The sequence below is a fragment of the Gekko japonicus genome, unplaced genomic scaffold (assembly GCF_001447785.1).
Source record: "Gekko japonicus isolate JY-2015 unplaced genomic scaffold, Gekko_japonicus_V1.1 scaffold12, whole genome shotgun sequence".
Classification (NCBI taxonomy): Eukaryota; Metazoa; Chordata; class Lepidosauria; order Squamata; family Gekkonidae; genus Gekko; species Gekko japonicus.
The window spans coordinates 1,539,270-1,611,358 of NW_015161947.1; the positions used below are offsets into that span (position 1 = coordinate 1,539,270).

At 44.3% G+C, this 72,089-nt stretch overlaps 1 protein-coding gene across 2 annotated transcripts; it reads left to right on the forward strand.

Moving 5' to 3' along the window:
- Nucleotides 1-16,332: 16,332 nt before the first annotated feature.
- Nucleotides 16,333-40,862, forward strand: KLF15 (Kruppel-like factor 15). Of its 2 annotated transcripts, none has more exons than XM_015429369.1 (3): nucleotides 16,333-16,592; nucleotides 27,954-29,051; nucleotides 40,424-40,862. In XM_015429369.1, the coding sequence occupies exons 2-3, from the start codon at nucleotides 28,009-28,011 to the stop codon at nucleotides 40,590-40,592; spliced, it is 1,212 nt and encodes a 403-aa protein (XP_015284855.1). In that variant the 5' UTR covers nucleotides 16,333-16,592; nucleotides 27,954-28,008; the 3' UTR covers nucleotides 40,593-40,862. The 2 variants fall into 2 exon arrangements, with proteins under 2 accessions (XP_015284855.1, XP_015284856.1); XM_015429370.1 differs by having other exon boundaries at nucleotides 27,954-28,450; nucleotides 40,424-40,491.
- The last annotated feature ends 31,227 nt before the right edge of the window (nucleotides 40,863-72,089 follow it).

Genomic DNA, 72,089 nt, shown 5'->3' on the forward strand with positions numbered 1-72,089 from the left:
CTGCATAAGTGTTTGCGCCAGCAATATATAAATGTACTGTATGAACAAAAGGTTAAAATACATTAGATAGTACTCTATAAGGTGAATACCAAACCACTGAATAATAATCTGATAAACATCCGTAAATTGTTTTATCTAGTTTTTGGTCAAGGTGATTTCAGTTCTTTGATAGGGTTTGGAAATGACGTCATCACATCCATGATGCCACCCCTATGTTTCTGCCCGCAGCCCCTCCCACTGGTTTCCAGAAGGTATTCTAGGCCACCATTGCCATCTCTTTGTCCAACAGCAGGCCTGGGTCTTGTAAGCCATTTATCTTCTATTTATCTTTATCTTCTATCCATTTCATTTCCTGTTAAAGATCTTAGCTTTGTTAAAAAGAACACCACAGATTTTGCAGAGCTTCAGCCAGTTAGAATATGTCGTCCAGGACTAAAATAGATTACAGGTCAGACTTTCACCTGGTTCTCACAGTCAGAAGAATGAGATGGCAATAAGATGGTAGGGTGGACTGTAGGCTGCTGCTGATGGGTTCCAGGTTTACATCTTCCTTCACATAAAAATTGCCATGCAAACAGAAAACTACTACAGCAAGGAGGAAGCTTCTACACCGTCTTGCTGTGCTGTTATTTTTCTATTTCCAGTTTTCAGCAAGGGGAACATTCCAAAATGTGAAGTGTTGCCCATTCTACCACCTCATTGCCACATCATTCCCTTACATGTGTGAACCAGGCCGTGGAGCTATATGTTCTTCACTTCCCTGGGCAGACCCAGCCTCAGACCAAAAGGTGCCTCAGGTGAGAGGAGCCTTGTTGAATAACTTATTTTTACGGCTCTTGTGGACCATTTAAAGATTTTTATTTGCAGTTCATATGCATAATTTATCTGTGTCATAAACCTGCACCCTAGGGTATGTAAATCTCTATGTATTAATGCTATATACATGTAAATAAAGCCAAAATTGTTTTCTCGATGCTCATAGAATCTTTTAAAACATTTACGAATAATTGAATGTGTTAACATCAAGACACTGAACTGTCTGCCAACACTGGGTGGAACCCATTAAACAGCATTATGGTAGGGGCTTTCCCCCCCAGCCAACTGACAGGTAGCTAGGGGTGTGTATAATGAAATTCCCAAGCCAAAGATATACATGAAAATTGCCAGGATTCTTAGTATAATGAAATTCCCCCCCCCCTTTTTTGGTCTGTGTTTGAGTGCTTCCCAAACCAGCAGCTGCATGTGCATACATGCACTGTGTTTTCTTTGATTCTAATGATCCTGGGCAATGGCATTTCTCACATCCCTCCCATCCAATCAGATCCTTGCAAGGGAGGAGCACAAAGTGCTGACAGCTAATCACCTTTGGAGACACTTTTAGTGCCATTCTGTTTACAACTAGTTGCCCCACACTGTGGAATTGTTTTCCCATAGAAACTAACAGTTTTCAGGAGTAGACGTGCACCTGCACCAAAAGTTACCAACTTTGGGCATGTGTAAAACCAATACTCTTTGTCCAATATTGTTAAGGATCTGGGCCTCTGTGCTACACTGCTTTCCCCCTCCTAGGCCCTAGCAGCCCTGTAGCTAGACCTTTTTTCATGGGGAGGGGCAAAGAGGGGGCATGGCAGTGAATTTAATTAACTGAATTATATTAATTAATGGAGACTTTCACTATTGTAGACAGACTTGCCTTTAGAGGCTTGGCAGAGTTCCTGGTAGAGGGCTGTGGCATGTGCAAAACCTTGCTGTGTACAGCTATTTAACTCAACAGTGGCTAGGGTGGCCAAGTCCCCTTGCTGTTGCAGTGGGGGGATTTGGCGGGTGTTCTAAGGGGGCCAGGACATTGTGTGTGACACTTGTTTTGGGGCAAAACTGTATGGTTTTTTGGCTTCAAAACCGTAGCGTTTGCCCCCAAACCAGACGGTCACCATGTGACATCCTTGTGGGATGACATCACCCAGAAAGGACATCATTGTTTCAGGGATGTCACATGACAATGTCCCTGTTTGGGGGCGGGGCTCCCCCACCAGCCAGCTGGCTGGGGGTGGACTGAAGCCTCCAAAAGGGGGGGAACCCCTGCTGGGACCTGGGGGCTAGTAACCCTAACAGTGACTCGGTGTTAGGAAGGGTGAAGGAAGCCTACAGCTGCTCCATGCCCTTCACTGCAGGTGTGCGGAGAAAGCACATGGCCAGGGGGGAGGAAGAAGAAGAGAGAGGAAAAGGGAGGGCCGAGCGAGCACACAGCCGGCTCCGCCCCCAGTCCCAGCATGTGCAAAGAGCCTGGCTGCTGGTTGGTAGGCCAGCAGTGAGAGCGGCTGGCTGGCTGGCTGGCTGGCTGCCGCTCGCTGTGCCCTCCACCCAGGGGTCGTTTTGTAGAAAAAGAGCTAGGGGAACTCATTAGCATAACTCATTAGCATATGCCACACCCCCTGACATCAGGGGCCCGGCGGTGGACCTGCAAGGCCAGCGGGAGTGCGAGGAAGCCCCGCCAAGGCCCTCCCTGGCCCCAGGCAGGCAGGGGTGGGGAGAGGCGGGGAGGAAGCAACTTACCCTCCCTCTTCTCCTGCCTCCTCCTGGATGAATGAGGGCCGGAAATGGCCCACAGACATAGTGCAGCCTCTCTCTCCCACTTGGAGGCTTGGGACCTTGTTGGAATTTTCCCTCCAGGCCAACATTTCCAAGCACCTTCCAAGCCTTGTGATTGGACTGGAGTGAAATTAGAGGGAAAAGGAATGCCAGTCACCACCAAGGAGTCTGGGCCTTGAGAGAAATAGTATAAGACCCCCTTGAAGAGGGAAGGTGTTCTTCTCTCAGGAACTGAGTGGCAGAGAAACCACCACCAGCAGGAAAGGATCTCTCACCCAAGGAGGGTGGGTTGGATACTGGAAGGGCCAGGTACATCACCTCCTCATACCTGTGACAAATGTGCTTGAAATTGAGATGGTCTCAAGATGAAAGGGAGGGTTATGTTCTTCTGTGTGAATTTGTTGCTGTTGTCTTTATAAACAGCTGGCCAAGACCTAGAAATGGATTCCCCTTTGAAAATAATGGTTTCAGGAGTGTACTACTTTGCTCAATATGCTTGAAATTTGGGAGGGTCTTTAACAGTAGAGGGAGGGCTATGTTCTTTGAACATTTGGTACCATTCCTGGAGCCAATTTAAGTTAGAGGAAGGTTCCTTAGGCTGGAGGAATCTCCTAGTTCCTCGAGCCTAAAGTAGGATGCACACCATTGATGTCTTTTGTCCCGTCATCTGGAACTGCGGTGTTACCATCTTGGATTTAGGATATTAGTAATGGATTGAGTACTGTGGTTTTAGTGTTGGATGTTTTACTATGTTTTATATGTTTTTACCTATGGCATGGCAAATGGTTTTTTTGGTTTTTTTTTTAGATAATGTTTATGCTGATCTTAGCCAAAAGGCCGAGAAGCGATGGCATGGCAAATGACCTTGCCCTTGTTAGCCGCCCTGAGCCCATTGGGGAGGGCGGGATACAAATATAATAAATAAATAAATAAATAAATGGTACCACTTCCAGCAAACCTGTAGAGAAAGACCCATTCAAAGTAACTGGACAGTAAGTGAACAGCATCAGTTTAAGGCAACTGCTTGTATCCCTATGCATCCCACTGTCATGCATTCCCCCCCCCCCCGATTTATTACAGTTAGTGATCCTTTCTCCAAATTATAATTCAACAGATTATCTTGATTTTGTGATCAGTACAAAGCAAGCCTATAGAGTAAAATTTTGCTAATTTGAAACTATTCCTTCCACTCTTTTAGTTTGCCATATGTTTGAGTTTAAGGAATGCCAGTGAATGTGTTGATTTCCCAGCGTAGAATGATAGACGCTCCTCCCAAACTTTGTTAATTATCTTATAGTCAAATTGCACAACTGGCATAAAGTGAGAACATAATAACCATGTCACTCAAGTGACCTTGGGTTGCCAAACGAATGATGCACCCATGGATTGCTGCCCATGTTTCTATCTTGTACTGCAATACGGTAGCAGAGGATAAATACATTCTTTGTGTCAATAGTCCAGGAGCATTAAGAGAACTTGGAGTTCTTATCTGCTCACGTTTCAAGGACTGCAAAGTAATGTGGTCAAAACAGCCCTGCTGCCTACGCAGATATCAGATGGAAAACCCTTTCATTAGTTGTCCATGCTCTTGGACTGGGAATCTATGTTGGTGTGATAAATAAAAATGGGCCACACAGGGTTTATTCTAGCAAGCAGCTGGATAAATGTTGTACAATGACAGTGGCGGTACAAAGGATTATGCCACTAAGCTTTCGTAATTATTGTAATATTATGTCAACTAAGTTTTTGTAGTTACTGTAATAAAAATATATTATTTAAAAAACCCTTTGAGCAGCCAGTTGAGCATATGGAGTTTAAAGAAGATCAAAGCTGTTTCTTCGAAAAATACAAAAAAGAAATGGAAAATGAAGAGGTACACTGCTTTTCTTCCCTTCCTTCATTCTTTTTAATTAAAAAAAGTTCTGATGTCTTATATATACAGATTAGGAGGACACTGCAGCAACTGTTTGGTGCAGTGGTTAAGTGCGCAGACTCTAATCTGGGAAAACTGGGTTTGATTCCCCACTCCTCCATTCGCAGCTGCTGGATGACCTTGGGCAAGCCATAGTTCTGTCAGAGGTGTTCTTGAAAAGAGCAGTTTGTGTCAGAGCTCTCTCAGCCCCACCTACCTCGCAGGGTGTCTGTTGTGGGGAGGGGAAGGGAAAGGAGTTTGTAAGCTGCTCTGAGACTCTGAGTGAAGGGCGGGGTATAAATCCAATTTCCTTCTTCTAGAAGTTTCAAATAAATCAGATGGTGTTTTCTGGGGATAATTACTTTCCTTGTGGAGGATTTGGAAATCTTTAGATTATGAAAGCCAATAAGAAAATTATTTTTGTTATTTTATAATTAAAAGGGCAGGCTGTGCCTCTCAAATTTCAGATTTATGTCTTAACCCAAATAAGACTTTTGAAAGTTTTGATAAGTCCCAAAGACCCTCACTCTCTCCCACACACCTTTCTCGTTTGACCAGTGTCAGATCACTCCAGGAGTAATGTTGCCCCATGTGACTAAATAAATAAATGACCCCTAGCCCAGTCTCAGAAACTAAGCAGGGTTGGTCCTGGCTAGTATTTGGATGGGAGACCACCAAGGAATACCAGGATTGTGAGGTGAAGGCAGGCAATGGCAAACCACCTCAGAACCTCTCTTGCCTTGAAAACCCTACGGGGTTGCAATAAGTCAGCTGTGACTTGACGGCAACAACAGCAAACAAACAACAATGTCTGGAAGTATTAATCATTGTTATTAGTCTAATAAGGCTGCAATTCTATGCACACCAATCTTAGGCAAACATAACAGGACTTAATTTGGGAGAGAGAGAAAAAACACATGGCATCAGGCTGTAGTTGCATTAATACTAATCATAAACAAGCCTAGAAGAAAGCAAATGTGACAGATATTTCTATTCAGTAGTAAACTCCATACCACAGTCTCTTAAAAGATTGTCTACTCATATAGAATAGCCCTTTTAAATGAAACCAGTAGTACATCTAATCCTTCAAGCTCTTTCTTAGAGTAGCCAGCCAGATACCCTAGGAGACCCTTATTCTAAAGAGGACAAAGCCTTCCCTTTCTGTTGCCCCAAGAAAGCTGGTATTCAGAGAGTACACTACCTCCGAACTCCTGTGTGTGGCTTCCTGTCAACTCAGATAATTTGCCATGGCACTCCTTTGGGTGCTTGGCTCCCATCCATCCACCCGAACTGAGGGAGAAGATAACTGCCCACCACTACCACCAGCTGCCGCTATTGAACATCTATGGTATAGGGCCGGCCCTAGCGTGGAGAGAGAGCCATATCTCCACAGGAGGCCGGAGGATCGCTGAGCTAGGAATTTGGGGGGTACATCTTAGAGAGCGCCACTTAAGCTAATGAAGTATCAGCTAAGACTGCGAGCACTTTAACTACTAGGGTATTTTAACTGCATGATTGCTTTAATTTGTTTTAAATGTTTTACGGAGACTAGGTACATTGTACAGACCTTTGTAAGCCACCCTGAGCCCGTTCACGGGGAGGGCGGGGTATAAATGTAACTAATAAATAAATAACCAAAGACAGGGCTCCCTCTGTGGTGGCTCATCATCTTTGAAATGCCCTCCACTCAGATCCTCACAGCATGCCTGCCCTTCTTAGTTGAGGTCAACAAATAAATTTCCTAACCTAGGCATTTGGCTGACTAGAGTTGATCTGTTTGTGCTCCCCACCCCTTTCTCCCTCTTGGGAAATGGATTGTTTTGACTCTATTACATGGATTTTACGAAAGCGGTCTAGTTTTATATTGTTAAAAATGATCCTGTTGTTACCTACCCCAGGCAGCAGTTGAGGGTTCCCATATAAATCATTCAAAAGGGCTGTGTCATACCCCTGTGGGTATGTTCAGAATCCGGCTGCATTAGGTTTGCCAACCTCCAGGTGTTAACCGGCAAAACAACTGCATGTAAAAAAAAATTTGTTTGATAATTAAACTACTCAAACTATTCAATGAAAATAAATTTTATATCATATACACAATTTATAAATGCAAATTCCAAAGCTATTCATATACCAACAATATCATAGCAAAATCCAAATTCTCAGATCATAGGGCAAAAAACCAAACGTTCCCACAGTCTATCACAGGCTCATAAAACACTCTGTTGAAGGTGCTCGGGTGTCTTCAATTTTCAGAAACAGAAGCCGCGTTCCAAGTGGAAGCTAGACAACCGAGCCACAACACTGATATTCAAAGACGGTGGTCCCGATGAAGTCCTCCTACAGGCATGCTAGCAGTGTTGTTCCACATTTCGCCTGACAAGGCTTTTTCAAGTAGGAACCTCTTTCTCAAAACAGGATATCACTGAAAACATATTCTTCCAAAATACCTATTCAAAGCTTTCTTCTGGTTTGTAACTGATATGATATTGTTGGTATATGAATAGCTTTGGGATTTGTATTTATAAATTGTGTATATGATATAAAATTAACTTTCATTGAATAGTTTGAGTAGTTTAATTATCTTTGTTTAGGTAAAACAATTGTTTTTCACATGCAGTTGTTATGCTGGTTACGTTTTTACTGTGTGCCTCACTGTGTTTTGTATAACCTCCAGGTGGTGGCTGAAGATCTCCTGGGATTTCAACTGAACTTTGGACAACAGAGATCTGTTCACCTGGAGAAAATGGCTGCTTTGGAGGATGGACTGTATGGCGTTATGCCCCACTGAAGTCCCTCCCCTACCCAAACCCGCCCTCTGCATACTCCACCTCCAAACTTTCCAGGAATTTCCAAACACAGAGCTGGCAACCCTAGGCTACATGCACGTAACAAATTCTATTGCTGTTTCTTACCAAATCAGTTTCTTACCCTAGCACTTCCCTGTGAAACACCACTTAGTACTGATGCTTTTTATTAAAAACAATCTTTTCATATCTGATTCAGGAGTTAGTCCAATCATAAACAGTTGATTGTGCAACAGCCACAAATCACCAACTGCAGGGGAGAGGTGGCACAGAGGATTTATCCTCTGGTTATAATAGTAACATCTGAGCTGAACAGGCTTGCTGTCAGTTCTAGCCCCGCGCTGGTGTGAGCTACCAGCCTTGTCCCCAGCTCGCCGTCTACCCAGTGGTTCGAAAGCTTCGGCGAGTAGATAAAATGGGTACCACTCCTTAGAGACAGTGGACACACTGAAAACCCCCCTCCTGCGGGGTGGAGCGGTGTTAGCCGGCGAATGGAAGTCCAGCTCGCAAGATTGGAAAGCCTAGAGAGATCTCCTCAGCATGAAGAAAGCCTGTAATGGGCCATTCCGGCCAGGCGGTGGCAGTACGGTGCTACAACACGAAGGAGTCTGGAGAAAAGCTGACGCCATCAAACCAGGCCGAGGAAAAATGCCGTCCGGATCACATCTCATCTTCAAAAACTGAACGAAACCCTCGTCGGCAGCGAATGTGTGTGAATTAAGATGTATATATGTTGTCCTCCCCTATAATAATAATAATAATAATAATAATACAAGGATCTCCTAACTTGGTGCCTGTGGCTGCCATGGCACCCACTGACTCCTTTTCTGCAGCCCACCAAGTGTTTTCAGGAAGTGGGTGGGGCCCACTAGGACTTTTGCCCAGCAAGCCTTCTGATTTGACTGTTGGAGAGGTGATTGACTGTGCAGATTTTTTAAAATGTTGCTTAGGCAGCAGCTGCCACCTCACCACAAGGACAACACTGTGTTACGTTGTGGCAATCATGTTGTGGCTGGCTCTGCCTCCTAGGGATGCCACCCTCCAGGAGGGACCTGGGGAATCCCCTGGTTTTACATCTCATCTCAGATGACAGAGATCAGTTCCCCTGGATAAAACAGCTACTTTTGATGGTAGACTCTGTGGCATTGTACCCAACTGAGTTCCCCGTCCTCCCCAAGCTCAAGCCCCAAATCTCCAGGAATTTCCCAGGCTAGATCTGGCAACCCTACCCCCATACCCCACCAGTGGTCAGAGGAGACCTAGCCACCCTGCTCCCGTGGGAGCCATTTTGTTGCTTGTGTGCCCACCATGCTGTGTCAGAATTTCAAATGTGTGTGCAGGCTCAAAAATGTTGGGGACCCCTCAGACCCTGAATGAATTGGAGGCCAGGCCAGACCAAATCATGGTCAAAAGGGAAATTTGCCTAAATGAGGTGTGGGCGGGATCAAGAGCAAATAGCTGCCTTGTTAGCCTGAAAATCCAAAACCAGAGGCAGGTTTAGCTACAGTGGGCCTTCATAAATAGAAGACAGGATTGATTCTGGCTGGAGTGAATTGTAAGTTGTGATCATGAGTATTCATGAGGGAGAAGGGGGAAATGGGAAATTACATGGGGATTGACTAAAGAAAAGACATTGCCAAAAACAAGCCACACACACACACACACACACACAGAGAGAGAGAGAGAGAGCTGAACTTGTGACTTGGGGGTTATGTCCTTTTGCAGCATGAGTGATTCATAAGAAGTGAATCAGCAAATATAATTTCCTTTGCTGGATTTGCAGACTCCACAAGCTGCTCCACATTTTGTATTTCTATCAGCACGAAGAAGCAGGAAGAAGACTCCCTGGACAGACTCAGGCCCCGGTCACACGGCAAAGTTACCGCGGGAGAGGCACGGATGGTGGGCAGATTATTCGGGTGCGATCACACCCCAACATCTGGGAAGTGGAGCACACCCGTGGCTTACCGTTGAAAATGCGTGTTAAAAAAGTAGTACCTCCAAAGTACTAGTAAACATTTGCCACGGACTGCCTCCAGACTCCCGTGGTGTGATTGCGCCGGCGTGCGGCATTCCTCTCCGGTCCCTCGTTTACCCGCCGGCGCCAAGGGAAGGACCTGTGGTGTGCCGCTGGTGCATTTGATCGCGTAATCACGGATCAAACTGTGCCGGGGCAATTAGCCACACCTCCCCACCGCGATATCCGGCCTGTGTGACCGGGGCCTCAGTGCCTCTAATCAAAGACGGTGAGATACAAGATGATCCTCCTGACTCAACATTGCCCCTTACGCAGTGCAGATGGTGACACTTGGATCCTATATATCTGTCATGCAGATTGCATACTCTTCTATCCCAACCTGCTGCATTTTGCACAACAGATGTGAGGCTCAGGGACACCACATAAATGGTCTGCTCCTTCCGGAACCTATGGAAGCACCACCCAGGGCACCAGAATAAGTACCTTGGTTGACCAGGAGAACCTCGCACATGAGACCTGCCTGCTGCGCATACGTCTCAGCTCAATGACATTTGAAAACACTGCCACGATGGTCTGCTGTCCTCATAAGCGCTTCATGTGTTTATCTTGCATAACCACTATAACATATCTAGTATTCCTTTATGCATTCCTTTATGCCAATTAAGCACTGTTATATCATACCACACCACACCACACCACACCATACTAAGCCCTGATTTATTGTCTCAGGTGCAGTCTACACCTTAGCATAGCAAGGCTGATGCAGATCATCCAAAGCCTTGGGGCATAAACTTGGGGGGTGGGTGGGCTTTATGCCAGCAATGCCCTTGCCCCACAGGCTGCCAGGCCCTCCATTATTTCCGGGTGGGGGCAATGCCCTCCCCAGTGGCATCATGAAGCTGCTCAGGCTGTCAAGTTTTCAAGTTCAGTCAGTCCTGTTCGTCTTTGTAGCAATTCAGCAAGTTCATAGGAGGCACAGGGCTGCTTTTGTTTGTTTGTTTTTGTAAAAATAAGAGGGGGAGGGGACCTCTGGTGGATAACCTGCCTTCTCCATCATGGCCCCCATCTTAAGGATGGGGGTGAAGCCAGCTCGCCTCAAAGCGGGAGCGTCGGAGAAGCAGGAGCATGGTCGCCATGTTTCTCAATAGCGGCAGCCAGCCTTTTTAATCCAAGTGCTGCTCTTTTTTTTTTTTAATGGACTAACACATCACAGTGAAGAGTTGCCTTTTTTGCATAGCCCGGTGGAATTCGAGGTAAGAGGAATATTAAACCCCCTGTGGATACCCCCTGCCAGATGGAAATAAAAAACGGCCGTAAAAATTCGTCTGGGGATTGGGAGTGATGAGACGAGATGGGGGTAAGAGATGACTACTGTTTCTGCTGAAAGTAACTTTATTTCTCATTTAAGAGCTATATTTATAGCATATTTAAAACCCTGGAAATGTATTTACATGAACTTAATTGAAAAGCCGCGCTTATTGGAGTGTTGGAGAGGAAAACATGGAGGCGATGGATGCTAATGAGGAGATAGATGGAAATACAAAAGTATGTGACCTCACGTGGGAGCAATTCCAAAAAAATTTTGAGAGAAGAAATGAAACAAGCATTTAAGTTGGCATGCGAGAATCTCTTGAAAAATCCCCAGAGTACAACTTTGGAGGTGAAGGATAACAAAGAGCAAATACAAGAATCGCAAAGATGGAGGAAGTGCAGGAAGTGCATCAGGAGGAAGAGCCACATGTTATACAATCTGTATGTATAGGAGAGGAGATACAGGAGGTGGATACAAACCCCAAACTAGGAGTAGGAAAAAAAACATTTGCTAAAACCTTCTTGGGGGGGGGGGGGGAGAAAAAACCAACAAGGGAAAAAAACTTAAAGGTCTCAAGCAATTTAACTTAAAAGTAAGGGAATATGGGAAAGGAAATTTGGATAATAAATTACAGGAGTACAAAAATTTGAGACATTTAGAAGAAAATGGAAGAAACCAAGCTAAAAAGGAATTGAATCACAATATCACTGAAATAACTGTTGACTACCAGTTGTAATTTTAGATACTGATATTTAAAATTTTAGAAGATGGCTGCAATGTAAGGACTGAGTGTAAATTTAAAATTTGTTTTTGTGGCACTATTATAAGTTAGTGAAAAATGAAATTTGGATACTAGAAGCACTATTATGACTTATAGCATTTAAGAATAGGGTGTTTATTATTTTGTTATATAATTTAATATTGTTAGAGATGTTTGAGATTAGAGTGATGAAATTTATTGATGGCATCAGAAGTCCTACTATGATTGAAATTGAAATTGTTTAAGATTAGTTATTTGTTTAAGATTAGTTATATAAATTAATTTTTTGTTGGAAATTATGTTGGGGAATAATGTGGTAGTAATTCAGAAGTAATCATGATTTAATAATACAGATGAATGAAATTAATGGGGATATTTTAGAGAGTAGCTTTATGTAGGCTTTTGTAAGAGTATAATTTTGTGGTAGTCTTTGGTTGTCTTATCATTAATTAATTGAAAATGAAATTTAAGGTATGTTTGGGATTAGAGTGATTAAATTTATGGATGGCATCAGAAGTACTATTGTGATTGAAATGGTTTAAGTTTAGAGGGGATGTTATTGTGTTATATAAATTAAATTTGTGTTGGAAATTATATTTGGGAATAATGTGGAAGTATGACGGAGTGAGCTCCCATCTCTAGTTCCAGCTCCTGCCAACCTAGCAGTTCGAAAGCAAGAAATTGCAAGTAGATAAATAGGTACCACTTCGGTGGGAAGGTAACAGCGTTCCGTGCGCCTTGGTGTTTAGTCATGCCGGCCACATGACCACGGAAACGTCTTCGGACAGCGCTGGCTCTTCGGCTTTGAAACGGAGATGAGCACTGCAACCCTAGAGTCGGATTCGACTGGCTTTTGAGCAAGGGAACCTTTACCTTTACTTAATTCCGAAGTAATCATGAATTAATAATACAGGTGAATGAAATTAATGGGGATTTTTTTAAAGAGAGTAGCTTTATGTAGGTTTTTGTAAGAATATAATTTTGTGGTAGTCTTTGGTTGCCTTATTATAAATTAATTGAAAACGAAATTTATTGTTGACATTAGAAGCATTAAGATGATTTAAAGTGATTAAGATTAGTATTTTTGCTATTTCGTTATAAATGTAATGGTATTTATGTTAGAAACTAGAGTGGTAGTAAACAGGAATTATCAAAGTAAAAGGCAGGACTTGACAGGTGATTTAAATAGAAAGTAGAGGATAGATTTATTAAATAATTTATTTTGTAAAGTGGAGTTATAGCAGAAAGTAGATACCTTAGGTGAAAAGTATTGTGATTAGAACTACTAGTGAGGATCCTGGGTGACGCATTGGAAATTTCTGTTATGAATTTATAAATTATTTAGGTACAAGCAAATTGTATGATCTATGTGATGTGTGAAGAAACTAATCGCAGTGTGGATTTATGTTTGTTGTTGTCTTAGATGTTGATGTGTGTTTAAGCATAAAAAAAAATCAATAAATATATTATAAAAAACAGAAAGAAGGAGACAGTTGGCACTGCTGCCCCATGTGCTAGGGAGGCAGGCATGCAGGCTGGCAGATGGGCAGGGGGAAAGAGAAAGGGAGAGCTGGAGTCACCCCCCTGCTGCTCCTTGCCAGAGGTTTGCTGTTGGCAGCAGCTCTGCAAGATTTGCAGGCTGGACAGCAAGTGCAATAAATACAAATTCAATAAATAAATGCAATAAATACAACTGTGTATAATAAATGCAAATGCAATAAACAAACAAATAAGTGTGTAACCCAGTGAAAGTGGGAGGGGGGCAAAAATGATAGGACTCACCCCAAGGCTCACAGATCCTTGCTTGTACATTGCTATTTTTATCACAGTAAAGTCTTGTTTTGTACTCAAATTGTTGGTTTTTACGTGATTCTTTTAAAAACTGGTTTGTAAGCCATGTCAAATGTTTACAGTGGAACAAAAATCTTTTAAAGAAACAAACAATGTATCATGTAAACAAAAATATGACAGCATTTAACATTTTAAAAAATCACATTAGGGTTTTTCCAGTCAATCAACAGGGCGATAATGTATGCCTGGTGAAGCACAAGAAAGTCGGGGTGCAACTGTAAATCAGCCTTCCAGCATGGCCACCCATTGCTTCAGAAACCTGCCTTCCATGGGACATGCCAGCCCAATCCTTTGCACCTTTACTTGGAAATAAACGCCTCTGAGTTGAATGCAATCTATTCCCAGGTAAGTGTACATAGAATGGCAGCCTTAAATCGAGATTACACTTAGCTGGATTGGGACCCAACTCTCTAAATAGCTCTCCCTAAACAAACAAAATAACAAATAGAGCCTGACTCCATAATCTCCACACCACATCTCTGCATTCCCCCCATTTAATTCAAAAAGCAGGTACTGTGTTCTACATTTCTACATTTCGTCATGCATTCTTCCTTTGACAGTGAAATGCTTCCAGGCAGGCAGTAGCTCGTTTCTCTTGGAAATCACAAAGTCTGAGTTAACTTTAGGTACCTCTTGCATCATTTCCTAGAGGAAGCATTTCAAAGCATTGTTTGGAGTGCATGCAGGCCCTTAAAATACTGCCCTAAAAATGCCTGATTGGGGGGTGGGGGGTGGGGGATGCCTGCTCTGCAGTGTAGCAGCGTATGCTAGGCCCAGTTATTCTTGAGTAAGCAACAAAGAAATAAACCCGTATATTTACTTCATTGGCACCCAGTTTTTCCTCTCAATAGGGACCCGTTGTTCCCCTCTCCTCCATTTTATCCGCTTCGTTCATTTCAATCATTTTAATTCCAGCTTTAGTATTTTCCTGCAACCCAGAATTGCAGCAGGTTGGGGGGGAGAGCAACCCTGCAGAAACAGCAAAGAGGGGTTTCTTAATTCCAAGCCGGTGGTTGGGTGAATAATTCAGAGGTTGTACCCCTTACACCTCCACAAAAGGGTAGTGATCTACTTTTTTCATTTATATAAAAAAAAAGGAAGCTAGGAGTTTAGAGAAGCTAGTGGATCATGGCAAGAGACTGTTATAATATTATTGCACTATAGCCATTAAAACCTCCAAAAAGCCCTTTGGTGGTGATGGTGGGGTGGGGTAGGGTGGTGGCCACTGAGGCGGAGGCGGAAAAATTGGGGGGGGGGAAACGATCATGTGGACAGTTCATTGTTGCTGTGAGTGCCTGGCAGCAGCAATGAAAGTTATACAGAGAATTGTCACCACATGGGGTCCACCATGGTGATTCTTAATATGGACATACCATCCCCCCAGGGGCAAGCTACGAATTTGGGGAGGGGTGATTCTGACATTTTGTATGGAAACTTGGGGGCATTTAGCATTTTCGGCAGCCCCTTCTTTGCACTTACCTACAGGATAACAGCCCATATTCTAAATGTTTCCCTCAGGTCCTTAGAGTGCTCTGTGTGTGTGTAAAGTATAATCAATTTGCAGCAGACTTATGGCAATCCTGTGGGGTTTTCAAGGCAACAGACTTCAGCGGTGGTTTGCCATTGTCTTTGTATCGTGACCATGGGCTTCCTTGGTGGTCTCCCATCAAAGTATTAACCAGGGCGGACCCCGCTTAGCTTCTGAGATATGACAAAAATCAAGGTAGCCTAAACTATCCAAGTCAAGAGCCCGTACGCGGGGAGGGCGGGGTATAAATGGAATTAAATAAATAAATAAATAAAATAATTGCTAGCACATAGGAATCAAACATACATTAAGGAGATGGCTATCAGGCACAGAGGTTCATTGGATATAAGCAGGGGTCATTTTGTAGAAAAAGAGGTGTAGGAGCTCATTAGCATAACTTATTAGCATAACTTATTTGCATATGCCACACCCCCTGACATAATCGGAAGTGTGTCAGAAGATAACACCCACCGCTCAGGCTCCACTGGACTGTTTTGGATTGCTAGCTATTGGGGGGGGGGGAACGTGCAGATCTGCCCTCACAGAGGAGGGAGAGCTTATACCTGAAGGCGGGTGGGGCTCTGCAACTTACCTGGCTGCCTCTTGCTCCTCGTGGCCGACTGAGGGCTGCTGGGAGCAGGGGGAGGTGCTTGTTGCATGTGCCCGCCCCCTGGGCTCCTTACTGCCGGAGCTCCGCTCCTGTGCGCTCCCGCAGGAAATGACCCCTGGATATAAGACTGAATTTTGTGTGTAACATGCATGCGTGGCAGGATTTTCAAAACAATAGACATTCAGAGGTGATTTTCCATTGCCTCCATCTGCATTGTGATCCTGGACTTGCTTGGTGGTTTTTCCTCCCATCCAAGCATTAACCAGGATCAATCTTGTTTAGCATCCAAGATCTGACCTGACCTACCCTGCACTTCACAGGTCAGGACATACCCTTGCACTGAAATAACATTTCCTTGCTGGAGTGCTATTTTCATGTCCTATTTTTTTTACTTGGTGCATTCCACGACAGAGAATGTAGAGCCCTTGGGCATCAAAAGTGAAGAAACCAAGGAGTGGAAGCAAAGAGTTAACCACATAAGAGGAGAATGTGCCCCGGCCAGTATCCATAAACTGACATGCATTGCAAAAAAGGAATAACTTGCACTGGCTACTTTTTTTAATCTCTCTAAAGCAAACCATATGATTGCGGGGTGGGGGTGCTTGGCTGTGTGGTTCCTTCTAGTAGCCCAGGCTTCTAAGCTCATGCCTAACGGGATTTCTACCTCCTTGCCTTTACATGATCTTCTGGGTCCTGGCTGAAGAGACAGTATAAGCTAAGAGAAGAAGCCAAACATTCTTTCTTGGGCTTTGTTGGCTTTGATACAGAAATGCAGGGGGGAGGGGAGAGTAAAAGAGAGAGCGAGCGAGAGAGAGAGACTCTAGGATGCCAGATGCTTCCATTGACGACAAACCTCAGGCCCGCCCCGTGACTTTTCCTCAACCAATGCGGTGGCCAGATTGGGTCGAGCCTCCTTCAAGCCTTCCCCTGCGTTTACTGTGATAACCTCCCTGGCAGTCATGTGATGGGGATATAGTACTATGTTAGGAGAGCTAAAGGACACATCACCAGCCCAGTTGCTGGTTGCCAAGCGGGACCCCGTTTGCCTCGAGGCGACCCTCAAGGACAACCGTTGCCATCGTTTACCTGGGAAGACATTGGGGCTTTTAACATGTCCTTGATTATTATTATTATTTTTTAAATTTAAATGTCAAGAGAAGCCGCTGTTTACTGGGATCGCTTTGCAAATTACATTTTTTGAGGGTGCTTTCCCCCACCCCCACCGCGGGTATTGACAGAAAAGTTCAGGTAAGAAGCAAAGGACTCGAATGGCTGACCCCCCGGTAGTGGCGGGAGGGAACCTCGGAGGGTGAGAGAGTGCGGCTCTTGCAAAGGAATCCGACGACATGTGTCTTTCTGAGTGAGTGTGTGTGTGCCCAGAAACGCCAAGCAGGGACGAGGTCCGCTGCTTGCGGAACTCCCGGATCGCTCGAGGGGAGCGCTGAAAGGAGATCCGCGGCTTTTTTGGCCGCGCGATTCCTGGATGTAGAATTCTAGCAGGACAGGTTCGATCAAAGCGATGGAGGCAGGACGGCGTAGGTGCTTGTGAAGGTGTTTACAATGCACGTGTGTGGGGGCGCGCGTGCTTGTGCGGGGGAGGAGGGGGGGAGGAATCCTTTTACCGACCCTTCTTGAAGGGCAGGAGTCGTGCCGTGCCCGCCTTTAAGATCCCGATGCCTTCCGATCGCCTGTTTTCGAATGGAAGAAACGGGCGTCGGACGGAGGCTGGGGATGTTGTTTACCCGCCACCATATGGGACGGCCCCGGTGCGAGCGCAAGGCTGCTCCTCGGCGCCTCGGCCCGCAGCCTGCCGACGATCACATTATTTCGAGTGACCAGTAAACACGCGGGTCTTCTTCCCCACTTCCTAGTTCAGCAACCCACGGTGGGATCTCTGTGTCTGGAAGAGGACGCGAAGGCTATGCTGCCCTCCGCCCCCGCAGGCGGAGGAAAGGGAAAGAGGATCCCCTTCCCCTTCATGAAAAGCAGTCTCGATTCCCCCCAGCCCGTTAGAAAGCGAGAGTGGTTCCGCCCCCCCCCCCCCCCTTCTCCCGGCGGTCGTTCTCCGGTGGCGCTGAAGCACAACCACATGGCTTCGGAATGGGCACTGCAGATGGCCACTGGGTTTACCGCTTGTCGTAAAACCGCCGGCCCGGTTTTCTCGCATGCCCGCGGAACAGCGGGAGAGGGGCCGAAACGTGCCTGTGCCCGGAGAGATTGGTCGGGCAGTTCGTTGCTGTCTTAAAAGTCCCGGGGAATAGAGCGAAATAGGCATAGGGTGTTTTTCCAAGGAATGCGGGTTCATTTTCAGAATGACGCAGTTTCTGGGCTGTTTTTCAACGGCATGGGTGTTCTGCAGAGGAGAAAGGGCCCCTTCATTGCGTGAGAGAAATTAATGTGTAACTCCAAGGAGTGCACAATCCGACACCAACAGGGACTGGTCCGATGAAATGTTACGTTCTCTCACTGGGGAGTTAAGCACAGAACGGGAGAGCTGGAAATGGGCCCGTATCATGGGTTCCAATTCCTGCCCTGGGACTGGATATTCCGCAGGGATTGAGTTCTCCCCCCCCTCCCCCAAAAAAACCACTTTAGAGAAAAGAGATTCCATCGCATTTCTAGGAAGGTGTCAGGGGTGAGAAACTTGCTTGCGCCACCAGGTGTGCAGTGACTTCGAAGCACGTGGTGAAATACCCTGTGTCCATTTTCGCATATGATCGAGGAACAGAGGTGTTTACTCCTCCTCTTACCCTGTACAGGGAAAATGCCACAGGTGAAGCCCTCCCTTGTACTATTTCTGAAACTGCAGCTGTCAGAATTAGGAACCCCCCCCCAAAAAAAAAACCATGGGCGCATTCAGTCTACTGCTCCTTGCCAGGATGGTGAACAGCTGTATTCCTCCTCTCCAGTCCTCAGTGGAGGGATTAGAGAAATACGCTTTCAGAAAGGAAGGAGGTGCCGCAGCAACAGAGCCAGGCTGTGTTTCCAGTTTTCCCTGAACAACTTTGGCTTGGGCTGTTCTGGAAGGTGGTGGTGGGAAAGCCAACTGAGAGACCCAACAGGAGGAGGCAGCTGTGTGCTTCACTGTGTGTGGGGGGGGGGGGGGGGGAGGGAAGGAATCTCCAGAAAGAAAGAAAGAATCTCCACTCTGCCAGGAAGCATGTTGGGTGACCTTGGTTTAGTTATTCTCTGCCTAACCTACCTCACAGGGTTGTTGTGAAGATAAAATTGAAGAGGGGAGAAAAATATACACTGCCTCAAGCACCTTAGAGGAAGGCTGGGATACCCCCCCATAATAAATAAAGAAAGGCAGAAAGAAAAAGAAAGAAAGAAAAGAGAGAGGTGCTTGTAGGGTTACTATCGGTCATTTCAGACCTCAGAGGCCCGGGAGGGTGTAGAGAAGGCAGAGCAACCTTAGTCAGAGAGGCAATTCTCTGCTTCTCTCTTATGCCCAGCCTGGTGAAGCTGAGCTGGCGCTACACACACTTGGCTATTGAGAGGAAGCAAAACAAACCCTGTGTGAAACCGCTGCCTGCTTCTTGCGGGGATATGAAATGTATCCCCTCCGTCTCCGCTCCCCCTCCCCTCCGCTCCCCTCCCTGCCCAGTGCCATGAATCCCACAGCTTTTATCCATTCACACCGTGATAGATTAGCATGGACAGGCTTGGGGCTGCATGTGTGTGACCAGCATGAATGTCGAGCGGAATGTACACAATTGAGAGCTGCGGATTAAAAGTCTTTTGGCCTGCCTTGCTGTAAACAAAGTCTCTCCTCCTTCAGAAACCAAGGAGCAGAGTCTTTAAAGAGCAGTTGGCTTTGTGCATGTAAAAAAAAAAGACTTCTCATCCCTCTTGTCCATTCCTGCAGGATTTTCAGACAAATCTCAGAACAAGGGAAACATTTTTCACTGGACCGCATTGTGGAATTTTCCCCTAATCACCTCCCTTTCATTTATTGTCAGGGATCTCCCCTTTATTGCAAGCTTACAAATAATCAGAATCACGGGTAGAGGCTATGTCTCCTAGATCTGCAGATGGCAAGAAGGAGTCTCACGGGACATTGGAGACAGTGGAGGTGAGGTAGGGAGAAAGGCATGCAGGGAGAAAGGGGCAAAGACTTTAAGGTCATGTGGTAGAAAGGTTTTTTTTGCCCCCTCCACAAATCTGTGGCCGACATTCTTCTAAATATGGCCATTTAAATATTCTCGCCACCATGAGATCTAGAAACTTGTCTGGTATCTCAGCATGAAAGCGAGCATTTGTGAGGATTTGCAAAGGCTGGCCTTTGGACTGTGTATGCAGCCAGCAACACACCCATAATTAGTACACATAAAGGTAGCCCTGTGCACAGACAATCTTAAATGCTTAACTTGGCACAACAGTGAATCCCCCCTCCCCCCCCCTTTTTGCAGCATTTAACCACCACCAAGCATGATTTTAAATCAGCCTGACAGCAGATGACAATAAAGGATGACTATGTTGTTAAGGTGCAGTTTATGATAATGATTTAGTTCCCTCTGCACCAGCTCAGCACGCACAATGGCGCATAGGAAAGCACCTGAAGATGCTGTATATTGAGTCAGACCCCTGGTCGATCACCATCAGTATTGTCTGCTCTGACTGGCAGCAGCTCTCCAGGGTCTCAAGTGGAGGTCTTTTACATCACCTACTGCCAGATTCTTTTCACTGGAGATGCGGGGGATTGAACTTGTGACCTTCAGCATGCAAAGCATGCACTCGTATCACTGGGCTGCTGCCAGCAGTTTTGCATTCTGTACTGTCATCTTGAAGCTCTTCCTTGCAGGCAGAACTTTAAAATCTTCCAATCAGAGTTGGATCCACCAGGGCATTTCATATGGAAGGATTTCCATCAATGGAGGGCAGCTTTCTCACCCCCCCTTCTCCCGGTGCAGCCCCATATGCTCCCCCCATCTACTGTTCCTGGGGAGCAGCATTCTAGTAGGCATCTGGGGCTGCAGCTGGAGGAGGGAGGTGAGAAAGTCACACTCTGCAAGTAGAGCTCCTTCTGTTGGTGGAAACCTTCCAGTGGGCCCAAGTCCTTGTAATTCCCACTAGCAAAGTGCTTGTCATGATGACAGGGAGAATGGATATGGAGACAAGGCCTGTGTGTTGCAAGGATCTCTGGGAAGTGCAACGGGGAAGGACCATGTTACTCACAGAAACACCTGTAAGGGCAGGTTTTGCTCTTGTTGCAATGGTGTCCCCAAACACAGCGCTTCCGTAAGAAAACTCATGGTGGGAGGGGAAAGTAAGCACTGGTGTACTCAGGCTATCCCAGGCATGGGGATGTATGTGGTCTCTGCTTGTGGTGAACCTGTCTTTTGAAAATTACCCCTATGCCTGATCCCATAGCTTGACCTCATTATCTGCATAGCCGCCTCCTGTTTCTTGGTCACACTAGAGTGTGACGGAATTTTTCCAGAAGAGGAACTGAGGCTGTAACATGTCTCGTTCAGTGGCTGAAGACATGGATGTGCGGGGATTTTAGCCTTGGATTCCCCAAGCCAAACTCATCATTCTGCATGCTAGATCCCACTGGCTCTTCATTACATGATTTCCCAGCTTGAAAACAATAGCAGTTGTAGGATGAGTGCGTCGGAGTTTCTTGGAATTTCTGGGCCGCAGCATTCCATTGAAATTATGCAAGGGTTTTTAGAGGATGCATCGATTATGTCCCAATCCAACTTGCGCCTAATGTAAACAAGTATCAACATATTATGTTTGTGCAATCTAGGTAGTAAGGAGAACACAGATTTTATGGGACTGGTTGGTATCGAGGGCTGTTGATAAGCCTCGAGAATCGGTATTCGTAGCTGTCTGCGAAGCAACAAGGAGTGAAACAGACGGGTAGTGTTAGCACCAACATGGTGTTCCCTTTTAGCGCTCAAAATGTTCCCCAGAGTGATAAGCAGCTCAATAATTTTCATTCGCTGTCTTCATGCTGCTCTGAACGCTAGCTGGGAAAATACAGTGTTCTTACTGGCCTGTTTACTGCCTTTTTGCCGGTGACCTAAGTAGGCAACTATTGAGATGAACAAGGGAGCTCTGAACATCAGCAGCACTGTGGTAGTCAGTTGAGACTTGGGGTAGTGTTGTGCTCTGGGAAACCATTAAATGTACTTCACCCCAGTGTTGGCTGCTTTTCAGCTGCAGATGAAAGGAACGTATTCATTGATTAAATGTTGAGAACAGCCATCAATCAGTGAAAATTCTGGTGGTTTTTTTTTTTTTTAATTGTAACTTTATTTATTGTCCTAATTCCTTTGAGAGTCTCAGGTCAAAGGAAGCATTTGGCCACTAGTGGGGGAATGATTAATCATGTGCATTCCTCCCAACACCGGAGAATTCTCTTTAACTTCAGTCAGAGCTTTGATAGGGCAATGGAAGTGGCACAAGATCTCACATCACTGACATGTGCTTTTTTTTTTTTGATATCACCCTTTTCCTCATGTTCATGTTTCCTCACCAAGACAGCAATGATTTGCGCCATATGGGTACAGAGATAAAAAAAAGAAGAACAGCTGGCCCCGTATGGAAAACATACTTGTGATTTGCAGGCTCCTCTGTTCACCTTCCTTTCCTTCCTTGATCCTGGTTTAAGGACTATATTTTCTGAAACGAGAGGACCTTTTTAATCACTGGTTGAAATGGTAGGAAGGGGTCATGTCAATAGTAGAGCACATTGCACGGAGAAGATCCCATGTGCATTCTCTGGCATCTAAAAATGAAAGGATTTGAGATACCCAATGTGGGGAAAAGGCCCTTCTCTAGACCCTGGAGAGCTGCTATCAGGCAGAGTACTGGACTGGCAGTGCAGTCCTGAGCAGAGTTGTCCCTTTCTGAGCCCCTAGATGAATTAGATCTAGACTAATATCTTCCAATTGCACGAGGACAAAGTGAAATTTCCCCTCTAAAAGCAGCAGTCCCCATTCTCACCAGGTCTTGCTCCAATACCCTCTTCATGAGGAACAGGATTTGAAGGAGATAGGGCATTTCATGCTGCAGCGGAGAGGAGGGGATGAGCAAAAATCTTTGTGCCTGTGGAAAACAGTGGCCTGGATTCAAGCTAACGACTTCAATGGGCAAAATTCTTCTTCGGATGATACTGTAGGTGGACCAGGGGTGTGAGTAGATGTAAGGTAGCTTCCTTCCTGTGGTCGTAGGGTAACCTGCAAGCTGACAAGGTCCACTTAAAACTTACACTCAAAGTTTCTATCCTTCCATCTGTCCATCCTGCTCTGATTCATTTCTTGGGTTTTTTTGTACGCACAGCTCTTTCCTTCTAAAATCCTGTTTCTCTTTGCGGTTTATATCAGTACTCACCCTGATAAACAGATTGATCACAATCCAAAGAAGAACAAAGTTAGAGTCCAGTGGCACCTTTAAGACCAACAAAGTTTTTATTCAAGGTGTGAGATTTCGTGTGCAAGGCACACTTTGTCAGACGATGAAATGGAATTACATATCATAGTTGTATATATATAGGAGTGGTTTGTTAAATTAGCATGCAAAATAGTGAGGACTGCATGCTAATTTAACAAACCACTCCTATATATACAACTATGGCCCCTGCCACACGGGGCGGAAAGGGACGGGCTGAAGCGTGGCTTCTGAAAGCCTCACCAAAAAAAAACACGCCACGGCGGGATCACATTGATCCCCTGAGCCGCAACGCATTCCCTCCTCAGCACGATCAGATGCCGGGGGAAGTGACGGAGGGGAACGGGAGACTGCTGAACTGCGCATGTCTAAGCATGCACAGTTCAGGCAGGAGCCGGGGATGCGCCGGCAGAAAGACGGGCCGGCGATACCACGGCCGGCGTTGATGTGGCCGTCGTGGATGAACCACATCGGTAGGTGGTTCATTTTTGATGCGTTTCATCGGGGGAAGGGCCGGATCAGGGACAGGTGCGCAACGCTGCCCCGATGTTGCAGTGGGATCGCGCCCGTTTGCTCCGGCCCCGATCTGGCCCACTCCCGGCCCAAAACCCCTCGTGTGGACAAGGCCGCTGATATGTAATTCCATTTCATCGTCTGACGAAGTGTACATGCACACAAAAGCTCACATCTTGAATAAAACTTTGTTGCCATTGGACTCTAACTTTGTTCTGTTGCCTCAGACCAACACGGCTATCCACCTTGATCAATCCAAAGAACAGTTCGGTGAGCTGAAATTCATTGATTATTGGTGGGTTTAAATATAGCTAATTCTGTAATAATGTTTAAAGGAGGGACGTGTTTCCCCAAATGCTTAGTACACATGTCATGGAACTTCAGTTAACCGTAACTCTTCAGAACGTTTTCATTGCATATTTGGTTATGTGTATCTCCTTCACATACCAGATGTTTACTACCCGTAGTGCTCACTCATTGACCACTGATGTGCCTGGATGGACATGTCAGACAGCTCTTATAATTGAATACAGACTGTTTGATTAATGGATTGAGTTTGAAGTTTATATTCTAATACACGGCACAGCTGTGGCCCTCCGAGCAGCTAACACGGGTACCAAAGCAACCACATGCACATGTCACAATGGAATTTAATTACATTAAGCATCACATTCTGAAAACTCTAGGAATGGATTCAGTGCAGCAACCAATAGCATTAATTAAAGCATTTTCCTTACCCCCACATACACGTGCTGAAAGCTTCCCCCCCCTTAAAAATAGGATGTGAGTTAGCTTGTGGGACATATCTTGGGAGGGAATTTCATGAGGTGGGTGCCACCACAAAGAAGACCCTTTCCCTTGATCCCAAAGAAAGAACAAAATTTGTAGCAGGTCCTGCACTGAAGCTCTTAATGCTGGGAAGGGTGTGTGTTGTCCTAAAGGTTCTCTTAGCCTTTAAAACTGAAGGCCGGCTCTTTGATCTGTGCCTGGAAATGAATCGGAAGCCAATGCAGTAGTAGTAGTAAGTTTATTGTATATGGCCGTTGGCCGTTACAATATAAAATATAAATACAAAATATAAATCTAAGGTTCAAAAGTACTGTGGAAGCCAATGTAATGCTTTCAGTATCAGCACTCATTGCTTGTAACAACCCATTCCTAATAACATAGGCTGTTGCATTTTGAGCCGTTTGGTGTTTCTGAACCGTTTCCAAATGTACCATCATGCTCAGGGTGTGGCTGTACTCCATACAAGACATTGTCAAGGTATCTAAGAATGCATAAAGTTCACCGTGTTTTTAATGAGCTTCTTCAACTGGACTTTCGTTAGAAAGTATGCGGAATGATTTTCAGATTCTTACATTTATTGCTCCTCAGTTGGTAAAAGGCATTCCTTGCCATACCTGCTGTCTAGGATACTAAGAGTAATGTCCAATCTAGAAAGATCCCAATAGATACAACTGGTATTTCAAGGGAAGTCTGGCCCTGTCTAGCACAGCAGAACTGCCCACATACAGATCCACCAGGCCTCTCTTTATAGTCTCTGGATTCAGCTACACCCCACCAATCCTGTCACTGATCCCAACCCCATGTTTTCCACCACCACATGTAGGCCTGCTAAAGAAGAACATAGAACTTAGTGCGATTCACGTAAGGATGATTCCTCACCCCATATTTCCAGATACACTGTGATGAAAAGTATGGGGAATGGCTGAACTTTCAGAAACCCTGTAGGAAAGCCCCGTGGGGCAGAGAAGTAGTCTCCCCAGCCCATCTTTTGTGTACCGCTGAGCCTCCTTTGAAAGCCACATGTCACCCAGAAATACATGGAGGAGGTTCTGACCGGTGTACAAACTGTTGCTATATACAGGGTTTTTTCCACAGAAGCAAAAATGAAAGACGATGCCAGATGGACTTTGTTTCAGCCCGTCCAAACTGCCACAGTCAGACCTGTCTTTTGTTTCACTAGCAAAAATCAGGAATAAACTGACCAAGTAAAGAACTTTAATCACCTGCTTGTTCAAGTAACCAATCACTACAATGATTAAATAGAGATTAATTTGCCTTTTTGAGATCTTGAAGTAAGCGTGAGATAGTTTAAAAGTGAAATGGCAATGCTGCCACACGCTCCAAGCCAACACATGTATGATGAAGACCACTGGCTCCCAGCAGCTTTGTAAACTGAACTACAGCAATGTGGGGCCTCAATTCAGATCTTGGGCATTTTGGAGTGGAGAAGGGGAGCTTATCTTTTTCATCCCCGCATGTTTCTACTAATCAAAACCTGGCACCCATGCTGCGGTCTCTAAATACAGGTACCCACGATTTGCCAGTCTTTTTTCATTAAAGTGTCATAACAGTGTGGTAGGTGGTGTTGGCTTTGATTAGCAAAACGATGCCAGGGTGGAAGCCCTTGCATGGGCACAATCCAAACTGAGACCCCACACAGGTATAGTTCAGTTTAAAATGATGCTTGGAAGATCAGATCACAGAACTTCCAGAGCATTGTCTGTGTTGTCCCATGGCTAGAAGGGAAGACATGACTTTAACATTTTTCATTTCCTATTAAACCAACACACCTGAGTCAAAGCAGTCTCAACAAATAACCTGCATACTTAATTTTAAGCCTGCTGATTTCACCACCAGTTGATCAACTAATCAGGTAATCAACTGTTCTACCAATTAAGCTGATTTAAATGGACCATGCACCTGCTGCTGATTTCTGTGGGAGGAACTCCTGGGTTTTCATTCATTGACAGCAAAGTCTAGTCTGCAGTAAACTAGTCTGGGTGTGCCACACAGGTATGTGAGGAATCACTTTTGCTAGTTGAAGTGATTGTAAGCAAAAATCACACAGGGTGGGTTCTGACCTTTGTTTGAACTTCCTGCTATTCAATACATGTGAACATTTCCTAAGCATTGTCAGTTGACAGGAAGAGATGATCGGCACTGGTGTGTAAACGAGGAAAATGTGTAACTCTGGCAGACCCACATGTCTCATTTCAAAATTCAGTATCCATGTCCCCTGGTTTGCATCAATCAGGAAGCCTTATCGCAAAGAAATGTGCTTTCACTCATTCTTGCTGCTTCCTGTGGAGTGTTAATAGACGGGTGCTGATGGAGCATGTGAGAGAAACTGTGCACAAATGTTCTTTGCTGCATCAGCCACAGATAGCAGTTCCTTAAGCAAAATAAAATTAAAATTTGGAGGTAAGTCTGCAGAACAGGCGGCGAGGATAATAGGCACCCTTTGTTTCCAATATCAACAACTCCTGGCAAAGTGGTTGGAGCTGCAACAGCAGAGGGACATGTGGAAAATGAGACTCTGAAACAAGGCGTGCTTGGTATTTCCTTCATGTTAGATCACATGCCTTTTCTTACAACACACACACAAACGCGGATCAAATGACTGCTCTCCACAATCCACATACCTTCTGCAGAAAGAGCTGCAAGCTCTGTTTTCCATCAGCCACTTTGACCAGAACAAATAATTGTGGTTTGATGTAGACCCCAGACACTTTCTTCTGCCTTTCACAACTGAAGTGCAAGTTGCAACCATTGCATTGCCGCTTGGGAGAAATTTTACTCAAGTGACTGTGAGTGGGAAGATAGAGGCACGATTTCCCCTGATGGACTTAGACATACAATGCCTGAATTTGAGAAAGTGATTTTTTGGGTGTGTGTGTCATATAGAGGCTGTGTTAATTGATGCTTGCTGGAACACAACATAATTAGGTGGGTCACAATGCTTTGAAATCTGAAGCTGGAGGTGAGATGCTAATTCTAACACCTCTCCCAAATTTAGAAGCTGGCACTGTTGTGATCATCCCTAGGCAGTGTTCTCAAATGGTAGGCAGTAATAGATGCTGAAGTGAAGTCACTGTTGCTTCACAGGCATGCAAGAGGTGTCGCAAGCCAGATTCAAATTCTGACAATCATGTTCTAATGACAGGCTCTTGAGAGGAGATGCTTCTCTGGATTGGGCCAGGTATGGTTAATTATTCCATCGAGCTTGGTTGAAGGCTATAGAAGGAACAGCGCCGATGGTAGACAACTTGATGCATTAATCCAGAGAGGAAAATCCCCCCCAGTGAAGTTGACCATGAAGTGAAACCCATATTTTTAGCTCCGGCCGCACTGAGCCTTGCATTACGCTGATTGGCCTATATTTGTATAAGTGAGAAAGTTAAAAATAAAGCTGGTGGAAAGCTACTAGGGAAGGGACGGAGTTGTTTTTTAATGCAGCCCAGTAATAAACACTCTACTTGATACGGAGGTTTGGGGATGGTAAAATTTTCAGCAGTATTCCCCTTTCTCCATCCTCTTGGCTCTGGCTCTAGGAATCATTGCAGAGCGAAAGGATGGACAGCAACATCTTCCCTCCTGCCAGCAATCTTTTGGAAAGGAGGCCTGTTGTAAATCTAAAGAACACATAGTTGTGAAATTGTTTTTTAGGGTTTTTTTTTTTTTAAGAGAGAGAATTCTTTTGCAAACATGTGGTGCAATCTTGGAAAAGGCTTCCAACTACTCAAGAAATCCTCTCGGGTGATACGGGCAATATCAAAGCATGTAGCAACATGTGCGCTTGGTGAGGACTCCAATGCCGAGCTGCAGAGCACTTTGTAGTTTGAGCGCATTGAGATGAATGATTAAACCTGACTTCTGACTGTCAGTGTTTGTGTTTCCCATATTCAGGCTTTTGCTCTGTTGGTACATGCTGGTGGGACATCCATAAAGAGATTATCCAGGAATGGTGGATCACTTGCTTCCTGCGGATGAATCTTTCTTCTCCACGAGGCCCTCTTTTGGATACTTTGGGGACATGACAGCTGTCGGGCAGTCATACCAAATGCTGCCTTCCCCCTTGTCAGAAGACGACAGCGATTCTTCAAGTTTTTGTTCTTGTTCCAGTCCTGATTCCCAGATTCTTGGTTCAAGCTATGGGAGTTCGTCGAGTATGGAGAGTCAGGACAGTATCTTGGACTACCTGTTGTCCCAAGCATCTTTGGGGAATGGCCCCTCCTCTTGGTGGGACAAAAGGAGACTTCAGCCCATCGTGAAGGAGGAGCATTTTAGGATGCCAGAATTCATGGTGGAGATGGAAGATTCTGGACCATTTCAGCCCACCCTTGAGGAGATTGAGGAATTTCTAGAAGAGAACATGGAGACAGACCTCAAGGAAGGGCCTAAAAGTGAGACCAAAGACTTAAGAGCATGTAGCCAGATTAGCATGGCTTCCATACAGCAAAAAGATCACATGGTGCCAAGTAATAGTTTAAAAGATAGTAAAAGTGAACAGTCCAGTAGCGCAATGGAAAGTAGCCATGCATCAAATGGAGCAGTGTCCCTTGATGGAGGGATTCCGGTCATGCTCCAAATCCAACCAGTACAAGTGAAACAAGCAACAAACACGAGCCCTAGTTCACAAGGACCAGTGCAAGAGAACATTAAAATTGCACAACTCTTAGTCAACATCCAAGGGCAGACATTTGCACTTGTGCCACAGATTGTTCAATCGTCCAACTTGAACTCATCCTCCAAATTTGTTCGCATAGCCCCAGTTCCAATTGCTGCAAAACCTATCGGGCCAGGAGGTACAATCCAGGGTCAAACTGGGGTAATCATGGGTCAAAAGTTTCAAAAGAACCCTGCAGCAGAACTTATTAAAATGCACAAATGTACTTTCCCTGGATGTACCAAGATGTACACCAAAAGCAGCCATTTGAAAGCCCACCTGAGAAGGCACACAGGAGAAAAACCTTTTGCATGTACTTGGCCTGGTTGTGGATGGAGGTTAGTAGTATTGGGGTATGGTGGCAGATTGTGTTCCGTAAATATTACCATTCATTACTCACCATTTGTCAGTCAGCAATTGCAAACAGAGTTCATTTTCTAACATTCACTGCTCTTAAGACCCTTGTCATTATGCAAGCACCTTGTCTTAAAAGTAGATAATTTTAGGAACACTGTACTGGGGAATTGAATAACATAACCTATTCAATTGTGAACAAGGTGTTTTTGTTGTTGTTTTTTTAAAAAAGAAGGAAAACTAACAACAACAACTTGTGTTTAATTTCATAACCTCGAGATGGGGCTTGTTGGTTGGGGCAGCCTGTTTTCTTATGCTCTCAATCTAATTCCAGTCTGCTTTCTTCAAGTTGAACCAAATCAATCACAATCAGAAAAAAAAAATTGTATTGATTACATTTTTAAAATAGTGGATTCAGATGCTTCTTTTTGTTCTAATTACCTTAAAAGGGGATTCATGGAAACTTCGGTCTTGTGAATGACTCAACACACTGTGTGGCCTAACAGAAGTTCAGCATGATCTTGCCATTTGATCTGCTGAATTGTATTGGCCTGGTCCTAAATTGAGCGATGTGTTGAGAACATTTTGTATGATTCACACCGATGTGCATCTCTACCGTGTGCTGATGACTACAACTCTTACCTTGTAGTGGAAAAAAATGAGAGCATGAAATCTGATTCTTATTGCATTTAGTTCTCAGTTATGTATACTTTAAAAACACACATGCTTCTTTTTAAGACAGGAAAGTTAGCTAAAATGCCCCCAAACCTCTGAGTCCTACAGGCTGTAAGAGGAAAATTACAGGAGATACTGGGAGACCGGTGAACAGATCTCCTGAGCATTTTTATTGGTGAATAGCGGCTATGAGGATTCCCCTATTCAGATCGAGGCCACTGTTCCGCCACACCTTTGTGCTGTCTGACTGACTTCAGACCCTGCTTGGGGGTCTGCTAGTTGCCCAACTGATGGAAACATTCCATTTGCCTGCATGTTGCCTGTATAGCAACTCCATGCTGGCAACTGATGGTTTAAGAAAATAGCTCAGAATATGGGAGAAAGGTTTAACCCAGTGGTGTCAAACCCATTTGTTATGAGGGCCGGATCTGACATAAATGTCACTTTGTTGGACCGGGACATGTATGCCATAAAATGTAATGCCAGGTACCAGAGATAGAAACTTGTATAAAGGACAGCAGCTGGTAAGCTCTGACATGGTGTATCCTCACTACAAGGTCCCATGGGCTGGGAGGGGGGTGCAGAGGAAAACCCACATAGGCGGACTGGAGAGCCAGCAGTGCAGTGGTGGGCAGACGCTCCCAAGATGCTTGACTGCTGCAGACAAGATTATTCTGCTGTGCTGAAGCCACAATGGAGTGGCTCCGCCCACTTCCCCCTGCACTTCCTCCCTTGCATCAGTTTCTTGTGGGCCGCATAAGAGCCCTAGATGGGCTGGATCTGGCCCCTGGGCCTTATGACACCCCTGGTTTAACCCCTTCCCCTTTCAATGCCATAGCCCTGATCCAAGCAGGGCATCCAGCAGCAGCTGTTTAGCAATATAAAGGATCAGGAGTTCAGTTCATGGATCCTATAGTGTCCCATCTAATATGGGACTAAGTGAACAAGAATAAAGGGTGCTTAGTTGTTCATTGGCTTCCATTGAAAAAAACCAGGGTTAGCAACCCTGCCAGCATGATCCTTGGTTGGACATCTTGAACATCTTGTCTGACCCGGTATGGTAGCTTTCATATTCTTGGATTGCAAATGTTATAACACTTCTCCAGTTTGATGGATTTTATGCATTTCCTGCCAATGAGGCCTGGTGTTTTCATTCCTTCTCCCCTGTGTTTTCCACAGGAAGGTTTGACAGTTAGCTATTAACAACCCAGTCCTGATAGTTACCTGTATATACATTACAAATGTTTGCTGACTCTAGCAGTGAAACCTATTATAAAATCATTCTGGAGAATGTGTCGGTGTGAAGTATAAGCAAATCATGTCCAGGTTTTTAAAATGCTGGTGAGAAACTGATTTGTAACGCTGGCATTCTTTGGCACATATACTAGGATTCTGACCTTCAGATTACTGTAAGGGTACTTCCAGGGCTTTAAAAAAAAAGAAAGAAAGGTGCCAGAACTCTCAAGAGGGAAATGAAGTTTTCAATCTGTATCCTGAAAACTCATAAAATTTTAAACATTTTTAAAAGAATTTTGTCAAAGAGGTTCCCGAATGCTGTCCTGGCGTGTTCCCCCCCCCCCCCCAAAAAGCCCTTCTGGGTAAACATAAAACTTCAGAACACGTTGAATGAATGCTTGCCATAACAGGGTATCCAGGTTCCCAATGATATGGACATTTAAATATTGATAGCCTGTCCAGCATGTGAGGAGAATAAAGAAGTTTGCTATACTGTTGTGTTGGATTAGTGGGGTACAGAACCATCTTTGCCTCTGGTTTCTGGTCCATGGCTGCTGTGTACCTATCTCAGCATAGGCTGCCTAAGACCATATTTTTGGACCCTGCTTAGATTTTCAATAACAGTGGTGAGGTGGGTGCCAAGTACCTTACAGACCAATGTGCTTGGCTTGGTGGACTACATGCATTTAGCTTGGTGGGCCCCATTGTGTAGGTCTGATATAAGTGGTGTGGAGCTCCAGAAGTCACCACAAGTCCCCCACAGCCTTTGAACAAGAATTGATTACAGATCCTATGGATAGTACATCATCTCTTGAAACTCTTAGAACCTGTATGTTCAGTTTTCATCCTTTGGGCATAAGCTGTCTTTCATAGTTAACTACCATACATTACTTGAGCAACCTAATCTGTACATATCACCACTCTCACCAGAGGCTTATTTATGTAAGCATTGTATTGATGAAGATCTCAGATTACCTTCCATGAAATCAGAAGTCCCTGCTCTTGGAAGCTGATCAGTTATCTTTTCTGACTGCCTATCTCCTCCGATCATGAGGACAGGTTGCTTGTGTAATCAACACAATGTACATATTAGGCAGTTTAATGGCCCATAGGTTAATTACATGGCTAAAAGCAGATTTATCACGGTCTACAAGCCTGGGGAGAAGTTTCTTTAGAACTTTCCTTTCCTCACAGTGAATTTCAGTCAGGAAATCATAGTTTTAGATGTAATCCCGCTTTAACTCTGGTATAGTACTGATCTTGATCTTAGAGAAAGAGAAAGTGGATGCAAATTTTCCAAAGACTTGTTTCCTTCAATTACACCTCTCTTTAGGATAAGTCTGGGATTCCAGCACATGCTGTGTGTTCTTCTTGAACATCAAAGGCAGATCAGCAAGTAGCTCTAGAGGCCAACTGAGCCCGGAATTACACAGCCTCCTTTTATCAGTGGAGTATGTTTACTTTTCAGAAGTTCAGAGAGAGCCGGAACCTCATATGATGGGGCTGAGAGTACATCTGGAGCCTCTTTCTTTTAAGGTTTTCTTTATCATCCCCAATGAACATACAAGCCCAAGATACTTCTGGTATTTTCCCCCTCCAGTCTTTTCCTTTCTTCTTTGTGCCAAGGTGGGTAGGATTTCTTTTCTTTCACACTGATGTGTGGGTGGATGTCCCCCCCCCTTCCAAAACCTGCACAAAGGCAAATGAAAGAAAATTTCCCTGCTGTAAATGGAAACGTTAACCTACTTGCGATGGATGGAGCTTGAGACAGTGAAATAGAAATGACAGTCTTCAAACCACTCACCTCTTTGTAATGCCACTGATTCCAGTAAGTGGTTGCCATTCTTGAAATGGAACGAACAGACAAACAAACAAAATCTGGCCTTGAGGCCAAACCTAGAGACGGTTCAGAATAGGTGGGGTCAGGGCAGAGTGCCACAAGGTGGTTTTGTGGGAAGAACCCAGGATAAGAGTTGTGTGTTCATGTAGGTTTTTATTCATCAAAACACTAAGATGGCAAAAAATAAATGAATCCTGACCTTTATTTTTGATTCTTCTGACAACTGGCCTAAAAGATTATGATTGATGATGATGGTGAATCTGGCCAGGCTGGGATTTTTGTTCTTTCTAGTTGGCTGGCGACCCTATTTCAACATCCTCCTGCTCATGCCCTCTCTACATTGTGGAGTACAGTTGTCATAATTCCTCAGGACGTCTTCAAGGACTTCTATCTTTAGCAGGACTATTCCAGAGCAAGTGGGTAATGGATATCAGCATCACCCAACAGCATTCTTCTTAAATATTGTTGAGCAAATGTTTTTCTTAGGTATTGGTACACCCAGAATGGGACCTTGACTTCGAGGCTTTCTTGGTTCTGCATCTCCGCCTACAGAGACAAGAGGAAACATAAAGAATGGGAGGACTGGGCTGGCAGAAAGATCCCTGTTCCCAAACGACCTGCCATCAGGGTTGACCTTAGGGTTGCCAGGTCTCCCCATGGCTGCTGGCGAGGGAGGGGGGTTAGGGTTGCCAGATCCAGGTTGGGAAACTGCTGGAGATGTGGGAATGGAGCCTAGAGAGGACAGGGACCTCAGTAAGGTGCAATGCCATAGAGTCCACCCTCCAAAGTTTCCATTTTCTCCAGGGGAACCGATCTCTTTAGTCTGGAGATGAGCTGTAATTCCTGGGGGATCCCCAGGTCCCACCTGGAGGTAGGCATCCCTAGTTTATCTTCTTTCTCACCTCCATGCAGCTGTTGTCTTATCTACTTAACTGCCTCTGTTTTCCATTTTTCCCTGAGCCAAGCAACTACTGCTTTCTTTCCACTTTGGAACAGGATCCCATGGAATTGGAGGGCAATGGATGGACGAAGAAAAAGTAGAGCCAAAGAGCTCAAGAATATAATAAACACACATTATCAGGTTTCCAATGTGTATCCTGCATCCCCATTCTTCTTAAGAAACTACTCACTCAGTAACACTGAAAACAGCACTTTGAGAAGGGCAGCTTTTCTGGAAAGAGTTAAGAACCACCCTCTCTCTGTTCGGGAGAGGGAACTTTTAAAGGACTACAATGCTAATTAAATGGCGTTATGTTTAGGAACAACTTTGTTAGAGAATGAATTTCTCTGGCGTGCTGCTCTCAACGGTTTTATTACTGATTAGCGGCGGAACAGTTTCCCCTGAGGTAGAAGAAGAATGGTGGAAATGCACCTGGGGGAGCTAACACCAGTTGGCTGCCAACCCCTTTTTGCGCCTATTAGTGCTGTCATGTTTTCTTTCCTCTGCTGTCTTCCTTCTGTTTCCGGCATGACAACAGCAGCAATGGTTACAATAAGGCCATCTACCAACTAACTTCACTGTATGTCTTGCGATTTAGGCTAGGGAGACCAGTCTCCAGGTGGGGCCTGGGGATCCCCTGGAATCACAGTTCACCTCCAGACTACAATGATCGGTTCCTTGGAGAAAACGGGTGCTTTGGAGGGTGGACTCTGTGGCCTTGTACCCCACTGAGGTCCCTGTCCTTCCCAGGCTCCATCCCCAAATCTCCAGGAGTTTCCTAACCTGAATCTGGCAACCTTGCCCCCCACCGGTGGCCAGGGGGGACCTGGCAACCGTAATTTCGGCTGGTCTAAGCATGTTCTCAGGGATGCTTCTAAGATTACTCTCATCGAAATGTCTACTCAGTCTTTGGAACTCTGATTTAGCTAGACTTGGTTCCAAGGGAGAACGCTGAAACATAGTTCCATTAAAAAAAATCTGCATGTTGTATGGGGCACTGTCATTAGACTCGGCTTTTAGTTCTTTCATATCTCCCCCACTACATCATAATGTGCATGTGATTGGAGACACAGCAAGCAATATTGATGCAATCATACACTTGATTGCATCAGCATCCTTTCTGAGCAATGTTTTTTCCAATGAAGGATTAAAAATAATGCCAAAAAAAAGAAGAAGCCATCTTGATATGATTGTACGATCGATCAGACCAGAAGTTGTGTGTGGTGTTTCGTCTAAGTGTAGGGAGGCATATGTGCATCAGTAAAACACTGCGCACACAAAAAACGATCTGGGTGCAGTTGTATATATGGTTCTGGTAAAACTGCTTTTTGGCAGTGTTTCATCAATACATGCCTGTGCATCAGCAGTGTAGAAGAAGAAAACAGCTGTACATGAAATGAAGAAAATGAACATTGGGGCAGGCTCTACATGTTCAAGTAGCTGAATTAGTTTTAGAAATCTTCCTAGTAAAACTGGAATTCAGGAGGAGTGGTGCCCAGGGCAGAGTAGATCCACAGAATGAAAAGGGATCAGATCAGGGGAAATCTGTGCACCCCTTCTTTATTTGCATTCCTACTCCTTCCTCGTGGTCAGTTTCCACTCTGCCTGTCATTACAGCATCTTTTTAAAAATCATGTGAACACAGCAGCACCATCATATGAGTTTTACCTCCTGCTCCAGATAAGTGGCATCCACTGAGGGGGGGAGGGGCATGGAAAGTCACAGTCTCATGATATCACATCATGTGGTTAGTGTTTGTAAATGTTACAAAGCAAGCATGGAAACTCACCATGAAAAAGAACAATTGGAGCATGGATAAGGCAACATCTAGGCCAACCCTGAGTCATTTCAATTACATTAATAGTTCTTGTACTGTTAGGTTTTTTTCCTTTTCCTTTCCTTTTTTTTTTTTTTTGCAAGAGCAGTGATCTAACTACACAGGCAGATAGTGCCTGCAGGCAGATGAGAATATCTCCCCACGGAGAGAACTACTTCCTGTGATTTCTTAAACCTGTTGATGAGTCAGCATGAATGGTGCTGCAGATCGGGAGAGTGATTTTGGCAATGACAGCTGCTGCAGAGAGATGTAATAGCGCCCCGGACAAAAGGAAATTATTTAGGGACAATGTAATCCATTAGCATTGAATCTCCCGTATGAGTACTAGTAAAAAGGTTACCAACACAACCTAAACAGACCATAACTTGGGAGGAAGGTGTAGGCAAATATCAAATGTAAGTGGGTTGTGGATTTATAATTCGGAAAGAGGTCAGTAGAGGAAGCTGCTGCACTGTCATAATTAACTGAAATTAATTCTGCTGTGAAAAATCCACTCTGGAATAATCTGTTGTGCACATGTGTGAACTCAGATTTCAGGCTGAAGTGAAAACACCTTATTCCAAGATTGTTATTTGACCTATGAAATCAATATCTTGTCGTCACCTCCCCCTGTTATTTTAGGAGGCAACACCTGCAATTTTATATCACAGTCCTTAAAACTCAACATATGTCAACTGATACTTCAGAAGGATGTTCTTTTTCATGTCTTAGTTCAATTTTGTTGAAAAATTGAGCTTTAGATATACTAATACCTGACTAGCGTGCTTGCTAATTCCTTCTATATGTACATAGTGGAGTATGAACTTGGCCTTTATAATTGGTATGACTGTACTGGTATTATTCAACAGCCACTAAAGTCCTTTGTCAGGAATCTGAAAGTATTGAGTGATCTTTAAATGGCAGCTCTTGAACGGCTAGTGGTCTATGGCAAAAGACAATAAAGCAGCAAACCAAAGAAGTAGAGTCCAGTGCAACTGTACTAAACGTATTGGACAAAGTGAAAGGAAAAAAGGTTGCTGGGTAGATATTTAGCAGTCAAGACCCTATAGTTCAGGCAGTGATTGGATCAACAACATCTCAGGGACACAGATAATGTGTGGACCTCCTGATGATGACTGCCTGCACCTGATAACCCTTTTTCCAGTACCACTGTACTGAAAAGCAGGAAGAACATTAACGTGAAAGACTTTCAAGCACCTTCCTATGTGGCCACCCTAAATAACAAAGAAAAAACACTAACTGAGACAAACAGTGCTGTCTCTTTTTCTGTTTTACATAATATAATAAAATGTTTCAATAACTGGGCGAACTGCTTCAGTGAGACATGAGTGGTGTGAAGGGCCCTTTCACATGTTGCCCTAATTGGCAACGATCTCAGGAAAACATTATGGCCACTTTGCTGGAGCTAGAGTTTCCACAGTGCCTTGAGAAGTGGGAATGAGTGTTAATCCATTTGAATCCTGTGCACAGCTACGGTGCTTAAATCCCACTGAAGTAGCCTTTAGCTTAGAGCAGCTGAATTGCAACTAAATAAAGAACCTCTCTCCCTCCCCCCTCCTTTTCTCCCTTTTCTGACTTGGCTTATGGTTGGCATTCTCCTGAAATCTGGGCAATTTGCTACATAAGTGATTCCAGGATTTACTGTGGGTCAACAGGGCTACTGCCTGCTTGCCCAAGCACAATCTGTTAGCTTAACTCTGTACAGATAAAGGCATTGCATCATTCCATACACTGCAAATCTGTATGGCATAAATGCTAACTAAAATGGGCAAACAGAAGATTAGAAAACATTTAGGGCATTCTTGTTGTGGTAGAGCCTCCACAGGAGCCTACTTGCTTTGCATGTACTGATCTTTCACGTTTGGGTTGTGGGTTTTTTTTTAGTAAACACATAGGGAGAACTTTGAGTTTATTTCTGTGGGTATAGTAAGTTGATCTTTCTGGGCAAGAACATAGTGACATTGTTACCCGATCAACTGAAGGCCTCGTTATGATGCAAAGTATATTTTTATCATATGGACTCATATTGCTTTCCATGGGTCAAACAGCACATCTTTTTCTCCTGGTGTTTCCTTTGCAGTTGTGATAAAGTCAAATTCCAATGGATTTAACGTTCCTGACTTTACACTAAATAAATATTAGTGAATCTACACAGCCAGTGAAATATATGTTTAGTTTGGTTGAATGTCTGAAGTTGCCTTAGTATCTTTAAGGATCACTTCATTCTGTAATGAAGAGTGTAATTAAAATAGGAAGAGAAATACGTCCAAGCATCAGTCAAATATTGGAAGCAATTTGGTGCTGAAGCTGACCGCCAGCTTATGGCACAAGGTGATCTCAAACACAAAGCCTTAAATAAGAACAGAGTGTCTTTCTCCTCCATAAAAAAGAATGTATCCACCTAAATGCAAGGCTGTTCTCTTTTTTGGCACAAATTCATATTAGGCATTTCCCCTTTCTTTTAATTTTCAGTTAGCAAACGTCCATTACTTTATTTATTTACTGTAAACAAACAGCTGATAGCATTTCTTAGGAACACTTTTCACTGCCAATATTTGCTACTGTTCTGGCTGTCACCCACTTTGTGACACCATTACTTAAAGGACACTATTTTTAGTTTTGTATCATTAACTCCTTCTCAGCTGCACTAGACATTAGCACTGTTTCTCTGCCTTGATCTTTAGGTTTATTTCTCCCTTCCTGGTTTTGGGCAGGAGTTGCCTAACAGTGCAGTGCTAAGAATTATGCCTTTCTAAGCCCATTGACTTCAGTAAACGTAGAAGGGTGCAATTCTGCTTAGGACTGCACTGTATGTCACACTCATTATGCAAAAAAGTATAAAACCCACACAGGTTCCTTTTGGAGAGTCATTTCTCTCTGTTGGTGTATTAGCACCAATCTGATCAATCTGGTAGTACTAGTGAGATATTCCTCAATACACTGCTGGAAGAAAGCAGAACTTGGCTATGTGATATTGGTGCCCTTCTCCTACTTTTAAATTGGCGCTGGTGGCTAGAAAACTTTTTTTCCCAGCGTTCTTGATGGTAACTCCTTCCGTGCTGTAAGATGTCCAGTGGCTCACCAAAAGGACTGGAGAATTTTCTCCATGTCCCTGCAGTGTTGCTGAAGGTTTCCAGTGGTGTGGACAACATTCCCATGGCAAACCACTGCATTTGAAAGCGTCTCATGTGACAGCAGCTCCTACAGAGAGCATTAAAGGTGGCTATTCTGTGATTGTTTAAAAGGAAGTGGGAGATCAAAGTGACTCCCAGATGCTAGCTGTTCAGATCCATCCACTCTCAGCTGAGTCAGGCCATTGACAATTTTGGGTAAGCCAAAATGATCTACCCAGTGATTTGATTTAAAATATTTGCTATGTTGTTTGTGTCTCTTGCCCACAGTGACACAAACCAGTGTCGACTGTGCAAAAGTGCTGTTAGTATTGCAAGGTTTAGCTGTTGATGACAGTCCTTTCTTAGGAGAGGGAACTGGCAGATATATATACATATCAGGTTAAAACTGAAACTATTTCCAGACAACTGCAAGCATAGTAAATGAATGTGAGAAAGGGGCGGACGGTGTTTATTGGCCCAAACCTTGGACTTTCCTCATGTGTCTGTCAGGGTCAGTGCATGCACAAGCTATGTGCGTGTACGCTCTGTTTGCATAATTTGCAAAAAAACAAGGGATACGGATTGCACTGAGAGAGCCCAGTTGGGATAGATGCTCACAAGGGCTGACAACCTCCAGGCAGTGGCTGGGGATCTGGGATTACAACTGATCTCCAGGTGACAGAGATCCGTTCACCTGGAGAAAATGGCCACTTTGGAAGGTGGACTCTGTGGCATTGCACCCCACTCCCCTCCCCAAACTGCCCACAAAGTCTCCAAGTATTTCCCAACATGGAACTGGCAACTCTATCTCAGAAAAGATAACACCATTATAGATATGTAGGTGTTTAAAGTTGGACTAAGTCAGTGCTAATTTTGATGCATACTCCTTAAAGGTAAAGGTTCCCTTGCTCGAAAGCCAGTCGAGTCCGACTCTAGGGTTGCGGTGCTCATCTCCGTTTCAAAGCCGAAGAGCCAGTGCTGTCCGAAGATGTATGTGGCCAGCATGACTAAACACCAAGGCGCACGGAACGCTGTTACCTTCCCACCGAAGTGGTACCTATTTATCTACTTGCAATTTCTTGCTTTCAAACTGCTAGGTTGGCAGGAGCTGGAACTAGAGACGGGAGCTCACTCCGTCATGCGGCACCCGGGTCTCTTACTCCTTAGGAGAAAGTAAATCTTTGGTTTGTGTGTGTTACATCTGCCAGACGAAAATGACAAAGCCGGGGGTAACCTGAAGCTGCAGAGACTGGGAATAATGGACAGCCATCAAAAATAGGGTGTGTTCCTGTAATTCAGAAGAACTTTTATTGAAATCCCCCTTCATCTGTTAGCTGAGAAAGAACTCATTCACACCAACAAACAGGAGTGACTAACTTAGCAAAACAGGATTTCATCTTGGCAGGTATAAATACTCTCTTATGGACAGGCATAGTGCACTGGCAGTTTGGACAGTACCAAAGGAAAGAACTTGACTGCTGAAGTTAACAAGGGTTGTTCTCAGCCTTAGATTCCCTTCCATAATACACAAAAGGGATTTAAAATACTGGGAATAATAATACACACTTTCCTTAAAAGGCTGTTATGATTTCTAAGATCTTTAGAATTGTGTTGTTGTTTGTGTGGATTGATGACTCTCCCAAAACCAAAAGCAACATTAACTGATGGCTGGTATGTCTCCTCTCCCCCTCCCCCACTCCTCCTCTCGCTTTCAGGTTCTCCCGATCAGATGAGCTTTCTCGACACAGGCGGTCTCACTCTGGAGTGAAGCCTTATCAGTGCCCCGTGTGTGAGAAGAAATTTGCTCGAAGTGACCACTTGTCCAAGCACGTCAAAGTTCACCGGTTCCCTAGGAGCAACCGCTCCATGCGTTCTGTTAACTGATGCCTCCTGTCCTGTACCTTTTCACTCGTCCGTCCAAGAAGAGCCGCTGGCAGCACTTTGTTCTGTATCTTTCTCGTGATAATTTATTGGTCTCCATGTAATAGGCCACATCATCACTTCACAGAGCCCCACCTCCTTGCATCATGTTTTGCATCGACACCGTTTTTGCCTTATTGCTTCCCTTTTCGTCGCTGCTGCTGCTTCTTTTGAAAATTACAGTGTTTTATTTTTAGCTGTTTTCTCCTTCACCATGATAATTTATGGGCTACTTGCTGCTATTCAATTATAGTAATTCCTGAGGGCTTTGCTGATGTACAGGGCTATTCATTGTGAGTTTTTATTAAGCTGGCCTATTTGTCCAGTTTGGAAATGGCAAATTCCTTTTGAAATGAAAACAACTCATTTGTTTTTGTGGGATTTCTTTTTTATGCTGCTGGTGATGGGGGTTTCTTTGCCAGGAGTTAGTACAGACTAGCAAAAGAGAATGAGTAGACGGTACAGGTCTGGGGGAGGGATTGCAAGATTACCAAGCAGCTGGTCTTTTGCTAGTTTGTGCAATAAAATGGTGTTCTGTCTGTAACCAGTACTGTGGTTTGGAAAGCCAGTAAATACCAGTTTTTGAGAGGTTTTGACCATAGCCTGCCACCTTCTGCCAGGCTCCATTTATAATCCTCAGATGCTCCCCCCCTTCTCTACCACCTGACGAATTTGGCCCAAACCTGGCCAATGAGTGTCCTCCAGGCCTTCACAACCTGTGAAGTTCTTCCTTAGTTCTACCCCCAGTTCCACTCAATGGCCAGAATTTGTGAAATGTCTGCAATCCAAGGGGGGCAAGAATACAGGGCTAAGGATGTGTGCCCCTTGCCCAGTCAACCAGATTCCTAGAGCGCATCATGCTTGTTGACAGTATTTTTTTTAAATCATAAATCCTCAAACATTTTTTTTTAAAAAAATAACATAAATCCTCACATTTAATGTACCAGAGCTCACAGTTCAGTTCAGCCAGTGGTCAACTGCTTTCCCGAAGAGGGCAGAATATGTCAGGAGGGATCCCAAGGGCTGCATCTCCAGGTTACTCAATCATCCCTCCAGAGTCTTTTCCATTGTTCTCTGCTAAGACGTTCCCCACGATGCAGAAGAATTCATGGGACCCCTTCTGAGCAGCTATACCTTGTGTCAGACAGCCGCAATCCAGCCACTGTAAGGGCTGCTCTTGCAAAATTTAAGCAGATTAAGGGCGAGTTAACAGAGATGGTTGGTGCCGGGGAGAAGCACGGGCATTGGTATAGAGAGGGCAGGCCCACAGCTAGCCAGGTGCTGTTGGGGCGGCGCCCCCTCCCGATTTTGCCCTGCCCCCTCCTCTCCCCACATGTTTGCAAATTGGTTCTTATTGAGGGCAAAGGTATACAATCCAGAAATCATGTCATGAACGGACTGAAGAGAGGAGTAGTATCTTGTTTCTGTTGCTCAGTTTGACACCGCATTTTCCCTGTGGGTACAGCTTGGGTAAAGCACAGTTCCCGTAAGGTTCCATGTGCTTCTTTCGGAAAACGTGAGCATCATCATAAAAATGGCCTCTACAGGCCACAGCAGGAACCGGGATTGCTTAGTACCTTCCTGAAATGAAGTGTGATTGAAACACTCAGCCTGTTTCCCCATGTTTACAGTATGAAATAAAATCCTTCTCCCCAGTGGGCTGGGGTGGGATGACTTAAGACTTAGTGAATGTTTTTGGGTTTATTTAGAAAGCACTTTCAGAGCCATAGGCAGCAAGCGATACCCGTGTGCGGCGTATCTTCATGGGCCACTATTCAGAGAGCAATGCAACTGGGTCATCTCGTGTACTCGCCAGCTTGTGTGGTATCTGACTTAAGGGCTAAAAAAAAAAAGGGAATATATACATACATATGCATACATATACATATATACATGTAATCCAATGCTGGCAGAAGTATTGTGTTAGGAAATACTTCTTTTAATTTTCTTTTCCTTTTTTTATGCTGCTGAATGTAGGAAGCTTTCTAGCATAATAGAATTCAGTAATTAGAGAAGATTTTTTTTCTTTCTTTTTTTTTTAAAAAAACAAGGATGTTGCATCTCCTCTCCAATCGCAGAGGTTGTCTATGGGCACAGCTGAGCGGACGGTAGTCGTCATGCCCAGTCCCATTGAAAGCAATGGAGCAGGATTAGTCATGGTCATGGGCCAGGGGTCATTTGGGGGGGGGACGCGGGGGGACGCCATCCCCCCGGGTGAGGTGCGGGAGTGCGGGGCCTGGAGCTCCCTGCTGGTGCCCGCTGGAGGTCGCTGCCGGCTGTGGGGAGGACACACTTCCGGTGATGTCAGGGGGTGGGGCATATGCTAATGAGTTATGCTAATGAGTCCCCCTAGCTCTTTTTCTATGAAATGACCCCTGGTCATGGCTAACATTCATGGGCTGCCGCTCCACTCTGCAGGATTGTGCCCTGTCTGGTGTTTCTTTTTGTTGTTGTTGTCGTAGTTGTCAGCCAAATGGGAAATAAAACACTGCAATTCTAGCAATTTCAGCAGGTCAACGTGGAGATGGTGCCACCACGTCATAGCAATAGCTCCACTATCTTCCTCTAGGAATGCATTCCTTTGTGTCCTCTAGGAATAAACAGAAATGAGTCTTTCTTCTATCGACTGGTTTTTATCTCACATCCTATGAATGTATGTAAATAAAATTGTACATATTGCATATCTATATAAAATATCTTTTAATAACATGACAGAAATGGTGTAAATTGGAAAACAAAAGAATATAAAGCCAATTGTACATAAGTTACAATTCTGTATATTTTTTTTCTTTTTTGTTCTTCATAAAATATATTTACTTTGACAATAAAAATAAAATTGAAATTTTACAAATGACACGTGCTTTTTTTGGCTTTTGCCCTTCTGTTGGCAAGTTCTTGAGCAAATCGTGCCCCGGGGTGGGGGTGGGGGAGAATGGTATGGTAAGAAGCTGTAATGGTTAGTGGTTGATGTTTTACATCCTAATCCTGTGCAGAGTTACTTCAGTCTAATTCCACTAATTTCAATGGGTTTGGAGTGGAGTAGATCTAAGAACACTTTGCAGGGAGTCAGTCCCATTCAATAAAATGGGACATGCTCAAGCCCTATGTAGAATTGTTCCCATAGGCACCTTAGAGAAACTATTAAACTGGCAATACATGTACATTGGATCCAGTAGACCGACTTGGCCTTTCTGATTCGGCTTGCAGAGAACTAAGCACAAACTGCCATTGTTTGCCAAAACTTTGGCTGTGATTTATGAACCTTTCACTAGGAGGTTGGGCTGTCGACATTTTCAATGGCTTTTCGTTTTGCAAGCCACTGTGGGCCATTTGGCAACCTCCCTGTAGGGCGCCTGCATCCCTCTGGTATGGCACAACTGACAGTGTGGAAATCACTGATCTAGGAAAATCTGCAACTCGGACAGATGGTTTGGATTTATAAATATCCATATCCACAAGCACTGTAACACAAAATATATGCAAGCGCTTTGGTCTGAGATAGGAATAGCACTTGCTGGTGCGTGATTTAAGTCTCAGAAATTCTTCCATTGCGGGAACTTGAACTGGATAATTATTATCCAGCCTTGCAAAGTTAGTGATTTGTTCTTATGTCTCTGTTACCTTTGAAGTGGGATACCCAGATCTCACTTATCAGAGGCTTGAGCTCCAACAGTTAATTGAGGATTTTCAGATTTTAGCACAAATGAGATCCACAAACTCCAGGATTATAAAAAGTGGGGAAAGAAGCAACATAGATCACTCGCACTTCGGTTCTCCCCATTTTTTGTACTGTATGAACACTCCCTTATAGGGTTGCCAGGTCTCCCCTGGCCACTGGTGGGGGTGGAGGGATATGGTTGCTAGCCCCAGGTTGGGAAACTCCTGGAGATTTGGGGGTGGAGCCTGGGGAGGACAGGGACCTCAGTGGGGAAGGGTTGCCAGGTCCCCCCTTGCCACCAGTGGTGGATTGTGTGGTAGGGCTGCCAGATCCAGGTTGGGAAACTCCTGGAGATTTGGGGGTGGAGCCTGGGGGAGGACAGGGACCTCAGTGGGGAAGGGTTGCCAGGTCCCCCCTTGCCACCAGTGGTGGATTGTGTGGTAGGGCTGCCAGATCCAGGTTGGGAAACTCCTGGAGATTTGGGGGTGGAGCCTGGGGAGGACAGGGACCTCAGTGGGGTACAATGCCACAGAGTCCATCCTCCATTTTTTCCAGGGGATCTGATCTCTGTAGTCTGGAGATGAGCTGTAATTCCAGGGGATCCCCAGGTCCCATCTGGAGGCTGGCATCCCTAGGTACAATGCCATAGAGTCCACCCTCCAAAACGTCCATTTTCTCCAGGGAAACTGAGCTCTAGTCAGGAGATGAGTTGTAATTCCAGGATATCCCCAGGTCCCACCTGGAGGCTGGCATCCCTAATCCCTTACCCTGTGGCAGCAAAGACACGACATTTCTGTGGCTTGATTCAGAATGATTTTATACAATCCACAGAACCTCTTCCTGGACACTGCCACTTTAGACTGCAAGTATGGAGGTGTTGTAAGTTTGAATGTACCGCCATTAAAAAATAATAATAATAACCTGCTTAAACATAGAAAATGATGATGTCATGGAGAAGGATTCAGGCTAGCTTTCTCTCTTGACCCTTTCGAATGGGAGAGAAGTCAGACCTACAACCGCCCAGCTTTGGGTCTGAAGTGGCATTGATCAGGACTAGGTTTATCACTCAGTTCTGCTGATTGTACAAACTGCCTTTATCCATAGCAAGATGAGTTCTCATCAGCAATTGCCTATTTCATCAAACATTTACATAAATGCTGGCCTCTCCTTTTCTGTGATCCAAGTCTTGCCTAGGAAAATACAAGAAGGCCCCTTAGAAGCAGAGGCCATTAGCACTGTCATGCTTACATTTCCCTAAAGGTAAAGGTTCCCTTGCTCGAAAGCCAGTCGAATCCGACTCTAGGGTTGTGGTGCTAATCTCTGTTTCAAAGCCGAAGAGCCAGCGCTGTCTGAAGGCGTTTCTGTGGACATGTGGCCGGCATGACTAAACACCAAGGCGCACGGAACGCTGTTACCTTCCCACCGAAGTGGTACCTATTTATCTACTTGCAATTTCTTGCTTTCAAACTGCTAGGCTGGCAGGAGCTGGAACGAGAGATGGGAGCTCACTCCATCATGCGGCACCCGGGTCTCGAACTGCTGAACTACTGACCTTCCACAGCCTGCAGTTCAGCGTCTTAACCACTTGAGCCACCGCAGCTCCTTACATTTCCCTAGTAAGTCTATAAAAGTGCAATCCTGTGCATTGAAATCAATTAGTTTAGACTGGAGTAATTCTGGAGGATTATACTGGTTGTGTGCCCCACCACTGGAATGTGACCCCCCCACACACACACTTCCTCACAACATTGTGGTTCTTCCATGCCACTCCTTGGCTTGTGCTGTTTTTCCTGCAATCTCTCTCGAATCTGCTTTGCTGCAATGTTTTGGGAAAGTCTGGTGCAAAGCTGGGTGGGGGCATTCGTGTGGATGGGAAAGCCTGGATCTTCCTGGTCCTACCCACATTGGTGCCATTCCCCCTGCCTCAGCTCCCCATAATGTCCATTCCCTCTGCCATCAGAGTGATTTTTTTTGTTTGTTTCAAATTGACAATGGGTATAATGTTATATCATTATAATGCTGTAACAAACTGTCTGTCAGTCTCTCTGAATTCCCAGATTTCATTTTTTTAGAAGGTCAGTATCTAGTCCCATTTTCTGAAGATATATGCCTTCCCCCTTATATCTGGTAAGTTGGGAGGGGGAAAGAGAAAGCTGCCCTGAGCTACCATGACAGGGAAAATTTGCCATGTGGAATCCCCATTGCTGCTGCGCTGTACTAGCAGCCCCGAAAGCCTGTCCCTATGTAGAAAACACCTTCCTCACACATTACAGAGTACAAAGTTTGTGTCTGGGTTCCTACCCTGCATAAGACACAATTATACCACAAGTTTCAGATTCCCCTCAATTCCTGTGCATTTTGGGCCCCAGTAAGTTCAAAACCATGGTGCATGTGAAGAAGGAGCTTCCGCCATCCTCTTGCACCATTTCCCCACCTGAAATAGTCCTGTTACATCTAACCTAGGGTGGGGACCAGTCCCAGATCCAACCTGTATACTCTGTAATGTGTGAAGAGCTGTGCATTATTATTGTTATTGTCTTGAAAATGAATCAAAGTTTCTTGAAACTATTTGAATGAAAGAAGGTAAAGCCCAATATTCCAAAAATCAGCTTCCTCAAGGAATGCCTGCCCTTGCTCCCCTTCTCCCTTCAGTTCCATGCATCTAGCTGTCGAAATATTTCTCCTTCTCTAACATGTTATGCTATATGTTTAATCCAAGCAAACAGGTGACTGGAGAACAAAGTGAACTGAAAAGGGGGCAAGGTTAATGATTACTCTGACCCTTTGCTGTGTTATGTAAGCTGAATCCTTGATGTTTTATAATTCAGTACACTTCAACATCTGACAGAGGTACACTTATTTTACATAAGCAGACCAGTGGTTCATGATGTGTTCTTAGACTAAGACTGCAGTCCCTAAGTGCATATGTTAGGGGGAAAATGGTATTTCATATTTCAGGCTTAACATGAATAAAGATGTGATGTGTGGCCTTTGGAAGATCTTTGCATTACATCAGGAGCATGGGAAGATGGTTTTTCCAGTTTTGTTCATGGGAGGAAGCATCTTCTTCCACATGGTAGACCTTGCCCTAGGGCTGCCAGACCCCCTGGTGGGGCTAGGGGTCTCCCGCTGCTAGGCTCCACTGCTTTGCTGCCAGCCAACTTGCCACTGGGGGGGGGGATTACTCCCCCCAAAAGAGAGGACCACTGGAAATTAAAGCAGTGTGGCTAAATGACCCAGAAGTGACGCAGGCACATCAGGGGCGATGCTCTGGGGCGGGGGGGTTTGGCCAAAAATCTGGGGTAGAAGCTCACCAGAGCATTGCCCCCTGACCAGCAAGAGATCCATTAGTGGCTATTAGCCACAAGGTATAGATAGGAACTCTGAGGCAACTGATGCTCTGTATTCTTGGTGCTTGTGGCGGGGGGGGGACAGTGGGAGAGCTTCTAGTGTCCTGGCCCCACTGATGGACCTCACCTGGTATTTTTGGACACTGTGTGACAGGGTGCTGAACTGGATGGGCCACTGGCCCGATCCAACATTGGCTCCTCTTATGTTCTTTTTTTTTTTTTTGGTAAACAAATTTTATTTTCTCAGGAATACAACATGTAAGATTAAATCATTTCATTCTATCAGTTGTCTACCCCATTCCCAGTTCCTCCCCTGCCTCCAATGGCTTCCCACAATGCTTCCACCCCTGCTCCAAATTACTTCATATCATCAACAATATCAGTTTCTTATCATTACAATCTAAAGATAACATCATTTGACTTAATATTGATCTAAACATATTAAGTTTTGTTTCACATCCCAGTTCTTTTCCAGATATATTTTAAAGTCACTCCATTCTTGAAAAAACACGTCGTCTTCTTTATTGTTCAACTTCTTCGTAATTTTGTCCATCTCTGCCATGAACAGAACTTTTTGTATCCAGTCCTCAATTTCTGGCACTTTCTCTGTTTTCCAAAATTGTGCATAAATCATTCTCGCTGTTGTGATTAAGGCTCCTCTTATGTTCTTATGTTGTCTTATGTTCTTATGTCTATGTCACTTCTGGGTCATGTAGGCATGTTGCTGAAATGCCGGGCGTCCCTCCCTGCCCCTGGTAAGCACCCCCCCACCCCCTGCTGGCTGCTCAGAGGGATCAGGCAATTCTACTTTGCCCCCAAACACTGTGCCTTAGGAAGCTTGCTGGTGACCTTGGGCCTGTTACTCTCTAAGTCTAACCTGTGAAAGATCTAACCTGTGAAAGATCTCTACCGAAGACTCTGGAGAGCCTGTGCCAATCAAAGAAGATAACACCGACCACAGAATAAGGTTGCTTCATGTATTCATGACCTTACAGAGTTGGAAGATATAGGAAGGGATGGGAGATCCATGTATATCACTACGAGCTCCTTGGGGGAAAGGCAGGCACAAAAGAGAAGTAAAAATTAATAAAAAAGGGGGGGACCCTTACTAGTAGCATTTCAAGTTTCATAATTTTCTAATGAAGAATACAGTTCCTCCCCCACCCCTTATCCTTGGACACTCATTACCCTTGGCAAACCAACCATATACAAAATGTTCCACTTTCTGAAGCTTGAGGTTCACCATCTTGTGGAAATGGTGTGCTAATTGAATTAATTGCAGACAACTAAAGTGAGCAAATTAGACAAAGAGGCTGAGTTAACTGTTCATACAATGCTGAATTGAACAGATGTCTTCAAGAAGGTTCCAGGTTTCATTTACTACCATAGTACAGACCCATAGAACTTGACAATGTCCAGCTTCTTCGGAAAACATTTTCTTGCTGAGATTCTGCTATGGTTTCCATGTGGCAGGACACCTTCTTAGTCAGCATCTGGTGCACCCATTGTCTTGAGTGGCCACTTGGATGAGGCCCTGAACAGTAATTACAATACCAAGCTATTGTAGCAAATGGACGCCAGACATATAATAACCCATCCCTTCATAAATGTAAGAGGGATATAAACACCCAAACTTGGCTGCTTTCAAACTGGACTTTTTTCAGAATTCTATAAATGGCAGCCAGGTAGTCGCCTAATTTTCTCTCCTGCTCTGACGGGTGTTATTTTTCCATGGACAGTGTGTCCCGGGCCTTACTGAGTGGAAAACAGAGTGATGGTCCCTAGTGGCGGCTAATCCAGCAAAGGGGGCAAAGTGTTTTGCAAATATTATTATGCCAAGGAATGACAAACATAAGTCCACCAATTCAGTCTGAAGACTGGGTTGTGCTGGCTGGAAAGAGAAAAGATCCAGCAGCTGGGATAGGTGCCAAGTTCAAGCCTCATTCCCTGTCGTTTACAAGCTGAAAGCACACACAGTTGGATCTGTATGTGCTCTGGACCAAAATAACCCCTCCACCCAAAATTCTGGGCTGAATATAAATCCTGCAAATTAAGGGTATTTGCATAGCCTTGTTCATCCTACACAATTTGGTTTGCTCGACAAGATCTACTGGAAGAAGCTGGAATTATCTGGGGTAAAATTGTGGCAAGAGATAGGGAAGAAAAGAAAGCAAAGGAAGTTGGCAAGGACAAAGAATGAACCAGTAGTAAATACAGTATACAGGCAAAGAGTTTTGAAGACCACTAATGCCCATTATCTGACTACTGGAAGTCTTTCCAAAGTCTTCCAGCCTTGTATTTGCTCATATCCCAGGCTCAGTTCCCTTTTTTGTGAAGGGGCTGTAGCTCATGCTCTGGTACAATATCTGCTTTGTATGCAGAAGATTCTAGGTTTAGTCCCCAGCATCTCCAGTAAAAAAGGATCAGGATATGAAAGACTTCTCCCCAGCAGCCAAAAATCTTATGGTGCTTAAGTGGAAGAATACAGACCCCCCCCCATGGTGCAACAATGGTATGTTAAACTGTGGGATTATTTTATTCTAGATAAGATTTCAAACATGATAGCCAATCTGGATAAATTCTCCTCCCTCTGCCTCTTACTGACAGAAACCAAGGCTTGAAGGCTGAAATGATGTTCTGGTTGCCTAGCAACAGTGACTGAGGGCAGTCACTTCTTAAAGATACATGCGTTGCTTCAATCATTTCTTAAAGCTACATGCACTACTTCTATCATTTGTGGAGATTAACCCATCCAATGTATTTTTTCTCAAGATTTCAAATTTTTCTGCAAATATGAGGCTTTTCAGAAGTTTGTAGAAAGATCTGCTTTGCACTTATTTGCCATTACTTGTTATATTATGTATATAGTTTTATGATTCTGCATTGTGTTAACGCATTGGTGTCTTAATGCATTTTAATTTTTACTGTAAGCTGCCCTGAGTTTCTGCTCACCACCCATTCTGTTAGAGAAATGGCTTCCCTTTATGGAAAGAAAACTTTATGTTCAAAACCCCATCAGTACTATGCCACCTGACTGTTATTGCTCTTTACTGGCACTACATTAATAGTTATTGTAGTTTTATAATAGTTTTTCAACAAAGACTGGCATATGACACTCAGCTTACTAAATATCGTGTAACAACTACTTCAGATATTTGTTTTTAATATATTGTAATATTTTATTTTACTGCTACTTATGTAAATATCTATCTCCAATTAAAAATATGGAATAAAAAATCCAGGAAGATGCTTGTGGTTTCTTTAATAAGCATATAGTAACTTTATTCAGGATAAATGAATGAAAAAACACAAAGCTAACCAGAGTCCTTCACAGCAGTTCCTATAGCCAGTTTATCTGGAGACACGAGTAAAACCTAGGCTGGAACTGCTCTAGATTCTAGTATTCTGCTACCAATATAAAACATGAACTTGACGACAGAACATTACACCCCTCCTTTCCTCCCACAAACAAACCATACATTAACTACTTTGCTATAACTAAGAATATAGCAAACTTTCATCATATATTCTACTGTTCTAAAGACCAAGACATTGTTCTTCCAGAATACTTGCTGGAATGCTAAATCATAAGGTAATCTTTAAAACATTCTGGACATTTCCCATTTGTCTGCAGTGACTACCCTGCGGCCTCCACACCACCTGGACAGACTGGGGCAGAACTCATCAGTGTGGGGTATAGAGTTATATTGTTTGGTGTGTTCCGTTCCAGTAACTCCAAGTCATCATCCAGAGGCACCTGATGATGCCCCCTCAGGATTTTAAAATAGGAAACATTCCAGGTGGTTTAGTTTTTGTCATCCTTGGGATGTAATCGTGGTCCCTTTTATTGTTGTGACCACGTATGGGTGAAGGATATATAGCAGAGAAAGTTTGTCTCTTGGCTGTAGACCCCTCACTAAAACAGAGTCTGCTATTTTTATGACTGCCTGCTTTATTGTTCTTCACTTTTCTGCGTTCTCTTTATTCTTTCTTTTGCTGTTTTGTCTTTTATTACCATGAGCTAAAATAGTGAGTAGTTCTGGTCATTTGGTATGCATAGACATCCAAACAGTGCAGTTGCAGGAGTGCTATGTGGAATTGCTCTGTAATTTCTTAAGAATTTGTATAGTTCTTGCTTGATGGTTTTGCCTGCGGCACCTACAATTCTTAGCATTTTCTTTAGAGTTTCAACTTCTCCATTGGTCTGGGGCCAGTGAGGTGTTATTTTTCGATGACAGAACCCAAGATATTTATTTACGTGATTTATACCCCACCCTCCTGCTCTCTGCAAACTGTGAAAAAAGTGTGCTGTTGAATGATGAACCATGTCACCTCTTACCTGTGCTGATGTAGTAGTGACCAGTTAAACAACTGGAAATCTGGACTAGTCACCCATGGCAATAAGCAAATGTGAGCCAGCAGGGAAGTCACAAAAGTCCATGCAGCTTCTACCCAAGGCTAAGAAGGTAAAGTGGTCAAGTGTATGGGTGGAACACTGCATGGTCCAGTACTGTTGCCCGACAAAGGAGACAAGACTGGATGGAATGTCCGACTTTGTAGTCCATTGTTGGGAACCAGACCTCCTTCCAAAGAAGCTGCTTAGTCTTCACCCCTCCTTGGTGTCCTTCATGAGCTAAAGAGATGGTCTGGAACCAGAGACTATGGGTTTAACAATCATGGTTTCTTATAGCAGCAGGTTTGTGTTGGTGACTGTCAATGTCTGTTGGATGGCAAAAAAGGACTTTGGGTATCAGGTGTGAAATTGTCAGGTATTTGAAGAAAAACATTCCACTGTCCATTCTGGACTGTTGTAATTATAGGCCGCAAACAAGGATCTGCATCTGTGGCTTCTTGAACTCTCTTTAGCGTCATGGCTTTTGGAATGGCATGAGATACAAGGCAAAAATAGCCAGTTCTGTGACAGTGTGAATGGATGAAGCCTGAGTGCAAGGATGTCTTGAAAAATAATCTTCAGGCTTGCCCTCGCAAGGATGATACGTTAGTATGTAATAACAACCTTGGAGTCACAGCATCCAGTGTTCGCTATGAGCCGGTGGTTGGAATGAAACACTGGTGAACATAGGTTGCAGAGGCTTGTGATTGTTAATGATTATGAAGTGATGTCCACATAGGTACAGGTGGATATGTAACGAACCCCACACAACAGCCAAAGCTTCTCTTTCTGTTTGTGAACAGCAACACTCATGCTATGGTGAACAGTAACACTCATATGCTGGCATAGGCTATGGTGAATACATGGCCATTCAAATGTGTTTGACTCAATATAGCTCAAAGGCCCATTAGGTTGACCTCCACTAGAGTTCAGTGTTTTTCTGTGGATCAAAATACACCATTGTTTTATCATTAGAGAGGGATGTCTTGAGGAGAGATAATGTAGCTTGATCTTCAGCCATCCACTCCCATGCTTTATTCGTGCTGCTGAGTCTCGTAAGGGATGAGTAATGGTTGTAAGGCTGGGAATGAAATGCCAACAGTATGTAGCAAGGCCAAGTAAACTTCTACATTCAGATGAAGTATTTGGGTCTGCCGCTTCCTGTATGGCTGTCACTTTCTTTGGATCAGGAGAAATACCATAGGTAGAGAAAACACATTTAAAAATCCAATTTGTCATTATATTCACACACTTCTCAGAATTTAATGGGAAACTGCACTGTTGTAGCTGATCTAGAACAGCTTCAACTCAGTCACCATGTTCTGTTTTGAGTTATCCCAAAGACAAGAATGTCGTCATGGAAGCTGAGTATGCCCGCTAGTCCAGACCCAGATCACATTCTGAAAATGTTCAGCTGCAGAAGAGATGCCAAAACTCAGCTGTTTGTAGGCCTGAAGACCAGGGAGTCAATAACTTTTCAATTTATGCTGAATATCATTGCTGGTAAATACGGATCCCAGTGGAGAATGACATCCTAACTTGTTAGATGTTGTAGATATACACTGTATTTTGATTTCTTATGCAAACCTATAATGCTTCAAGGCTCATATTATAGTTTTAATTGGTGCTTGTTCTGGGACATACACAGTAAAATAGAAGCCATGTGCTACACCATATTGTGAAGTCTACACAGTTCCTCATTTATCGTTATTGTACATCCAATTAACTATCACAGCTAAATCACAGGGTGTCTGCTGTGGGGAGGGGAAGGGAAAGGAAAGGACTTTGTAAGCTGCTCTGAGACTCCGAGTGAAGGGCGGGGTATAAATCCAATCTCCTCCTCCTCCTAAATGGAACCTCCATGTTCAGAGGCAATATATCTGACTTTCAGACATTGGGAACAAACAAGAGGAGGCGTTTGTGTCCTTCATGCTCTTCCTGAGAGCTTCAGAAAAACATCTGGTTGGTCACTGCTTAAAGCAGCATGCTGGCAAGATTTACCTTGCTCTGATCTAGCAAGGCAGTTCTAGGTTGTGCATAACTTATATTTTTTAGCAAGGCAGGAACAGACAGATGCATAAGCCCACATGTAGTTTCCTTTACTTCTGTCCCATCCATTCAGCCCTTCAGTATAGTCTTCTACAGTGCAGGGAAAGAGAATATACTTTCCGTATGTTGGCCAGGCAGCCACTTACAGGCAGAAATTTGGCCACTGCTTGCTTCAAGCAGTCAGAATTTTCTCAAAAGTCTAGTGTTCAGAGCAAAACAGACATACAGAATGGTTCATGTGAGGAATGTCCAAATAATTGGGTAGAGACATCAGTTTGTAGGTGGCTTACCACAATAGTTATTAGGGCATGTGCTTGTGTGGACCTCCTCCTGGTTTGTCACAGTAAGAATAGAAAAGAAGACCATGTGGCAGCTGAAAATAAACCAGACTCCATGGAAGTATCTTGTACTGACATAATTTTTGCCTTTAATATAGGAAACATGTATAGGCAAGGAAGAGCAATAGCTCAGTAGAGGAGTGCATGTTTTGCTTATAAAGGACACGTGGACCCAGAGAAAAGGAGTGAAACCCCACTGCTGCTCTCCCTCCTGGTGAAAATGGGAAGGAAACTGGAAAGCCCCCTTTACCCTCACAGCACTATGTGAATGAGCACTGTTTAATGCTAGTTCCCTTGATGTATGTTTGACTGCAAGTCCAATTGCACACCAATAACCTGATATATGTATTTGAGTCCTGAGAAGAGGTTATTTCTCTGCATGATTTTATAAATCTCTATCATGTTCCCGCCCCACTGCAACTATTTTCCACATAAACAAATAGTAAAATAAAATCTCAATTTTCAGGCTTTCCCCCTTCCCCTGACCACAGCAGTGGGGAATTACCCAGGATCCTTGGCCTTTTAGCACACAAAACATGTACACTGTTGTTGACCTATGGGTCAGTCAGCCACACTATGAAACATGTGCAGCATGTTAGTTAATAATTGTGGTAATAATGCTGTCTCTGTCCTTCCTTTATTCCTATCTATTGGTCACAGATTTCCTGATGTACTGTAAATTTTACAGTATTAGAAACAAAGACTTTTATTTCTTGCTGGCCGGCTGGCTGGCTGGCGATCTCTCTCTTAAAAACAAGAATGATTTCATAGTTATATTGCATTTAATGGGTTAGTAAGTCAAGTTAATGCTATGTGGGTTCTGGTGCTATGCAGGTAAGGACGCTTTTGCTGGGTGTAGTTTTTTAAAAAAATGAGAGCAAGATAAGAGGTTTCCAGCAGCAACGGCAGAAGGAACGGAATGTTATTACTGAAGATAATCACTACCTACTTGATAAGCAAAGAGAAAGGGGGAAAAAACTTCTACACAAAAGTGGATTTGATATCGAGCCTCTCATAATTAGAGTCACATGCTGCTTCTCATACTGAAATCATCCTCAACAGTAGACTCTACAGGGATTTGGGGATTTGTATCGTGCCAGAGCCTTGGGTTTGTTCTGCTCATGAGGTTTTATATTTCTGAAGTAAGCCAGAAGAGACTACTTGATAGTAAGTGGGCAAAGGACTACAGTCATCACCATCTTTTGAAGTACCACTTGAGCTTAAAACTTATTCATGGATAGCTTTCAGAAGTCACCGGAAGGACAGGTCTATATTGTCCCTTGATGGATCTTCAACATTTTCCTTCCCAGAGTGACTCTCCACAGAGGAACACCTGTGCACCTATCAGAGAACCTCAGTGCTTTGAAGAGGGTATTGGGGACATGTTCTAGGGTGCAAAGTGTGTTCCTGTGTAGCACGAGTCAAGCCTGTCTTACTTGGCTTGAGAATGGAAATATACTCTAGGCATTTCTTGCAGATACATATTGCCAGGGTACACCGGAAAAGTTGACCAGTGGCCTTTCAGAGAAACATGCCTACCATTATTGCTCTTTTCACTAATATGGTTCCACAGACTTCGGGTTCTCCTAGAACACAGTCTGAAAGCCACTGCCTAAGTACCTAGTAAGAACCATCACTCGGCTGGGATGTTATACCATGGTGAATATCCCTCAAAACTGCCATTTCCTCTAGGGAAATTTCCTCTGGCAGTTCTGACCCAGCAATGGGTGGTTGTTACACTATTGACCAGAATTCAAATCCCATCTAAACCACAGAAGGTTCACTGGGCGTCTGGGTGACCTTGGGCTACTTAGTCTCTCTAACTGACCTCACAGGATTGTTCTGAGGAGAAAATGGAGGAGGAGAGAACTATGTATGCCTCCCTCAGCCCCTTGGAGTAAGGTTGAGTTAAGAATGTGATAGATAATTCGATTTCTCTTTCAGCGATTAGGAGCCAGACCGTTTGTTAAAATTATGATGGGTGTGTGCACTCCTAATATCCTCTTCCTGATAGGCTTCCTTCATGACATCAGGGGCAGAGTATTGATTCTCATATCCTGGATTTCTGGATATTCTTACTGAGGAGGTGCAGCTGTGCGAGTTCTTGTTAGAAGAGGTGTTCTATTAAGATTATAAATAGAGTATTCTATTCTATTCTATTCTATTCTATTCTATTCTATTCTATTCTATTCTATTCTATTCTATTCTATTCTATTCTATGGTATTTGCTTTACTGTAATAGTTTTATAATTGTTACATTGTATATATCTTATTTGGGTTAATTGTTTATCTTAAATTTATTGTAATAAAAACATTTAAAAAGGTGTTCTACTAGTGCTAGTGCTTGAAGTAATGGGCAGAGAGCTGTTCACCAAGATGATTGAATACAGCTAATTAAAAAGAAAAACTAATTTTAGCAAGAAAGCATATTCGGAATATTAGTTCTTCAGTTGTAGTTCTGATGGTCTGATCTATTCCTGTCTTCTCTAAAAAGCCTGTTAATGAGTAGAGGGGGGGGGGACTGTTGAAGGGTTATTTCTGGTTTTTTGCACCTTCATGTACTTGGAATTTCCACTGTTACATTCAGCTCCTTCTCTCCCTCTTCTGTAATAGTTTTTTCAGTGTTCCTTGTGAAAGGATATTAATGTCTATTATTATAACGTGATTCTGCTTTGTTAACAGGAATAATATTCAGTCTGTTGAAGTCAATTGTTTTGTCTGTAATTATAGGCTTATCTCAGTGAAGTGTGGATTCATCATTTTTCAAAACAGATTTGGGGTATATTTATAACAGATTACTTACAGTGCCATCCTAAGCAGACTCACACCCGTTTAAATCAATTGAGGTCAATGGGCTTAGCAGGGTGTAACTCTGTTTAGGACTAAACTGTTAAAAGCCTGCCATTTAAATCAATTTACTAGTGTAGTATTTTTGCTACTCATTTCTGGCTATGATCCAAGGAAGCCATTTGTATGCATACAAGGGAATCACATGTGCAGACTGGAAGTTCCTTTGCAGTTTTCATTTCAGAAATTCCCACTAGAGCAAACAACTCTTTAGTTCTGAAACAAGCTTGTCACAACATAGTGCAGTGACTATAATGTTAAGACTAGTGTCCGGGAGACCCAGGTTTGAATCCCCATTCTGCCATGGGACCTTTTTTGTGATCTTGGGCTAGTCACACAATGTCAGCCTAACCTACCTCACAAGGTAGTTCTGAAGATAAAACAGAGGCAAGGAAAACGATGCAAGCCTCTTTGGGTCCCCTTTGAGGAGAAAGCTGGGGTATAACTGAAGTAAGTGAAAATAAAAAGTGGGTGTTGGATTATAAATTGTCACCCCTTTTCTGCAAAGTGAGGTCTCTTTGTTCAAATGCACTTTCTATTTCTTGACCCTTCTCTTTCCCCTTCCTTCTGCACTCAGTTATTTATCATATGGCAGAGTTACACCCAGGAAGTATATAATTATATAAAATATGTAACCAAGTTGATACAGATATGCAGACTGATTGGGCAATCCCCCTAAATACGGATATCTAAATTTTCAATCCACTCAGTCACAGCTAGGGAGAATTCAAAGAGCTCCATCACGTCTCCTTGGAAAGAACAATGCTCACATTCCTGTGACAGATGGAAAATAGTTTGGCAGGCTGCCCCACAGTCACATTCAGGTCCTGGTATTTTGCCCTCATGGTATACCCTGGATAACTCTAAAGAGCTAGAACTTCTGGCTGCCAGACAATTGTAGGATCTCCTGGCTGCACTACACACATGAAAACATGTGAGAGGTCATTCTGGCTCCCCCAGCTCTCCTTTGGGGCTCTTAAAACAGTTATGGCTGCCGCAGCTGCAACGCCCACAGGGGGGGGGACGTTCTCCCACCTCCTTGTGTCCCAGGGTGGTAGCCTTGGACTCGTAGGGGCAAATTCCACCTCTCGCATGTGATGTCATTCTGGCTCCCCCAGTTCTCCTCAGGGGCTCTTAAAAAGGTTATGGCCTCCGCCGCTGTTCTCGGTGGCAGCTGCGACGCCTGCGGGGGCCCCCGCGCAACATTCTCCTGCCTTCCTGAGCCCCAGGATGGTGGCCTTGGACTCGTAGGGGCAAATTCCACCTCTCACGTGTGATGAGCCCTGTGTGACATCACAAGCGAGAGGTCTTTCGTGGTGGGGGGGAGGTGGAGCCACTCTGATTGTGGCTTCAACACAGCAGAACAACCTTGTCTGCAGCAGTCAAGCAGAACCCCTTTGCTTCAGTGGCAACCTCGCTGGTTAGTTGAAACCTCCGCAGCCGCATTTATGCCAGCTCAGGGTTCCAAGGTGAGTTTGCACGCCTCTCTGCTTGGCCTGCAACTCTGGGGATGCTGTCCTGGATAGCCACAGAAATCAATGTTTGCACGTGGGTATTTCCCCCCCAGACAATGGGAGCTGTTGCCTCATGGAAGTGGAAGAGGTTGCCTACGATCTCTGGCTTGAACTCCCAGTTTGCCCCCCCTCCATGGATCTCCTAGTGCTTGGAAGTGGTTGCTGCAGCACAGGCATCTCTTGCTTGGCCTGGGTCCCACCATGCATGTGGCTTTGGACCTTGGCTACCCCCCCCCCCGCTTCTGCAGGCGGTGGGGGGTTAGTTTCATTTTGTCTCCCCAGTCCCCTTCCATGGGGGCAGGGGGGAGCTCACAACACTTAGCTGCTTCACATTTTTATCCTGGGGCCCGAGCTCACAGCATTGGCGGTGGGAGCCAACTGGGGAAGGGGTTTACCCACCCTCCAGGCAGCGCAGGGGCATCTGCCCAGTGCTGCATTGCTGGCTCTCCAGTCTGCCCATTCATGGTTTCCGCTGCATCCCCGCACCCCATGGGGCCTTGCAGTGAGCATACACCAGCTCGCAGCTTACCAGCTGCTGTCCTTTATACAGTTTATATCTCAAATACCTGGCATTACGTTTTATGGCACGCATGGCCCAGCTCTGATTTATGTCCGATGCAGTCTATGTAACAAATGAGTTTGACACCCCTGTCCTAGAGTGTCATCTGTAAGTGATATCATTGACCCTCCACCAGAGAGTGACATTACCTCCTTTATGCAGCTCTAGACCATAGAGATTTGGGAGTTTCCTAAAACATCAGGTAGAAGCGAGATCACATCTTGAAACTCCATCCTTCCTAGGCACTGTCCCCCCAATCTCCGAGCATTTTCAAGCACAGGGACAGCAACCCTAGTATCTACCCACACTCTGTATGTATTGTTTAGACTAGGGGCCTTTTCCACCTGCAATGACGCATGCTGCAGCTATACCAATTCTGTTTCATCATCCTGAGTTGCTACAGCAATGCAATATCCAGGACATTTTGTGACACAAGCAATACCAGAACTTACAACACTGCACTGGTGCAATGGCCTTTGCACAAATTCTACTTTTTGCCTGGCACAACTGTTATGTCTGGACATGTGCAGTCTTCCACTGAGGCTTAACTGCTGCTGGTGCTAGTAGCCAGCATAAGGAGGCATGCCTGGACTTGTCTGGCAGGCCACCTAGTTGGAGCTTGAAGCCCAGAACAAAGGCAGGCAGGATCCTGGAGCCTACCTGCGGATTGGCCCCTGGGGGCAGCCAGCCAATCTGGAGCTTGGAGGCCTTTTGAACTCACCAATCACATGGGGGCTGGGAGTGGCTTAGGTGTATATAGTTAGGGCACTTGTCCCATGTAAAGCATTCCTGTTGAGATGCAACAAACTGCTGCTTGTTGAAATCACTCTGCCTTCGCCTCTGCCATGTTAAACCCACTATTTAACAACAACAGACTACAGGATTTGGCTGTAGGACTCAAAGACTGTCAGTAGGCAAGAAAGATTTGTTAAAATTGTTAAAAACCAAATGATTTCAACAGCCTACTACTTAGCCTACTCAGCCTTTCTACTTCAGCTGGCTATGACAAACTTCAGCAGGCCAAGACAGACCTCTTCTTCATAAGCTGCGGAGAAATCCTAGAGCAGGGGTGGCGAACACGCGGCTCTCGAGCCGCATGCGGCTCCCGGCCAAATATTAATGCGGCTCTTTGCCTCTTATCATCATTTTGTATATTGTGGCTCTGTCGCGTTTCTCCTTGGTCTTGGGGGTGGCGCCCCCAGTGGCCGTTGTGGCACGACGTGAGTGGGCCCCGTGAGGAGCGGCGTGGCTCTGGAGGCGAGGGTTTGGAAAAGACGGGGTAGAAGAGGACCTCAGAATGGCAGGGGGCGGGGTTGACGTCACCCCGAGCGCCCCTCTGCCGACACTCCCGCACGACCTCTGGCACGCTCCGTCTCTCTTTCCCTTCTCTCGCTCTCTGCCAGTCGCTCCGTGTCGCTCCTCCCCGGTCCCTTCTTACGCCCGCCTTTTATTTCCTCCCCCCTCCCACTCCCGGGCCACACCACTCTTCCACTCCCGGCCCCGCCCCCCCTTTAACAGAGGAGATGCGCGCCGCTGGGTAGACGCCCACCGGACACGCCCTCCCTGTCATCCGGTCGCCGTTGAGGCCGCGCCGCCGGCCCTGCTCCCCTGTCGCAGCTTCTGTCACGCGTCTCGGGCCGGGGCTCTTGCCCCCGCGCCCGAGCGTGTCCTGCGGTCGTCTCGTGCAGCCGGGCGTCTTCTGGGGAGGTACGGCGTTGGGGTGCTGCCTCCCTCTTCCGGTCTTTGGCGCTGGCGTCAGCCGGTAGGTCGGGGTGTGGGGAGTTCCTTGGGGCGTCGGGGAGTTCCGAGGCCGGCTGCTCGTCGCCCGCGACCCTCGGACCTGTTTTGGCAGGTCACTGCGTGGTGTGGCTCTCTGACTCTCACAGTTTAAAATTTTGGCTCTTTTTGTCGAACTTGTTCGCCACCCCTGTCCTAGAGTATATAATTAATTGAAAAGACACACGGAAACTGTAATAATTAATTAATTCATGTTAAAATAGGAGGAGAGATACCAGGTAGGGTTTGAGAAAGGTCACTTGAAGGACCAGTGCTCTTAAATCAAAAGGAAATAAAATATTGAATATTGTGGTCAACCAGGGTTGCCTGCTCTGGGTTGGGAAATTCCTGGAGATTTTTTTTGGGGGGCGGGGAGCCTGGGTAGGGTGGGGTTTGAGGAGGGGAGGGCGCTCAGCGAGTTATAATGCCACAGAGTTCACCTTCTAAAACAGCCATTTTCTCTAGGGGAATTGATCTTGGTAACCTGGTGACCAGTTATAATTCCGGGAGATGTCCAGCCACCACCTAAAAACTTGCAGCCCTATGGTCAACACAGTGAATAAAACAATGGAAAACCAAAAGCTTCAGTTCCAAAAGTCATGGAGATGGTTTCGGTGATATCCTGGTGATACCAAACTGCTTACCATGTAAGCAATGTAACCTGGAACTACATACTTAACTGAAATGCCTTCTTAAGCTGTGATTTTCATTTCTGCAGGAGAGGAGCTACAAGCTTATGTCAGTTCACATTGACTGCTTTGTGCAAGGGCAACTTTTTGTGTGTGTGTTTGTTTTTGTTTTGCTTCAAATTGGCCATTAGGCAAACGGTTGGAACCACCTCACAGAATCAACAACTAGATTTGAATTCAAAATTGGTGAATTTGTCACATTTGAAGTCCAATTTTAACAGCTGTTTCAGTTCTAAAGGGCCTGTGCAGCAACACTGTGCCAGTTGGACCACAGGTTTCTTAGCACAAAGCATGAGGCATTTATTTCTTCTTTTTTTTGCTTTGGAAAAATGCCCAGTAAACAACTCTGATTATGGCTCTCAGTGATATGAGCTGCAAAGCAACAATCCAAAGGCTGTCTATGAGTTGAAAATTCATGCAGCGTCCAAGTCCATTCTTACTTGTCTTACGGGAAAGCCTTCTAGATCAGCAAAATGTTGGCCTCTGTGACCCCTTTTATTGGATCCCAGGGACCACCAGAGTGCTGATGGAGACCATGCATGAGCATAACACTATACCTAAGGTTGCCAAACGATTTCAACAAACACACCAGAGTGGATTAAAAAAATCATCCACCAAAACACACACATACACACACGAAAAATGCCCTGTTCCTTTAATAGAGGAAATACATGGAAATGAATCATCGAAGCTTTTAATGGCATGAGAGCCAGCTTGGTGATGAGAGCCAGCTTGGTGTAGTGGTTAAGTGTGCAGACTCTAATCTGGGAGAACCGGGTTTCATTCCCCACTCCTCCACTTGCACCTGCTGATGTGACCTTGGGTCAGTCACAAGCTCTGATGCAGCTGTCCTTGAAAAAGAGCAGTTTGTGTCAGAGCTCTCTCAGCCCCACCCACCTCACAGGGTGTCTGTTGTGGGGAGGGGAATGGAAAGGAGTTTGTAAGGTGCTCTGAGACTCCAATTATAAATCCAATCTCTTCTCTTCTTCTCTTCATGGAGGTGCATAAGATCCTCGTAAGCCTCTTTCCCTTTAATAAAGGGAAAATATGTTTTTTCCCAGGCAGTTGGCAATGTAACCAAGATCCACCCCATCATAATCCAACATGCTAAGCACTAGTATACTTCCCCTGCCCCAATTTAATACATACAAATGCAAACAGGGATTTCTGGGTTTTATATGGTTATGCAGCAGGTAGAATTTCAAATGACAGTCGATAATAAATTTTCTTTAAAGTGCTGTCTATAACTTCTGAAAACATCCTGCTTGGCCACTGAGTGGTAGATTTGGTTCTTTTCAAATCTTTCTGGCTGTGATGGAGAACAAGGAGACGGGGGTGTTGCCACTTTGTCAAGCCACAGAGGAAAGGAAGAGCATGTGCATGGAGCTTGGCCATGGCGGTTGCAGGCTTACTCAGTTAGAAAATACCAGAATATTTATATGTCTGACACTTCCTCAATTTATTTACTGTACATAAAGGGCAAATACTGGACTGTCCAGTTCGAAACCAGACCCCTGGCAACCCTACTCAGAACATTTTGCAGTGTGGTGGTGGGGAGGAAGGACTTTTTTGAGAAATCACGCCCATAAGAATTGTCATGCTGGATCAGATCAAGGTCCTTCTAGTCCAGAATTATTGTTTTCAGCAATGGACACAAAGGTGCCCCTGGGAAGCTTCCATGCAAAACTCTGTGGCAAGAACCATTCCCTGTTGTTTCTCTAGAACTTGATATTCAGCAGCAGAGTGCCTCTGAAGAGGGGCATTTCCAGTTTTAGCTACCTTGGCCGATAGCCGTTGCTTGCTTGCTAGATTATTAAGAACCATGTATGGGCACGTAATAATTTATGCTTGCAATCCTAAAGACACTTTTCTGGGAATATGTCCTATTGAATAACATGCAACTTACTTCTGAGTAAACCTGTTTAGGATTGCTCCTTATGTCTGCAAAGTGAATTAACCCTCCCAGAGGAGCAAAGGTTCAGTTCACATAAACTTGCAGAAGTGCAGAAAAACTTGTACAGAAAATTGCTCCAGGTGGTTTACAATGATTTGTATCACACACCATAAAATGTCTGTAATAAAACCTAACCTCCATGAACCTGGCTTATTACTCTTTCTAATAGTCAAGTGCTTGGCCGTCATTATTAATTTGAAATTATGAAAACTGGGAAATCCCCAACAAGATAGGGGTTTCTACATAATGCTGAAAGATGCTGAAAATCAGCAGATGGGGTGGGGGGAAACAATAAAAGAGGGAGTTTAGGAAAAAATCAACCTGCTCAAGACCACCTAGAAACCTGGAAGGGGAGAATTTGGGGGTAGGGCTGGAATTTCCATGTTGCTATCTCCCCCTCACACTCACACACACACTGTGAATAGCCAGGTAAAGGTAGGGGGAAGACTCGGGTCCAGTTGGTTACCCATGTATGCTGTTTTAGCTCCCATAGTACAAAATGTAGCTTTTGCTTTCTAGCAGCATAGAATTAGGCCTTAACCTCAACAGAAGGCGAACTGAAACACAGAGGCAGCCCTTTGTCCCAGGCTGCTCCATGAAGCCATGACCGTGACGGGTTTTCAACCCACATCTCCCTTGTCACGTTCCAGTATGCCATTCTATTCCAGTACCAAGGGAACACAAAATATTATGTGTCCATTTAAAAGTGGGAAAGTTTGGTTTTATTTTTGTTATGAAAGCCATCACCTATGTTCTCCTCATGAAAAATGATGGCTGGTACCTTTGGCATCTTAAAGAATAGGGCACCAGACAACACCCCCCCCGCCTTTCCAAACATGTGTGGTGTTGTGAGGCAACTCAGCTTGAAGAGCAGCATAACAGCCTTTGGTCCTCCCAACTGGAAAGATATCTACTGTGTAGCAACCTCCAATTTTTTTCCACCTTGGGGCCCAAGCCCAGACATCACCCTGACAACTTACAATAACATAAATAAAAATAACTTCCAGATGAGCGATGTATGTAATGCTTTGTTTTGTTGGCTGTTGGGCTTCATTGGCTGGAATTCTTCAGCAAATTGGCTCACTGCAATAGTGTAATAGTAATGACAACAAACAACACTGTCCATTTAAATTCTCTCTTTCGCCTCCAAAAATATAGGAGCTACAGGGCCAAAAAAAGAATGATCAGCCCTCTCAAGAAGAATGTGGCTATTGAAAAAACAGGCAGCTCTGAGCAATACTGCACAACCTTGCATTGATTAGTGTATCCAGCTCATAAGAGGACTCTTATAGAACAGTGGTTCTCAGACTTGAGCTCCCCAAGGACCCCTATTTTGATTTTGATTTTTGTAGACCTGCCAAAACCTATTTTTTTTACATCTGTAGAAACAATTCTGTTTTCATGAGAAGCTCTATTTTTTATTTTTAAATGAATGCATCATTAACTCTATAACTTATTTTGTTATAATTTATTATTAGGAAAAGATACAGTAAATACATCAGGGTAAAGACCATCCCTTTTCAAAGCATGCATGGTGACCTGTGCGTGCCCCATGGATACCTCTGTTCTCTTGTAAGACTTGGGAGTTTCATGAAAGGTCTGAGGCCAGAGCAGCCGCCTCAGCATTTTTGACAACTATGATTGTCTGCTGTGTCCTTCAGCACCCTAAAGGCAAAGGAGTCACTTTTCTCTGCCTGTTCCAGTCCACTGTCCCAGGCATTTCTACCTGACTGCTATTGCAGTGGGAGCCATCCTAAAAGCAAGACTTGACCTTTTATAGTACCCTTGAGGATAGGATTGCCAGCTCTGGGTTGGGAAATACCTGGATATTTTGAGAGTGGAGCCTGAGGGAGGGGTTTAGGGAGGGGAGGGACCTCAGTAGGGTATAATGCCATAGACTCCACCATCGGAAGTGGCCATTTTCTCCACACTAACGTATCTTTGTTGTCTGGAGAGTAATTGTAATAGAGGGAGATCTCCAGGTGCCACCCTCAGGACTGTCCAGCTACCTCACACCCCACTTTGAGAAATGCTGTCAGAGAACATAAAGCTATGATATTGCAAAGTGACTATGATTACCAGGCATAGGATGCACATCCAGAATCATCTGGGGTGTATCTCTGTGGTGGCTATGAGGGGAGAGAGAAAAAGAGAGGCAGAACCCTTTCTCTGAGGTAACTGCCCACTGGACTGAAGAATTCCTAGTCCCTCACTCTAGCTTCCCCTATGGATTTCTTAAACCCCACCCACCCACAATCAAGTAAATAAAAAGGGGGGGCACAAGCTTTGATTAAAGGTTTGGTAGCGTGTAAGCTGTGCGCTCCCTAAAGGTCTCTTATTCGGGAACCTGTTAGACCAAGGCTATAATTATTTATGGGGGTAAGTATAAATCACTTTTTCATAGATATTTGACTAGATAGACAAGACACAGATTTAGAAGAACAACAAATATTTATTTAACAGAAAATAAAGTATTTAACAGGATAAATGTTTTGTGTGGATCGCTTCAATATATAAAGGGAAACTGGCTCTCAGCTTCACCCACATAGGTGACAAACTTTCCCTAATGAAAGTAATCATTTTGTACCTATGGGGAGATTTTGTTTTCCTTTCTTTAGACAGTTTACTAGGGATGGGCACAAACTGGCTCACACACATAAGTTTGTGATGAATTTTGGCCAGTTTGTGATTTGCTTCTAGGAACTTCCACAAATTTTAAGGCAGTTTGCGGTGGTTTATGAAGAGCAGAAACATAACAGCCATTTAAACCCCTGCTTTCTGCTCCCTGCCACTTTTTGCAGGGAGTCCCTTGCTTTTTACTCCCCACAAAAAGTGGCAGGGAGCAGAAAGCAAAGTTAAGAACTCCTACAAACCAGTTCAGTTCACGAACCAACCTCCCGGTTTGTATCGATTATGAACCACAAATTGAAATGAACTGCAAAAATGCAGTTTGTGCCTATCCCTACAGTTTAACTCAGCTTACAAGGTTTCAGTGGAACCTTTTCCATAACAGACAAGGTCCATTCCAGGTTCAAGGTGGCTCTTTTAACACACAGAGTTCCTGTCCACAGAACCTGTACATGTAAGTTAGGTATGTCGGGGCCCGTAACAGGAGGCTTATTTGTCTCACTAAAAGAAGCCTTCTTCTCTAAGCCAGCTGCAAACCCTAACTAAAATCCATATAAAAACTTGGGTAAACTGATGTTCATATTCAGAGCCACCAAAATCCTGTCAGAAAAAAAAAATCCTTCCATACAGTGGAGTTTCACAGGCTCTGATTGGCTCACAATTATTCACATTTGCTTGAGGCCAAAGTAACAAGGATTGATTTAGAGCTCTGGAGGAAAGGTGGAACTGTGGGGGACTCTTCATGTCTTCATTTCAGTGTTCAGCTGGTTCTAAGGACATGTTTGTATGGGAGCATGAGTGCCAAACTGTGGTGATGACCATATGAAAGTGTTATATACCAAATCACTATTATTCACACCATTCAGAATTTCATAAATCACTGTTGTGTCCATTTCACCTTTTATTTACTTATTCCCATTCGTGGGGAGGGCGGGGTATAAATACAATTAAATAAATAAGTAAATAAATTATTGCATTCATCAGTGCCCCTTCTTCATAATTTAAAATGAGTAAATAAAATGAAAGAAATCAAAACCTCAGCAGTTCCTGAAGTGAACCCACTGAACAATTAAGGATACAAATGGGGGAAAAAACTGCTCATCTGTATTTCAGGAGCTGGCAGCATGCGCTCCCTAGCCTTCCTTTTGTAACCTCTACTACAGTATTTCATGGGTGTATACAGTGTGCTAAATGTGAGTTAACCGTCATTTCAGTTAGCCTTATGTTCCAACAGGCAGTTATTTGGAGGATTTCTGTTTTATCAAAGTGTCCTCTCAGGGGTGTTCTCTTATCCAGAAACCACTGGGTTGTATACAACCATCGGGGCGAATGGGGGGGGGGGGGATGAGAAACAGCCCTAGAAAACGGCCCTGGCTCCAGCCCACCTTCGACCCACTTTCTTATACCAGCTCACCCCTCCAAAGGAGGGAAGGAGCGCCTGCCTGGCCAGCCTTGAGGAGAGCCCCACACTGTGAAGTCTGCAGATGATGTGGTTCTACATATAACTATTTCTCAAGCTATAATTCAGCACAGAAACAAGTAGCAAAAGCTTGCTGCTCATTGTGATAAGAAAGGGTCTTGAAGATGCTGATGAAGAAGAAGAGGAGTAGTAGTTGGATTTATACCCCGTCCCTCACTTGGGAGTCTCAGAGCGGCTTACAATCTCCTTCCCTCCCTCTCCCCACAACAGACACCCTGTGAGGTAGGTGGGGCTGAGAGGACTCTTTTGAGAACTGCTCATGAGAGAACAGCTCTGAGAGGACAGCACTGAGGTGCTCATAGGGTGGAGTTCTCTGTGCCCATGGCAGATATGGAAGCACCTCACCATCTCTGTGCCTGTGCCATGTGAATTACACTATGGCCTGGCTCCTGACCCTGCTGGTTCACATGCCATCTCTCTAAGCAGTCTAAAAATAGGTGAATAAATCAACCCAGTGAGGCAGCAGGTTCAGATATCTCTCCATCTGCCTTAAAACGAATGCCCTGCATTGCTATCTTAGACCAAGGAGCTGTTCCTTGTGGGGGTATATATATAAAAAAACACCTGGCAGGGCATCGGGTGCAGTGGCCGCAGTGCAAAGTTTCCACAGTAAACATATTTTGTGTTTGCTGAGTGAGGGTTGCCTTCAAAAGGCAGGGGGAGGAGGCAGCAGGTGCCAAGACTGTGGACTCTGCTGTTGCTTCCTCTGCTTCCTTTCATGGTTTCAGCTTACAAAGTGAACAGGTAAATTACTTCCGCTTGGTTAAATGGAGGCTTTCAAACGGACTGCTTTGAAAGTGCTATATAAACATTGGACGTTCCGGCCTGCTTTACAAACAGCATTTTCTTTTTTCAGGGGAAAAATTGTAGAGATAATTTTGAATTTTTCATTCCAGTAGTTTCAATGTATAAATTCCATTTTAACACTCCATTATGAGAATCATAGCTTATTTTCGTCCCATTTTTCTGTTTCCCTGCATTGAATAATTTCCTATAAAATGTATCTGTTTTCAGCATCATGGGTGCATCAGTACAATCACCATTAAACCTATATTTTATTTATAAATTACACACACACACACACATATAACAACAACTTACAGCATCTTCTTCTTTGTAGTAGGGTGATTGGTCACCTTCATGCTTGAGAGGAGATGGATGGAGCGTAATGGCAGGGTCTCAGTTAATGACTCTCAGCATTCCACAATTAAGAAGGATACATCTGCCCATCAATCTCCAATTTCGACATATTTATTTCCTTCACTATGTTGTCTCTCCCCCCCCTCTGGAATTTACTACTCACTCTCTTCCTATATGTATGGACTGGTAACTTCCATTTCACTGTATCCAAAGAAGTGTGCATGCACACAGAAGCTTATATTTTGAATAAAACTTTGTTGGTCTTAAAGGTGCCACTGGACCCAAACTTTGTTCTATATATATTAGAATTTCTGTAGCCTTACTTATTCCCCTTGAAGATTATAAGAACCTAAACCAGCCATAGCTTCTCATATCAAGCCTCATAAGAACATAAGAGACGCCAATGTTGGATCAGGCCAAAGGCCCATCCAGTCCAACACTCTGTCACACGATGGCCAAAAATACCAGGTCCCATCAGGAGGTCCACCAGTGGGGCCAGGACATTAGAAGCCCTCCCACTGTTGACCCCCCCCCCCCACAAGCACCAAGAAGACAGAGCATCACTTGCCCCAGAGCCCCTATCTATACCTTGTGGCTAATAGCCACTGATGGACCTCTGCTCCATATGCTTATCTCCATATGCCTCCAGCAGTCAACTGAAACTAACCACTTTTCCTCCCAAACGTCATCAGCATTCTGTGGCAACAGAATGTTCCCTGGCACCACACTTGTTTATCACATTGAATATGAAAAATATACAGTATACAAAGCTACAAAATCAGCTGCAAAAGGGGAGAAACAAAAATATTCACACACATGTGTAAATAAATGCAGATGACACTTTGTCATTACGCACTGAGGTGGGCATACAACTACATGGAGGCATGGACAGGTGAACATCCACTCATGGTGAGGAGAATGTTCTCATGCATTATATTTTGCATACAGTAAAATTCTTTTTATCACATGGGCAAACACTCCAGAGGACTGCTGATAACATGGATATTTTGATTCCCCGTGGGTTTTATTCTGTGTGAAATTCAAAAATACCATTAGCTATGATTATTTCATCTCCCCCACCTAATTTGTAACAGGACTCAGCCCCAGTATCTGTTTTTAATTCAAAGACTCAACTTTGGAGAATATGAAAGGAGGCTAGATAAAAGGGTAGTTCCCTGGGCAGGTACAGAGAACATTTCCCTTGCAGCTATGGAGAATTACCATAACCTAGGAAATACAGGGAAGTGCTACTAGATCAGATTAGTAAGATGTGAGCTAAAAATTGTGCTGCACCTCCTCCTGCTTTATGACACTTATCTCACCCTGTTGTTTCCTACTCTTCAGCCTTTCATGCCTTGATATGCATTCCTTACCACCCTCCCATAGGTGGCTGATAAATATCTCTCATCTGTGGGTAAGGAAAATTAGAATTTAGCATATGAAGGGATCCATGTGGAGATGGAGGAGAAGCAGACAGGAGTGGGGGTGGGGGAGTCTCCTGCTATAGCAGGAGACCTTCTGGCCCAGGCACCTGTTCTGCACAGCTGCTTGTTGGGGATGGTGGGGGAAATGGGGAGGGTCCTTTGGCATTGCACTGACATGTGATGCCAAACTGGAAATGATATCATTATGTTGGCATGGCACTCTAGGATTCGCCCAAAACTGTATGGTTTAACCAGGGTTTTGGGTGAATCCTAGAACATCACCTGAATGTGATGAGCCACTTCCGGTTATACACTGGAAGTGTCTTAACATGTTGGTGCAATGCTGAAGAGACTGTCCCCACCTGCCATATTCTCCTGCTGGGTTACCAGCTATGGCAATATGGTAGTAGACCCCATGACCCTGTGGTGGGGTTTTGGTCTGCTGCATAAATCAGCCGGGAGTAGATACTAGGTCACTTAATTTTCAGTTTCTTTCACAGTTGTCCCGGTGATTACAACTGCATCCTTTGAGAGTCAGTGTGGTGTACTGGTTAGTTTTTGACAAGAATGAAGGAGCACATGGTTCAAACCCACACTCTGTCATGAAACTCACTGGGTGACTTTGGGCCAGTCACAATCTCTCAGCCTAACTTACCTCACAGTTGTGAGGATAAAGTTTGGAGTGTGTGACCATGTATGCTGTCCTAAAGGAAGGGCAGGAAATGTGAGTTAAAATAATATCTGATACCTCCATGGAACTTTTTGCTAGAGATGTCACAATATTATTATCTGGATTCCATAATGCAAGAACAATGGTTGTTAGGAAATGATGAAATATTGTGGTTGGTGAGTACTGTCAAGATGTGATATCTAGCTATATTAATTAAAAATATCGGAATCCCCCATTAAAAATGTTTGAGTTCTGCATCCATTGTGTCTAACCAGAAATGATTGGAAAGATTCTTAGTGTTGGTACACCCATTTTTTCTGTTTTCTGGATGTTGTGGATGATGGCAATACTTGGCTATAGTTCTGCAGTTAACTGTTTTATAACACTGAAGAACATGAGATCATGTTCTTGTTTTTGCTTCTTGACTGTATGTCTGAAGCATTCCTTTTGAGAAAGGAGACGGAGGCATACGGAGCAAAAAAGCAAATAGTTTCCAGTGAACAGTGCTAGATCTGTGTTTCACCTGTGAAACATTTTGGATTCGCAGAACTATAAATGCAGTCATTCAAATCATCATGGGAGATAAATAATGGCATATTACCAGTCATAGCTACTTTTATTTGTGAATGTACTTCTTTTTTAAAAAAATCCCTCTGTATTTACTGCCAGCTTGGACTGGAGAGGCACAGAGTTCTAGGAGGTTCTGTTCTTATTATTTTAAAAATATTGTTCCAGAAATGGAAATCCTGGTAAACAGAGGTCTATTCCTTGATTCCAATCCCTTCTGGATACTTAAAAAAATGAACTACTGATTGTTTTATGGATCCTGAACAGAAACAGAAAGCTGGACGAGGAAGGTAAATGTACATGTGAATACTGGGCTGTAGTAATATTCTTTTCCTTTGTGGAACTATATAGGACAGTTGTGCTCACGGCACAGCAGAGGTTTTCCTGTATCTCAGAGAATTCAATGATTGTTCCTAATTTAATGT

Excerpts from the sequence above, each read along its gene's own strand:
- KLF15 (XM_015429369.1), top strand. The coding sequence starts at position 28,009 with ATGGTGGATCACTTGCTTCCTGCGGATGAATCTTTCTTCTCCACGAGG. Across the intron at positions 29,052-40,423 it reads TGGCCTGGTTGTGGATGGAG|GTTCTCCCGATCAGATGAGC; the intron begins GTTAGTAGTATT and ends TCTCGCTTTCAG.